Here is a 72,089-nt window from a genome sequence, read left to right on the forward strand (position 1 = left end):
TGGTTTTCGCTGCCCCTCATAGAAATCATAGATTTTGTAACCTGTTTTACACGACTTTTAAGGTTTCTAAACTCTGGAGTACTTCATCTCAAGAGTATGATTTAACTGCTGAAGATATCACCTATGGAGTGTATAAGGTTGAGGGTGAAAACTACGAAGATGGTTTTACAATGTAAGTTTTGTTCTTCTTCTTCATGTAATCTCTGTATTTTTTTCCCCCTGATGAGCTCTTTGATTTCGAGATAGGACTTTGTTTTTCGAACTGTGAATATACAATATATAGTCGAATATATATATATTAATAAGGTCGAATATGTAGTCTTTTGATGTCCCTAAATGCGGCCTTCTCAGGTGTTCTCTCTTTTCAAGAGTACTTATTTATTTCATTAGTTGTGTTTGCAGAGCTTATCCTTGTGTTAATTTTGAAGTCTTGCATACTTTGTCAACAAAAAGTCAAAAAATATGACACTTTATGTCTTTACTAGTTACTGAATTTACAGATTGAGATTGCTATGTAATATGTATGTTTGTGCTATGTAATATGTATGTTTGCTTCACAGTTCACACTCTCTCCAAAAAAAAAAATGGAAAGAAAAACATAACGAGCTATAAAACCTGTTAAGAAAAACACTTCATGGGCTTCGCATCTTGCAGACATTATAGGGGGTCCTTGAACCGTCCATACCGAATACATTGTTTGCTTTGATTAACTCACAAATACACATGAACATCTAATCTTCAAAACTGATTTTCCTGCAAACACTAGATTTACTTGTGCTACCAAATACAATTTTGCTTGTTCAGGGGCTCTGGATCAAATACATCAGACCTCACAGAGAGAGAAACCAAGTTTGCTTTCAGCAATTCCTAAGTTTTCCTTCCAACATTAACAATTAAACATATGAAAAAGATAAAATACACAGAAACTTCTCCACTCTGACCTCACTCTTCTCTAAGCTACACATACAAAAAGGCCATTTGATCCTCACTGATACTTATTCTGAAAGAAAACAAGACAATACCTTTGGTCCATAGGCAAGAAGCGACCATCAAAATGATATTACTGCAGTTTTGCTAAAGGAATTAAATTCCACTTAGAATGGTATATCATCAAACAAAGGTTTTTAGTAGGTGTACCCCTTCACAAACATTCCTTTCTTGGCTTCTTCGTCTTCACCCTCGGCTGAGTATTTGCCGAGCTGGGCTAGGAATTTGCCTTTGCACGTGCCAGCAGGGCTTTCTGTCCAGCCTCGAAATTCTCTGGTAGTCCCTGCCATGCCTTCAGTACAGAGTTCTGCAGTGCTCGTGCATATGAAAACGAGACGTGCCACGGGTTGGGGCTTTGGTTCATCGCATTCAGGTTAAGCGTCGCTTCGGCTTCAGATTGTCCACCAGACAGGAACTGGATAGGAAAGTTCACAATCAGAATAAGTCCTCAATATTGTATTTAAATTGATTAGACGCTGGCAAAGCAATAAAACTCAAGTCATGACTGCAAGGCAACAGATATCATCTTTTCCTAGAACAACGTTAGTGCCACAATGGACATCGCTACTTCCAATCTTTGACCAAAAACTCACCATAAGAGATGCCCGAGTGGATGCATCAAGAAGCATTATTTACATTCTTTAAGACTGGAAGTAGTACAAGTCCTGTATTTTATTAACTAAGCAATAAAGTAAATAAACCATATACAACAAAGTCTGCCCCGTTAATGCCAGCAGGGCAATTAAGATCAACCTTCCATTTATCCCTTTTGATATTACGGCTGTAACTTTAGACAATTGGGCTCAGGTGTTGATAATGTTTACTTAGAAAGGCGGACAGCAACAAATCAATTCTAGGGGTGTCGATGTGGACAATGACTGACTACTGGATTGTACAGGAATCATTCACTTTTCGCACATTTAGGTCATAGATATATGGGGACTTATTTATACATAAAGGGCTCGGATGTGTTTACCATTATTCCAGGGACAGCAGGAGGTACTCTCCTCTTCAGCATTTTTAGAGTATATTCAGCAATGGTATCTGGAGATGCCTTCTCTTTGTGTTCAGCACCTGGTGTAACCATGCTGGGCTTAAGCAGGATGCCTTCAAACACTACATTGTTTTCTGCCAGGTAGAAGAAGACTTCTGACCACACCTTCTCTGCCACCTCAAGTGTCCTGTCAATTGAATGGTCCCCATCGAGAAGAATCTCAGGTTCCACTATAGGCACTAGACCATTGTCCTGTATAATATTTTGCAAGGTTGTTAAAAATCAAAATAGTATAACAATAAACAAGAAAGATCAAAGTTTAAAGTTTAAAGTGAAACAACAGTGATCACAAGGACTTTTATGGGCAAGCAACCCAATCCAACATTTACTTTCCTTCCAGAGGATATGGAGACTCATTTAGTTGAAAACTTTTATCTAGGATAAATCAGACACTGAAATGGTGAAACCTAAATTTATTACAAAAGCAAGATATGCCAAGCATTTACTATATCTATTTTATGACAAAGAAAATATAGCATATATGTCCATTGACGAATGTTACTGAACAAAACCACAGGCGGGCAGTAAACTTTCGCATACCTGAGAGATTGCAGCATAACGTGCAAGTCCCCATGCGGCTTCCTTAACAGCCAAGGCAGTGGGTCCACAGGGAATGCTAACTACAGTTCTCCTGGAAGTTGGTAGCCATGCATTAATGACCAAGTATAATACATGCATTAATTGTAAAACATGTGGGACTAGGGATGTAACCAGGTTCTGATGCTAACCATTTTGCGAAACGGGCACCTTGCTTGTAATATTCTGCAGACCTTGAAGCCAACCCATCTAATCCTTGGCACCAAGATTCATTGTTTGATCCAGGTAGAGGGACCAAACCCTGGTAAACAGACGCGAACAATAAGTGATCACCAAATGAAACACTATTTGCACAAAAAACTGAAACGGTAAAATTTAAAGGCGTAGGAATAATGTTGCAGAATTACCTTGTCAACTTTAATACCAGGCATAATTTTGGCATCGCGTAAGACATCCACCATTTTCTTCCCATCGGTTGTTGACTGATAAAGTGTTTCCTCGAAAAGAATAGCACCAGAAATATATTCACCCAGGCCAGGAGTAGTCAGCAAAAGCTGTCTGTAAAGTTGTCTATTTGGTTCGGTGTTGTCCAAGCCGATGGAAGCAAGTCTCTTTCCAGCGGTGGCACTGGATTCATCAATAGCAAGGATACCACGTCCAGGAGTAGCAATCGTTTTCTATCACCACATAAGACAACAAGAGTTAGCAAAAGAAACTTTATTAAGAAATGAATAGATTACTTGAATATGGTTTTCACGAGGGAACACTTGAATCAACACAATTCAAAAGAAAGCTTGTCCTTTTATTCGTTCAAAACAGCCAAGGTTTAAACAAAATTTTTCTAAACTCTACTTCTTATTTGTACTAAAAGTTTCCTTTAACCACATCCAAAAAAGTCAAATATCATGACCCATGCAACATATACAATATACAATAACTCTAGCTAGATCAAAATTTATTGATCCATAAAAACAAGTGAATCAAACAAGTTTGACCAATCAATCAAAGCATCAATCAATCTGAGTTTAAAGATGAGTTAAATTAAAAGAGTAAAAGAGAAGACATACAGCGGTTTGAACGAGTTCATCAGTATAAGAACCAGCTCGGATCGAGAAAGAAACTCGGTTGTTATTATTATTAATATTAGTACAACGATTAAATGATTTTTGTCCGATCCATTGTGAAGAAGATGCGTTTAGTTTCATCAAACTTGCAGACGCCATTTCACCAAACTCTTTGTTTTTCTCGTAGAAATAATTTCTTCTCTCACACTCTTTTGATAGTGGAAATATTTTATAGCGTTGGACTTTCTCGTTCTCTCCGTTGATATGAAAATATGTTCGGTAATCCCGAGGTAGAGAACGGTCTATATTTCTAGTTCATTTGGCTCCTAAATCTGACCAATATGGATTCGGGTCTGGTTTGAGTTTTGTTTTTGGTAAAGTGGTTAAAGGCTTTAATGCCCATAGAAATATTTGTTGATTTCTCTATAACGAAAATGTACTAAATTGGAGATTTGGAAACGCATTTTGTTTTACCGATTTTTCTAGTCGGCACTCGGCACCTGTTAAATGTGTGGGCAAATCTGTTTTTAAAGAGATTAGAATATGTGGGCAAATCTGTTTTTAAAGAGATCAGTAATTCAATTGTGTATAGCGGGTTCGAACCCAGACTTCAGATATCTTCACCTATAGGTTTTTACCAACTAAACTAAAAGGCATTTACAAGATTTTTACCAACTAAGTTAGAAAGCACTTACGAAACGCCCATTTATCAAAAGAGAAAGTGAAAAATCAAATGTATAAGTCGAAAACAACATTTTCATCAAGGTCGTTAAAACAATCTGAACTGAGAAAAGTGTTTCAGGTCCAAACCACTGACAGAGTTGGGTCGGATCCATTTACAACGCCCACATAAAAGTGATGAAACACGAGGATATTTAAATATCTCATAATAATTCTATAAATACTCAAGTCAAGAGTCAAGACTCGTAAGGTCGTAACTATTTCTCACAGATCTGGTTCATAAGCCTCGCGCAATCTATGCGCAGATTATGTACTTGATTGATTTCACGTTATTCACTGATACATCACATGGCTTGCATTGTGCGAGGATTTAAGAATTGAGCTAATCATCCACAATTTTGTTTAAGAGTAAAATATGTGTTGTTAGAAAAATGATTTGCTCAAATCCATTTGAGATATGAATTAGTAATTTGTCTCCCAAATTATCCCATCTTGATATGAAACGAGTATGCGAACCGTGCTATGCATCGGTGTTTTTTCAAATCTTTAAACCTGTCGCTCTAACATCTCTCTGATAGTATGATTTTTTGAATTCTAGTTATAATCTAAAAAATAATATAAAAACATTAGGAGGGGTTGAATATAATTTGAGTGACGTAAATGAGATTTTCTAAATTATTTTAAACTAGTATTTGCCCGTTGCGTCGATATGCGTACGCTGCATATTTCTACTACCTCGACGCCAAGATCCACCCCTCAGACGCAAGATAAATATGCGGCTTTCGACGCGAGATCCGCCCCAGACAAAGACGATATCGCTGCAAAAAACCCAGCCCAAGTCCACCAACTTAAAAAGCCCAAAAAGTGTAAAAAGGCCTAACATAAAAGGCCCATCCCAAATAGTTATAGTGTCCATTCACAAAGTGTAAAGGGCCCAATGTTAAAAGCCCAGCCCATGTAGCCTTTGTTGACCAAATGGTTATGGAGTGACTTAACAAAGTTGCACACACCCCATCATCTTTTAGATCCTCCATGTCATAAAATTAATCCAAAGGTTAGGGGGAGGTGTGGTTGGTCCGACACCACCCTATTTTGTTATATAGATAATATGAAACTAATTCTAATTTTAGTGAGAGAGTTTTTAGTAAATTGTTTAAAAATGAGGGAGCTTATTAGAATAATTAAGGGAGGTGGTTGTAAAATCATAAAATAGAGAGATTACAAATACACAGTTCGGTTGAGAAATTTTTCTTCTAAAGATCCGGCTATCATATAGTGTAGAGATGGGTTTCTGAAAAGAAACAGTATGTACACTGAGAAAAACCTTTTTGAAATGATGTACTTTGGTTCAAACAAAAGATATGCGAAAAAAAATCGCGATATTTTTGAAATGCCAGATGGTTCAAACAAGCCAAAGATCATGCCGAAAATGTATGACCTTTCGAAATAGGCACTGGTTTGAAATAGTGCTTTATACCTAAATGGTGTGTCTTTTCAAAACATGTGACTTTTCAAAGAGTTGCTTATTTTTTTTTCAAGAATCACTATGTTGTTTCGAAGAGTCACCATTCACCTATAAATAGTGGATGAATTTGGAGAGAAAATGACACCCGATCACACAGAGTTCTAACATTTCTCTTCTCCCCCTGTTCTTAGTCAAATAATATGTTGTGTTCGCTGATTATATAGAATTGAAGTCTTGGCTTTTCTATGTAAGAAATCCGTTCGTCTCTTGAGATACGCTTTCCATCAACCTTCAAACACCTTGAGGAAAAATGTTTTAAAGATATAGTGTATCTACACTGTTCTCGGATTTAATTAAAGATGAAAGACACTTACAAGAAAAAAAGTTTATATAGTTTGGTAATTGGTAAAGAGTAAGTACAATTAAGTTGTATATTCCTAACATGTGTTTGGGTCTAGTGGGTTGGTGTGTACTTTGTCCACTACTTGGTTACACCTTGGCGTATTGCGAGGCTTGAAGTCGTGCTGCTTACTAGAAAAACTAGCATGCGACCCATGCTACGCACCGGGTCCCAAGGTCTAATGCATACTGAAACTCTGATGCATCCAAGCTACATTATTATGAAGTCTTTATAAATCTCATTATGAGATCGAGGCATGTGACCAGTTCCTTGTTTCACTGTCACTAAGATTAGCTACTTGTTCTGGGATGATTCTGTTGTCTTTCATTCCAGTCCCTTATAATTAAGTTATAGCAATATTTGGAGATTCTTCCTGTCAGTTTTGTCTCTGTTGCGATTTGGTTCCATAGATGCCAAATTCCTGGATGAGGCCGGTAGTTAGCATAACATATTGTCATACATCCCTGTCCCTTGCTACCCCATATTTTTCCTTCCCTTCTCATCAAATGTCACTAAAACAAATGCAGCCTAAACTGTACTTTGAGTGAAATGTTTTCATTAAGTCGGGTATTTAGATACAATTCACGCAACACAACTTTCGCTCCATGTCCCAGTCTGCCTACAATTTACTCAACCTCTATGACATAACCTGTAGACGTTGCAAGACTTGCAACCTTAGTTTCGTCATTAACATAAGACTACATATTGTGAAAATAGTTTAGTTCCGGAAATTTAAGACAGTCTCTTGCCTATCAGTTGATCGGATATTTTGGATGAACATAGGAAGGAATCCCAAGTGTTGTTGATCCTAGGCTACAGCATGTTTGAAGCTGATGCAGTTTGAGTTGCATAAATTACGTTTTGCGCTTCGGATAGACTGATGAATTCCAAGGCACAACTCACTTTTTAAATTGCATAAATAACGCCTCCCTACAAGACAATTTAATTGAAACCCAGAGAAACTACAAGCGAGTTGTCTGAGCAGTCCTCAAACTGAATCCATGCGTTGAGAGAGAGAGAGAGAGAGCTCTGAACATATCAGATTCCTGCTTCGACGTTTTTCACATGGAAGCCTCAGCTAAAGCTGGAGTTCAGCTAGCGCTCTATGTTTATGATCCCCCCTCATTGATAAATTAAGAAGAGGATAAGTGCTTGGAAAGGGAGTTTACTTTCTTTTCAGGGTAGATGCGTTCTTGTGAAGTCTGTCCTTGCTAGCATCCCTGTACACAATATGGGAATCCATAAATGGCCCTCCACAGTCATCAAGGAAGTGGATATTATTTTGAGAAACTTTGTGTGGACGGCAATCCGTCTACAAGGAAGGCAACCACAGTTTCATGGGATAAATGCTGCAAACCTTTAGAAGAAGGGGGTCTTGGTTTCAGAAGGCTCAAAGAACTTAATTTGGCGTTGCTAATGAAGTTGGCGTGGCATATAATGAACAAAGAAGATGAATTTTGCAAAATTAATGAGAGCCAAATTCTTTACTAGAGATGGAGAGCCTATTCAATACTACGCCAAGTATTCAATATGGCCAGGTATTGCTTGGGCTTTACATGAAATCATGAATAGATCTCAATATGTTGTTGGTGATGGCACTAAGATAGATTTCTGGAGAGACAATTGGCTTGGGATTGGCTCCATTCAGCAAGTTCTTCAGAGTCCCCACATGGAAACTACAAGGATGCATAGCTAGAGTATGTCAGCTAATGCGCAATGGAAAATGGTGTATTCATGCTCAGATATAGAATCTTCTACAACAAGAAGGTATAACCATGATACCTAAATGCAACCAAGCACTGGAGGATTCTAGAGTTTGGCTGCCAGACATGAAAGGACATTTCTCTGTGAAGTCAGCATACGAAGCAACAAGATCAAAACGGCCAAAAGTATGGTGGAACAAGATCATTTGGAATAACTATATACAACCCCAAGTGGCTGGGACAGCATGGAAACTATGTAGTAATAATGCTGCTACTGACCGGAGTTCCAAGAAGAGGGGTCTTAAATTAGCTTCCAAGTGTTACTTGGGGTTCTCTGCTGAAAAGACTTTGTAGCATCTGTTATGGGAGTGCAATACTACAAAGGAATTATGGGCATGGATAACAGATAAATCAAAAGTCAGGAATTCTTGTAACAACCTCAAGGCGGCGACTATCGATCTTGGCAAGGGGCATAGCACTTTAGTGAGGCATCTTTGGAATTAGGCAGTTGCATCTGGGATTGTATTACTCTGGAAGAATAGAACCAAGTTTGTGTATGATGGTAAAAGAAATGATCTCCATCAGTGCAAGAGGGAGGTTAGCAGACAAGTTCAGAATGCACATTTTCTTCAAAGGCAGCAATGTATAGCAATGGTACCGACAGAGAGATTATGCGCAATTGGGGTTTGACTGATAGATTCAGAAGAGCACCGAGGATTAGGGACTGTAAATGGCAACCACCTGATAGTGATGTCACACAGATTGGCCCTCTTTAGGAACCCCTGGTCTAGTTGGTATTGGCTTTACTTTTAGGAACTCAAACTGTGAGATAGTACTGGTGTTCTGCAAGAACATTGGTCAAGATACCAACTACATGGCTGAGATTTTGGCAATTTTAATTTAGAAAGTGTAGAAGAAGCTTTAACAATTAACAAAAGGGTGGAATAGATTGTGGTGGAGTCAGATTCAGTAGCAGCAGTTGCTGCTTTTGGAACTCGTCTTCAAAAGATGCATTACTGTCTAATCACGAGCACCTGGAGAGAAGTTAATTTTGCTTTACTGCTGCTGAAGCAGCAAAACATGCAACAACTTTGCAGCATCAAAGCTTAGATATTTTTATAGGGAAACCACCTTGGCTATCAAAGTGGGAATCACCAGTAGCAACTTATTTCCGATTTGATTGAAAATAGAGGGGTGCTTGTACTTCTCGATGAACATACCTTTGTAACTATTATTTTCCTTAATACGATTTTGCTGATGTTTTTAAAAAAAGAAACCAACGAAAGTTTTAGCTAAAACAGAGATGACACGAAGGCATATGGCATACCTACATTTGCAAGAGATGGTACCTTTCAAAGTTGTAAACCAATATATTGATCCAGACGCATCCTCAAAAGTTAAAAAGGCAACAACTAAATAAGATTAATAAAGAAAACATCCACAAAAAGCAGGCAGAGCTTTGTGCTGTTATGATAGTTACAAGTTCTTAGTCAATCCAGGACCACCTGTATAAACCAAGCTCTCCAGGTTCCAATAACCATCTTTCCTTTACCAGAAGTCCACAACTTCTGGGACAAAATTCCTGAATCAGATTTCATAGGGACTCAAAACAAAGGAAAAAATGCCCAAAAGCCTCCCTGGTAAAGGAAAGATGGTTATTGGAACCTGGAGAGCTTGGTTTATACAGGTGGTCCTGGATTGACTAAGAAGTCCACAACTTCTGGGACAAAATGCCTGAATCAGATTTCATAGGGGTACTCAAAACAAAGGAAAAAATGCCCAAAAGCCTCCCCATCAAAATGGGGTTGTGGGCAGCTATTAACAAGGATTTTTAGAAATTAAACTGTGGCACCCAAATTAAGGAACATAGAGCCACTTTCCCAGAACATAGACCGAACATCCGACGCCCTGACACTACAACTTTTTCTGAAAGCGAAACACTAATGATTAGCTTTCAGTCACCAAGCAACTTCAAATTGCACTATTTTTTTTTTTTTTTTTTTTTTTTTTTTTTTTTTTCTGAACACAAAATATACAGAGAAAACCCACAACCATAAAGCCACAAGCTCTACTCTCCTCTTCAAAAGATGGCCTTCTCACCTCTATGGCTCTCTCTGCCCCTAAGGCAAACTTCATGCCAAACGAGACAGTCTACCTCACACTCCCAACAACCCAAGACCACCTCTACCAAATTAAAAAAGAAAACACTTATCCAATAAAATCATGTTTCTTGCAGAATCTTAAGAATGAGATATTTGTCCTCATCTTGAACACTCTTGCCCATCCAAATCTTGCACCCAACGGGAGAGTTTTCATAACTCTTTCTATCAATTCAAGAGTTCCACTCAAATACAAGCCAAAATAAAATTTATCCTATGAAAAATCTCAACAACCATTTGCCCCTCCACCTAATACGAAAACCTTCATGTTTCAGTCAACAAACCCTCTCCTACTCACCACACTTGAGATTTATCCATAGCCTAGACTAAGAAATCCTAATTACCCTCTATGCATAATGCAGCTTCACACTAATAACAAATATATCAATTAGAATACGGGTGATAGATCAACTAAGATGTGTAGGAATCATCCATAGGGAGAGGGAGACAGAAGAAGGCAGATATTCTGTGACTTTGACCAAAGTCGACAAGAAATTCAGCTACACTAGGGTGCCTCGTCCAAAAGTTGGAATCCTAATATAAAGGATTGCAACCTGACTAAGCTTTCAAACACTATCTGGATTGCTAAAGAAGATTTCCTCAACTTAAAGGTGAAACTGGAAATTTTTTAAACCACAGTAACAAATATGATTGAGACTAGATTTGCTGCTACATCATGAAACACATAAACATTCCTGCCTCATCATAAGACAAATAAACAACATAGCCACATCATGAAAGAGATAAGAAAACCAAACAACCCACACGGTAAAAAGCAGTGCCAAATTAATAGATCCAAATACATTGTTATATTCAATAAGTGAGTACTTAAAATAACATTGTTAAGCCAAAATCACTCCAACTGATAAGAACAACAAAAACAAAAGTGCACAAAACCAAAAAATAAAACAGATTAAGATACTAGCAGTTCTAATGAGTGGCAATACTCATATATTCTACCTTACTGTAATTATGTCATCAATCTTCAGGATCATCCTCACGCACTCTGTTGCCAATGTGATAGCGCTGGTGCTCACAAGCAGCGGCTGAACCACATTTTCCTCCAAGATATTTGTAATCTGCCCTTTCCTCACATTGATCCCAGTATTGATCTCACCCTGTGCATGTCGGTTCCGGAGCTCTGTCACGATAGCTATTGGGTTCAAACCTGCATTCTCAGCAAGAGTATATGGAATAACTTCAAGAGCCTCCGCAAATGACCGCACACAATAACTTTCCATCCCATGCAAGACCTTAGCCCAAGCACCAAGCTGCCTCGACAGCTCGATTTCCGGCGCACCACCACCAGCAATTAGAAACTTCTTGGTCACCAAACATCGGATCACACACAAAGCATCATGTAGACTCCTCTCAGCCTCATCCAGAACCAACTGATTCGACCCACGAACAAGCACTGTCGTTGTCCTTCCCATATCCTTAATACCAGTAATCTTCACAATCTTCCCCCCATCACCAAGAGAAACCTCTTCCACACAATCAGCACGACCCATCTTCTCCTCGCGAAAATGTTCAATATTCGCAATAGGCAAGCAATTCAGAGTCTTGGTAATAAACTCAATAGCATCCCTCTCCACATCCTTAACCACCAAAATCTTAGCCTTAGAAAGATAATGCAAAGACAGATCCGTAACCGCATCCCTCAAAATACTCTTCTGAATCAACAAAACATTACACCCCGTCGCCTTAATCTTCTTAATCATCCCCAAAATATAATTCCTCTCCTCCTTCAAAATCCTATCCATTTGCGTATAATCCGAAACCACAATACTCTGTTCAATATCAGTCTTGGGTGGCGAAATCTGAAACTGAATCACAGCAATCTTAGCATTCTCAACACGAGTCGGCCCACCAGCAGAATGACTAACCTTCTTATCAAAAACCAACCCTTTAACCAACTCCGTATCGTCAACAGTCCCACCAAGTTTCTTAACAATCTTAACATCTCTCAAATCAACTAAATCAACTTTCACATTATCCACCACAGATAAAACAGCATCAACAGCTAACGGAGCAAGTAAAGTTGAATACTGACTAACAACTTTACTATTCAAACTAGTACTAGCACTCTTAACTAACGAATCGCGATCCGATAGCTCAACCGGTACAGCCATAGCAGTTAAAATATCAACAGCTTTTAAACTAGCTTTATGTAATGCATCAGAAATAACAGTTGGATGAATCCCATTGTTTAATAAAACTAAACAAGATTTAAGTAAAGCACCAGCTATAACAACAACTGTAGTGGTCCCATCACCCGCAACGATATCTTGAGATTTAGATAATTCGACAAGCATTTTCGCTGCGGGTTGGAGGACTTCCATTTTATTTAATATTGTCGCACCGTCGTTGGTTATTATTACTTCACCTGATGCGGTGGAGATCATTTTGTCCATTCCTTTGGGACCCAGACTTGTACGGACTGAATCTGATACGGTTGCTGCGGAGAGGATGTTTGATTGACGTATGTCATCTTTGCGTTTGTTGTCTGTGTATGATTCGGTTTTTGAGGAACGGGGTTGTTGTACTGCTGCCGTCGCCATTTTGGAGACGGGGGAGGTGGAGTGAAACCCTAGTGGTGTATTTATAAGAGAGGAGGAAGGAAATATGCCATGGGCCCATTTTTGTTGGGCTTTAGTACTTGGATTGTTACACAATTTGAAGCCCTGAATTTCTATATATATATATAAAAGCTTGTGCACATTCTCTCTCATCATATATATAAAAAGCTTGCGCACATTCTCTCTCATTACCATATCGCTCCATTTTGCACTCCGAACAATATGATTGGTTCCTACAAAATCGGATGGAATAATAATTAGTGACACCTCCCTTCATTTGCTTAATTCTCCCTAATCTATTCTTAAATTACAATCACCTCCTTTTTAAAAAAAAAAAATAAATAAACGACAAAACCACCTTCATAAATACCAAACCAAACCAAACCTAAACTCAGAAAAAACAAAATAAAAGACGATTCCAAAACCCTAAAATCCCCTCATATCTTTCTCTCTCTCTCTAAAAACCAACTCCAACGTTTGGTCATCAAAATAAAAGACGCTTTCTTCCTAATTCCTATGGCTTGCAAAGAAAAGAAAAAGAGAGCGTAAGAAACAGATAAAAGAGAACTCCCACATGACATTATATTTTATGTACTCTAATTAAGACTACCACCAAGTCTCTCAGACGATTCAAAAAGTATCCAAATCATGGCACAAGGTAATTACTTCAGATCGCATCGATACCGATACGGGTGTACGATGTACCGTGTTAGTTTCATTTACGTTTTCACCACTTATTCCCTCCAGCCGGTTTAAGTTTCAAAGCGTGAAATTGGCAAATCGTGTTTCGCGAGTTGAGGATGGCAACTTAACCTCGTGGTGGTCCTCCATTAGTGGAAATGCATGTGATTCATTGCCATCTTAGAAGTTAGAACTACGTGAATAATGTGACTTCACCTTCTCATGAAGTCTCCTAATGAGCTACTACGTGATCCTCGTCCTCATTTTAACAACAAAAGAATGTTCTTTAAACAGTTCATCCGGGTCTTAACTTTTAATTAAGGTGGGTGTACCAAATATCATTGATTAACTCTCTCGGCCATTTTGTTGCATTGCTTCTTTCGAAAATGCAATTCTAATTTTACTTCAAAATAAAAATCGGGATCCGCAATTATGTTGGGACTTGGGACCATTGTTTCTAAATCTGGTATTACTTTAGAGTTTAGACAAAGATAACACGGCTTCATCGATAATGAACTCTTATTGGTTGAGACGGCGAATGTATGTAATCTTGTGTAGTGTTGTCTAAAACTAGGTCCAATCTTGCTTGATAAAAGTTAACATCAATTGAAATGTAATGTGAAAGGCTAAAACGGAATAAGTTGTTTTAATGAATGAGAATAGTTCAAATATCTTAAGAATAGGCATTCTATTGGTGTAATTTGTCTATCTTGAGATATAATTGACCATTTCAAATACGTTTCTTTCAATTTCAGGTTTTGGTGAGGCTATGTTGCACACAATTGGTTATATTTACACAAGGCAAGGTGCAAGAGAGATTGGTAAGAACAAGCTTTTGATGGGGTGCCGCTTTTAGCAGAGTGGGTAATGGAGACAATGGCCACCTTTATAAAATCACAAGTAACAAAGACCTCAGTCGAAATTGTTTCCACGACCAACGAGCTTTGTTGACCTCAATTTTTTTGGAATTTGTAAGACCAATCAAACTTGCTATCCTTTTTGAACATGTAGGTGCGATGTCCTTGATTCAAATTGGGGAAGGGTTGAGGAAATTGGATCAAGTTGAAAACAAAGAAGAAAATATGTTTAAACCCATTGAAGAAAAGAAGGATGTCATGGTTGATTCTCTTTGGAAGATCAATGTGGTCGACATTGAATCAACTATATCACATGTCTGCCAAGAGGTAAGCTCTATTACTATTTTTCAAGCTTCGAGAGAAGAACATTGTTTTCCACACATGAAATCACACATACCTAGAATCGAATAATTGGTAAATCTCGAAATATAAGCAGAAGTTCTCTAAAACAATGTTTTTTTTTTTTTTGATACTTTTGTGCATAAATAGTATTTGCATTCCCTTATTATATGAGAGCTCAATGTCCTACTTTGTTATCCCAATATCCTTTTCAGCTTCTACAATCTCAAGTCCTTGACCGATGACAATATTAGAAAGGATACTTGATCTTGGGTTTTTTCCTTCAGAAAAGGTAGATATGCAACAACAACGCTTGAATTCAAGTATTATCTTATTTCAATTGTTTCTATATATTCTCTGATTTGTTGAATATTTGTATGTGCATGGTGGGGTCAATGATATGCTTTAAAGAAAATTTCAAATAGAGTTTGGTCGAATGGTGCAGATTGAGCGTAAACTTGCAACAGACAATGGGATGAAAATTACTTGATTGGTAAATATCAAATTTTAAGTCTTTGTACTGATTTGGGGTGTCCTGATTTAGTCGAAAATAGTGAGAATGATTAGATAGTTCGAGTAAGTTAAAAATTCAAGTTGTGTACTAACTATTGGGAGGTAATAGTAGTTTATGATTCTGAGTTCTAAATGTCTTGGTGTTGAAGTAGGTTTCTGTGACTTTGTTAGAATAGATACTGGTTGTTGGATACTAGCCTTTATATATTTAGTCTAAGAATTCATAGTTGCTGCTATGAATAAACATAGAGCTGTTAGACGATATTTATTGACGGGAGAAAATGCATCGTTTAAGCATGTTTTTGATGTTGTTGTTGTATATACTGGAACAAAAAATCCTTTGTTTCATAAATGTCGGTTCTGTTTACTCAAGTAACAGGGACACTTCTCACCATTAATCCTCCGGTATGTTCAATAACTTTAGAATGTAGTTTATTCGTTTAGACTATTGTTGCATCTAGCCTGAGTACTACTATATATAAGTTATACTACATATTTTACAAATAGTAGTTTAAAATTTTATTCCAATTTAGATGTTGGTATGTATATTAGTTGCAAGTGTGGGCTTACTACCATAAGTTATACTACATCTTCAGTCCCTACCTATAAATTGGTTCCTAATCTCACATGATTTAGTTATAGATTACTGGAATAAAATATATTCAAGTTAGTTAATATGCTTTTGTTTATATGAATGGTTTTTCATTTTTCAAAAAATAAGACGACTGATATGAAAGAGGACTAAATTAATCAAGCAGGTTATGCTTAGGGGTAATATGGCGTACTTTTCATCCTTTACCATATTGTAAATAAATGTAAAATGATTGTTGGTCATTTGTCTTATATCAAGGTCATTGAAATTGGGGTTACTGATACCGACCTCTGCTACAAGTCAGAGTGACTTTAGTCCATTTATCACAAGTATATCACAATCAAAAGAATGAGTGATAATGTGTTATTTGGTTATATTAAGTAGCACGCCTGCTTGATTTGATAACTTCATGTTGTTTATCATTCCTTCCCTTTGTATCATTTGGATGATGTGACGTTGAGCATTGCCTCTCCATTGGTTAGATTTAGTACTAACTTTTTCTTTTTCTTATTGGTTGGAATTCCCAATTTTTTGCAGGTGCACATTGTTGGTTCCTCTTGATTATTCTAGCACTTATACATACTAAGAAGATCTCATTTTTTTTTCTGGCAAGGTTGTTACACGTATTACGTCTATTAATTGCTTTAATTTCATTTGGTGAATGTCTTTGTTTCTACCTTAATCGCGGTTACACGTTGAATTTGTTTTACATTGGGTATCTATATTCTTTTTTTTCCACTAAACATAACATGGCTTTTGTGATGGGATTAAAGTGGTTTTAGGGTTGCCACGGCATCTCTGGTGGGATTTGTTTTCTATACAAGTGCACCTAGGTGGCTAGGTATATAGGAATGTTTACTTTGGGTTCTCACAACTCAATGAAGGTTAAATGATTAGCAGTTCAAATCCAATAGAGTGCAGTACAAAGCCGCAACTTTGAGAGGGTACAGTTAAGTGATTAACTACTTTCTTTATATCTTATTGGAAGCTACTGTGCATGCCCTTTTGAAATAGTAGTAATTCCACATTAAGTGTATTTACCGCCATTCTTTGTGTAAGGTTTCAACAGTCAATGATCTAAAAATGTTCTTGGATCCACTATATCTATATACATATGGTTAGATTTAGATTTCTGGCATGCAATTTTTTTTTTTTTTTTTTTTTTTAAGATTGGTACTGCTATTGACAGTTGTTTTGATTGATGCTAAGCTTTTTGTTTGGATTTGGCTCGAATGATTTACACAATTAAATTTATAGTGAACTAAATAATATAACTTGAAAGTATATAGAATAATAAGTGTAACAATAGTGGTCTGACCTTATGCAATTGTGTTATGCAAGCATTGGTTGGATATGAAAAACCATTGGATGCTTTAATGATATTGACTTTATGCAATTTATTAGTTGCTTTAGTTTTTTTTTTCAAATGAATTACTTCATATATAGTTTGAGGAAATGGAGTAAAAGCTATACAAGAACTTGGTTATCAATTAACTATTATTACCAAGGGACACTAATGTTTGAACTATGTTCACCGTTCTAAACATGTTTATTATAGGTGTCATGCACTTACTTGAGGGAGATCTATTTCGGAAATTCTAAGTTGTATGCTCTTAACAATCTCTTTAAGAAAATCCGTGTAAACTATTATTTCATGATGTCTATGATTCTTATATATATGACATCCTTCATATGTAACTTATTACTTTCTTTAAATACTTTAGACTCCATTTATTCTTTTATCGCAGGAGCAGCAGCCGAAAAAGGCGATCGATCGAGAAAAAAACCCTCAATCAATCAATCAAAATAAAAAACAATGGATGAAGAGTATGATGTGATTATTTTGGGGACAGGTCTCAAAGAATGCATCCTCAGCGGTCTTCTCTCTATTGACTGCCTCAAGGTCCTGCACATGGATTGAAATGACTATTACGGCGGAGAGTCAACTTCGCTCAATCTCATTCAGCTCTAGAAAAGATTTAGGGGAGATGACAAGCCTCCACCACATTTAGGCTCTAGCAGGGACTATAATGTGGACATGATCCCAAAGTTCATGATGGCAAATGGTACCCTGGTGCGCAGACTCATCCATACAGATGTTACAAAATATTTGTCCTTTAAGGCCGTCGATGGAAGTTTTGTCTTTAACAAAGGAAAGGTTCACAAGGTTCCAGCAACAGACATGGAAGCCCTGAAATCTCCACTCATGGGTTTATTTGAGAAGCGTCGTGCTCGCAAGTTTTTCATTTATGTTCAAGATTACAAAGAAAGTGAGCCATAAACACACGAGGGAATGGACCTTACAAGAGTAACTACAAGACAACTTATTGTGAAATACGGTCTCGATGACAACACAGTGGACTTTATTGGTCATGCTTTGACACTTCATAGAGATGATCGTTACCTTGATGAACCTGCACTTGATACAGTGATGAGAATGAAGCTTTATGCAGAATCTTTAGCACGTTTTCAAGGAGGATCACCATATATATATCCTTTATATGGCTTAGCAGAGCTTCCTCAGGCATTTGCATGGCTCAGTGCAGTGTATGGTGGAACATACATGCTAAATAAACATGAATGCAAAGTAGAGTTTGATGAGGAAGGAAAGGTGTTTGGTGTCATTTACGAAGGAGAAACTGCCAGATGCAAGAAAGTTGTCTGTGATCCTTCTTACTTGCTCAATAAGGTTAGGAAGGTTGGGAGGGTTGCTAGGGCAATCTGTATTATTAGCCATCCTATCCCAAATAGAAATGATTCTCATTCGGTGCAAGTCATCCTCCCTCAGAAGCAATTAGGCAGCAGATCAGACATGTACCTTTTCTGCTGTTCGTATTCACACAATGTTGCTGCTAAGGGAAAATTCATTGCCTTTGTTTCTACGGAAGCAGAGACATATCATCTCGAAGTTGAACTGAAGCAAGGAATCGACCTTCTAGGGCCTGTTGACGAGATATTTTTCGATGTCTATGTAGATATGAACCCTCCCTGGACAATTGCTTTATATCAATGAGTTATGATGCCACTACATAGTTTGAGTCAACTGTTATGGATGTGCTCAACATGTATACCCTTATCACTGGAAAGGTACTCGACCTCAGTGTGGATTTAAGTGTTGCGGAAGAATGAGAAGCTGGCGTATACTTGATTTAACTACTTATGCTTGCATCTTCTGTAATTTTATGAGATTGTTATGTTGCCAATGTCTGCAATGTTACAGTTAAGGTGAATCTACTCAGTCATGAAATCCGACCCTACAACATGGATTTGTTATTACTTTAATCTCAAAGTAATAAGTGGATCTTGAACAAATTGGTACAAATTGGTGATTACTCAATTCAAATATAATGGAAATAGTAAAAGTATGGAATATTAGGTTGGAAAAACAACATTTGACAATCAATATGGATGTATGTTGTTATCAGTAGCGCTGCATTCATGGTTCAAATTTTAATATTTTTATTATTTTATTTTATTTTACTTTTTATTATTATTATTTTTTGCAGGCCTATATATATTATTTTATTTTTTTGCATATCTATCTGATAAAGCAAAAAGGAAAGTATTTGATTTGGTGAGATGTAACAAATTATGTTAGGAATGTAACAGAATCTCATATAAGACCTGAAGCTAGCTCTCCAGCAGCAAAGCAGGTGACGTTGAATAAAATCTTTCAACAACTGAGGGAAGTTAGAGAAAAATTCAGAGAGGAAGTTAGGAATATAGAGAAATGCTTGGAAGTAAACAAAACATCTAATACTGAATATCCAGTGTTCGATCTGTCTAACCATCTATTCCAAGACTATTCTCGTAAGAGACCTTAATTAAGTTTATAGAAAACCCGAGGATTTGCAATACTTACGAGGAAGGAATATTGATCTCTAGACTTTATATATGCTCTAATTCACATGTAATGATTTCAAAATGGTTATGATATGTGCACTAGAGAATGTCCTGTGGAGTTGTCTTTTCGATAAATATCCTTTAGTAAATTTTACTTTGTTCAGTCAAAGTATTTTTTAAGTTTCGGTTCATTGTATTTTTTATTTTATTTTTAGTGAAGGTAAAGTAGCTTTTTTCATTGTAAGAACTGTGAGTTCCCATTTCCCAAATGTAATTTAATTGGCTGGCCACTCATGAAATTGCATTGGGCACCCCCTAAAAAAATATTACAAGTTTGCCATTTTCTAAAAACAAAATGTTTTGTATTGCTGGGCCTAAGCCCAACAACCACTCAAACGGTCTCGCCATGTCGTTTGAGTGTACACTCAAACGGTTTCGCCATATCGTTTGAGTGTACACTCAAGCGATCTGCGCGTGTTGTTTGAGACAAAACTCTCGCATTTTTAGCTAGACGATATGGCGGGGTCGTTTAGGCAGTCTCCAAAATGACATGGCTAGGTCGTTTGGGGACTCTATTGGGCGATATAGCTGAGTCGTTTGGACTGATTTGTTTTTTAGTCACTTTCATATCCCTGATTAAACGATCAATTCCAAACACAAATTCTATTTTTCTTATACATAAACACTAACACACAAACTATACAAAGAATATTCAAAAAAAAAAAAAACAAAGACATTCAAACGACCTCATTGAGTTGTTTGGGGCACCTTGAAAATGACCTCACTAGGTCGTTTGGGGCTTTTTCAAACAATAATTCAGTTTGGTACTTCCAAACAACCTTATCAGTATTCAATGAGTTTCTATAATGTCAGCCCGCTTTCTGTTCATCGAATGGAGTTTTCCGAAAGGTATGTATATTTTATATGGTGCAAATCAACATGTGTTCATGCTATTTCTTTTCTTCACTAGGAATACACAAAGTTAGTTTCTCTTCTAGCACAAATGCATATCTTGATCAACTTAACATTGGAGGAGTCTATTATAACTCCTAAGTTACTCTCGCCCTTTCTTCAAAAATCCTTTGGGCGGTCTATTGGAATTCCATACTTCTTACATCAGTCAATTAAATAGCCCTTGCAAGCAACACTTGATGATTTACATTTTGAAGGTTCTTAACAATGGCGAGAGGCGAGAGAAAACTCAATTTTATTTATTATTATTATTATTATTATTATTTTGCTTTTTTGGGTTCAGAACTCGCGAGAGAGATGATACCGGTTAGAACGGTTGCGAAAACGAGTAACCGGTATGCATTGAGGTGTGGGAGGTGTATTGGGCTATTAATACTGAGCACGAGCTTAAGGTCATCTTGGTTTCCTTCATTGGAAATGTTCATTTCCTTAATAACATCACGACAGAAAAACATCTTCAGTTGTATCATTTAAAAAAACATTGACAAACTAGGTGAGTATGTAAAAGATATTCTTTGTTTTCCATCACTTCGGCATGTATAAAAAAAAATAGTGACATTTCATTTTGTTGCTTAGTCTCAATTTTTTTCAATAACTATGGATCAAACGCTCTCTAGGAATGTTCATGTCCCTAATAGTCACCTAATTGTCTGAATTCTTTGCTTATTATATTTTTGATAATATGTTGTATACGTACTAATTTAAAGGAGTATATATGTTCGAAATTTCTTGCTAAATGAAAATAAATCAGTCCATAAAATTGCTAAAATGAATTTCCATTTCTTTTTTATAATAAATTTATTTCAATTGAAAAAGAAATTTAACTAAAACATGTGACCAAGATAAGATGTGAGAAAATAAAATAAAATATCAAGTAAAAAAAATCAATGACAATTCGTGTCAAAAAAGATCTAAAAGAACTTGAAGCAAGAGCTATCTATTTGTTGTATTGTTTTTCATTGATTCAAAATTGTTTAATTGCACACCTAATTGTGCCTATCAAATGAAGAGTCTTTACTGAGAAATTTTTTCCAAACGATGAGATCATTGAAATGTATCTTAAACACAAACGTGAAACCTTCACTGGTATGTTTTTCCTCTTTTTTCGGTACATTTATCTGGACATGTTTGTGTGCTTTCAACATACATGAAGAGATGCCTTTGGCGTTTCCACACTCCACCTACTTCAACAAATCAGTTGTATTAATTACCAAATGTCATGACCATGGCTGCCACTTGAAATGTCGTCACAAGCGATTTACAAACTACACTTACATATGCTCATTTTATATGAATTTATTAATTTCTTCACTTTTAGTGCTCATACTTTTTAAGTTTATTACATTGCAGTACGTAGAAACAGGGGTGGTTGTGACTTCTATTCCAATAGCCCTCTTTCATTTCTCAAGGTACATAATGGAATTCATATAATATAACGACTCAAGTACGCTCATCAACTCTTATGAGTGACCTGAACCAAACCTCTATTCAATTCGTTTAGGTTTGGGGTTAACAAGTACTTAACCTACCATAGTTATGAAAAACAATGACTTAATTAAAGAATTGGTTTGCCAAGTACATGAACAGTATGAAAGGAAAATCATTTTTACATTCTAGGTACCCCGTACTCTGTACATGAAATTGCAGCACTAATTGATGGGTTATTGGATGTTTTGGCTCTCCATCTGGAACATTTACCTTACTAATTAAGAGAGAAGTGAATGGATGAAAGTATGAGAAAGTGTGTACAATCATTGAGCTATGTACAATCATTGAGCTATCTCACTAATACATTCAAATTGAACTATTTTAGGTGGTTCAGCATGAATGTTGCGATTGGTTATTTGCTTTGATTGGTGGTACTGGAACAAACTACGTTACAAGCATTCATTATGCAACTTAGGTGGTATTCGAAGGTACTTTGAATAATTGTCTATATATCTGCAATCCATATAATTGATACTTGAAATAAGGAAATCGACAATACTCTAGGAGAATCTCCACCAGTGTTACAGGAACTTAATGTTGACGAAGAGCAAAACAATACAGGAAAAAAATTGTGTATTTCATGGATATCCCCAATAGTTCTTTTTGGCTCGAGACATGTAAAAACTGCAAATTATAGCACTTAGTTTTAGTGGGCATCAGATGTCAGTGTCATTCAATGTTGTATTTCATTGTTTATATTGTCAAGTATTTTTTCCTAAGTATGAGTTTTGAGCAAACTTTTTGGTCACCACATTGATTCTCAATTTGAACAAAGTCATTGATTTTGGATCTTCACCAAACAACAACAATCAGTACTTGAATTGAGATGCCAATATACTGAATATATATATATATAGGCCGTGTCGTTCACTTTTTATTCTATTATATAGCATTTTTTTTTATAAAAATTTCTAATATATAGCTTATAATGAATCAACTTTTATTTTTAATATGTTTTACCAAATTCAATCATCCGATATATATATTGAAGGAATAGAACGAGGTGTATATATGTTTCAAGAAATAGAAAATAGTTGGGACAAAGGATACAGTTATAATCAGCATTATTTAGTCTTCTGATAGATAAAAAGAGAGGTTGCTTTCAAAAAAAAAATGTAAGAAAAAGTATGAACGAGTTCGGATATTTTTAAGAATAACTCCCATTCTTTAAAATCAACTTCATAATTGACTCCAAGCAACACTACGAGGCTCGAACAAGGAAAGAAAGAAGAACCCCGACTCGACGCTCAAACAAGGAAAAAAAGAAGAACCCCGACTCAAGGCCATACATTAATACATATCTGAGCGCTTGAACAAGGAAAGAAAGAAGAACCCCGACTCAAGGCCATACATTAACATATATCTGAGCTTAGGTAGCACTTATTATACGAACAGAGAGAGCCATCAATACCATAGTGAATCAAACCAACATAGTGAAGAAAAAATATAGGAATTAAAGCACACAATAGCCATGTTATAAGAGTAGGAAAAGTTGTAAAGGCCTCTTTGATTCTCAAGAAACAGAGAAAAAAGAACCTAAGCTCTAGACTGATAAGCACACAATAGCCGTGTATTTACAATCTATTTGATGAAGAAACTAAACCAATAATACAAAAATAAAAAGATTTGAATGTAATTTAATTGTTCAAAATAATCAACAATATCCCCTCGAGCCTCTAGACTGATAAAGCTCCTGATAAGCACCCAAAACTGTAATATTAAACCTCGAGAGACATAGCATTTTGGTCAATTATGTGTTTAATAATCATGTAATAATTATATTTTCGTACTTTTTGCGGGTTTCATGATTAAAATGAAGATAGCGATAAAACATGCATCAAAGTACGAGAATACGGGAATATTTGGAGTTTCCCACTCGACCCTGTAAAGTCGGAAGTTTCCAAAAGAACGTAACCGGTCGTAACGGGCCCACATATGAAGAAGCAGGAAACTTCCGATGCTCAGATCGGATAAATCTAGGTGCCGACGTTGGCTAGTGAAGCTGCCAAGTACAAGAATACTGGGAATATTGGAATTCTGCTCAATCCCCGTAAAGCCCAAACAAAGCCCCACTAGAGCGAAGTTTCCAAAAGAAACGAGAACCCGGTCTTTGAAGCGGGCCCACATATAAAGAGGCAGGAAACTTCCGAAGCTCAAATCGGATAAATCTAGGTGCCGACGTGGGCTAGTGAAGCTGCCATAATAACGATCTCGGCGAACTTAACTCACTCGCCAGGACAAAAAGTCGTAAAAACGCCAATTTTAGGCGCCATCGACACACTAAGTGGACACATTATGCGGGCCCAGAAGACATGATGAGTCAGCATAGGCAGGTGGCAAATGATGGTTTCAAATTGATGCCACCTTGCAATGAGAGAAGACACGTACCTGTTCAATATGGAAATGAAATAAAGCAAAAGGACAATTATAAGGCGCAAGCAGACGAAACAGTAAATAAGTTTTGTTTCGTAAACAAAACTTTGTCACGTGAAAACAAAACCTCGACATTCAAAGTTTTGAATGTCTCAATTGGAGTAAACAGCCAAAACCAAATTTAATGATCCTCCAGACATCCGCCTATATATATGAGGGCTTCGCCTTCATTAGAAGGTCTTCAGCATATTAATGCTTTAGCTACGTTTAGTTTTCTTTCTTCAGTACTTACCTTCTGCCATTTTTATTTCAGCAGCTTAATACAGTAAGTTATTTTACCCTTAATAACAGTCATTTCTTTTCTTGTTAATTTCGTCCTGCATTTATTTACTTAATGTATACAAAAATTTTATTATTCTGCTATGATGATGAGCTAATTCCCCCTCGGGGAGGGGTTATCTTTACTTCGTGTGAAAATCGGATTGACTTCGTTAATATTCTAGAATCACTACTTAGGAATTAGGCATAGAATTAACATCCGGTCCCAAAATGATCGAGACAAAAAGTTGAGTCTTGATGCTCGAGAATCAGGTCACGTACGACCAAAATGTCTCGCCAGCGACTCTGCAGTGTCGACGACTCTCCAATTCGTCCCAAATTGATGTGAACTTGTGCGAGAGCGGAGATAATATACCAGAGATGTGGTATTATTAAAACTCCTTATGCTAGTGAAATGTGACCTAGAGATGTGGGCATGCACTAGGGATCAATACTCGACGTCGTCTCCGAAACGAGACGAACTAGAGATGTAGTGATTTGGTAATAAAAACTGTTGAAAAATGATTCTTGCATGAGCATGATTAACTCTCTCCTGTTTCTCTATTTCGTTTACCTATATTCAATCACCGTAGTAATTTACATTACCGTTAATTTAATTAAAACCAACTAAAAAAGAAACCTAAAATCCTACTCACTTAAAGTTGTAATTCCAGTTGTGAACCTATCCGAGCCCAAGGTTTGGACGATCCCTTACTCGACCTATCCTACCAATCCCACGTGAGTAAGGTAACTTGACTAAAACGTACGACTATACGGACGTTGGACTTTGGACTTTGGACTTGGACTGTGGACCTCGGACTTTGGACTGTGGACCTCGGACTTAAGAAATAAGTAACTAAAAATCAATAAACGTGAGTAAAATAGCGTTTTATCAGCTCCCAACTACCTTTGGCCTCAGGCAACGATGTTTCAATAGAAGGATCTTGCACCATGAAGGTTTGCTTCAATACCCATTCCAGTACTGAGAGTACCTCGGCCTAAGAGAGGAATACTTGCGAACACAGTTATGATGGTGAATAGAACTGATGGCGAGAATGCTCTATGCCATGTAAAACCTCAAACATCTTCGGAGAGAGTATCCTCCCTCATCAAATAACATATACCCGAGAAAAAAAAGTACTCACTCCTCGGGGAACAACAATAACTTTCTTCCTGTATTCAAAGTAGTGAAGCATAAAATATGATAGATGAATATGCTTAAATATATCATGAAAATGAAATCTCAAAATCCCATAGCAGTAGATACTTAATCGGGCTTTCTCATAGACTCCTAAAAAAACACCCATTCCAGCCTTTCATATGAATCCTAATAAAACAAAATTCCTAAAACCTACTAAACCAAAAACTCAACTTCTTATATCAAACTCACTCTCAAACCTAGCAAACAAACTTTCTTAAAACTCTCGAACCTAGCAGCCGAGTTAGATTTTGAAAGCTATCAGCATTCAGAAAAACAAATTATCAGCCACCATTCTATTCATGTAAGTTTTTCTTTAACACATTGTCAAGCTAGGTAATAGGGAATACACTTTGGTAATATATTGATAGCTACTTTTCAGCTCTCACACCACTAATTAATTGATGTTATGCCATATAGCAATTTTAATATGCACATATATATTATAATTGTATTATGAGGTTGTGAGGACAGTAAACTACGAATAATGAAATCCTTTTCATTCAAATTTGTTGGTGATTTTATAGATGTACAATACAAAACAAGACAAATTCACCAAAAAGTTTTAACTATAGAATACTGTAGTGTTTCAAATTTTGATGTCAACACTAATACTACAACATAGTATTAATAAAAGAAAAAATAGCTCAACAAACATAATTAATTTGATTTATGACAAATTATTTTGGAAAAACAGAGTGGTTGAGTATATTAAATTATTATGAAAATTATTAGTAACTATGTAGAGCTATGAGATATGAATATTATATTGGCTTTCACTAAATTCTTGATGTGGACGGTTCTTTGTTTTCTCCAGTTCGGTTGTGGAACTGTTATCCACATGTTTTGCTTTATCATAAAATTGCCCCGTTTGTGAAACATAAATAGTATTTTGCAAGGCCAAATTAAATTCTCATTGTTATACCGGGGAATACTTAGCATGCGTTTGTTTTTTAAGTCTAATGAATGGTGGATTGTTTGACCTATTAGGATTAACAACTATCTTAACTTGATCTTGTTTTATATTAAATTATTAATAACTATCTTAACTTTGCATATCTCTGGGTGAAAGAAGTTTTCTGTATGGTTACCTGGTTAGCATATGACCAACCCAATCTATAACACAAACATTTTAGGACTGTATGGACCTAGATATGACCACCAGCGAGTGGGCATGGTACATATGTATGCATCACTAAGGATGTGAATAGACTCCATACAAATCCTCACATATTACAAATAGGAAGGCCACAAGGAATAAATAAGCAAAAGATATGTTAACTACTTCTGTTCACACCTACCTAAGGGCATGATAACTCAGTTAAACAACAAACAAAAATAAATAACCTTCGGCTAATCAAGATCATGTAGACATATTAGAACACCACCCAAGGATCACTTGAATAACTGTTCTAACCATCTTCAAGAAGTTAATCAAAACCGATATCTAAAATATAAAACAAGGGATATTAATTATACTATAAACAAAGCAAAAAATTTATATGATAAAAAACAATTACCTATCAACAACTTTTACTGCTAAATTCTTCTTTGTCTTTTTTTAGTATTATGTAACATGTTGAGTTAACTCCAATGCACCACTTAGGATACAAAGGAGGATGTACACATTTAGTATAAGAAATTATTGGCGCTGAGAACTTTGATCAATTAATTTATATACACATGAATATAAGACTATACACTATCCGGACTCATCTTCATATAATTCAGAACACCCAAGTCCCCAACACATGCACATGTACAAGTTAGCCTATTTTGTCTCTTAAGTATCTTAAGTAATTGGACTAAAATAATATTTGACTAAAACAACTTACCCATCCATGGCGTCTACGGTAGTAGATAAGTAAGACTACAAGGAGTTCAAGCAAAACTACTCTACACAGGGAAATAGGTTTGTGGCTGGAGGTGTAAGGAATGATGAGGGAAAAACTTCTACATTTTCACCAAAACAAACTTCAGACATTAGAACTTCCTCTTTTTTTTTTTTTTTTTTTTTTTTTGTGTTTGAACAATTAAATCTCAGTTCACGTGGTCTTACAATGACAAATGAAATAAACCGAAAAAAAAAAATTGAAAATAAGCAGAGACCAAACCAAAATAACATAGCCCATAGACAAGTGTTTACAATAATGTGTCTTATTTTCAAACCAGTAATGTTATACCCACCCACTAATTTAACATTTTGACCTACTATTTAAATCTACTGATGTGTCAAAAGTCCTAATCATTGATTTACATAGAGATACATGTCCGTGTGATCACTGTCTTTTTCGAGCAACCCCAACTCCTCAGTAGCCTCTTTGAATGTAGGGTATATATTAGATCCAACAGTTCGTATATGTTCATATGATATTGGGCCTCTAACATGGTTCAGCAACAGCCTCAAGTAAAATCGCTCACCTTCCATAGGGGAAACTGCAAATAGTCTTCCAATGACCCGATTCTGTGCAGTTCTTGATTGCCAATGCTTAGTCGACTTATCCCACACATAATGCTCAGGAATTTCATGATAAAGATATTGTCTAGAAGCAACGTCAACGCTATTCAGTCGGAAAAATTCTGTTAACATCGTGCGAGAGTTCCTATCATCAGCCAAAACATCCTCAAGCAGCTGGTTACCTTGATAGGTTATTTCATGCATATTTTGCAAGTGTACTTGCAAAGAATAAACTGACGGGTATATTTGACTTAGTGGAAATTTGAAGATTCTCCAAAGGGCTTCTTGCGGGCAAATCCAACGGCCATCTACATACTGCTTTATTTCATCATGTTCATCTTTATTTGTCGACGTCACTTCCATCGCTACTCGGTCTGACCCCTTGTAAATATACTTGTGCAAATACTTGACACTTTTAATACTCGAGCATATTTCAACATTGATATGGCAATTGTACTTTTTCAATAACCATGGATTATAAGGAACAACCCAACGATTATCAACACGATAATGCCGACCATGATTCTTAACAGTTGCAAAAGCGTTATTGTCCCGCCTCATATATGTAGCATAAGAATCGCTTCCTTGATTAGTTGCTGGAATGAATTGTTTTGGGAAATTTTTTGTACACTTTTGATCTCGCATGTAGACACAGTTAGGATTAACATTACCGCACGGGCCATGAATCATGTGTTTAACTACAATCTCATATAGTTCTGGCTCAATAGTCGGGTCTGGAATTTCTGCTCTAACAATTTTGTCGTAAGCATCTACAGTTGTTAACTTGTCGGCCTCATCAAGGATTAAAAGGATGTGTGCATGAGGCAACCCTCTTTTTTGGAATTCAACTACATGAACATGTGCAACCACTTTTCCAAAGATTCCTTTAACGAATATATCATTTTTCAACTCTTCGAGCTTGGCACGGAAAAATCGACTATCAAATCGGTCGATTTTGGAACATGAGAATTAACATGTATTTTTTTTTTTTGTTTTCAATATTTTTTTAATAGAGATGTTTTTAAATTCCTCCCAAGCATCCCTTCGACTTCCTCGCAATCATCCCTTCGACTTTAAAAGTTGACTTTCCCGCTTGATTAAGTTAAAGAAAACTACTTGGATGGTAATTCCTATCTTATTATTGCAAACTTTAATTATTTTTTTTTAAATTTAAAAGGATGCAAAATTTTAACCAATAAAAAAAAAATAATTATAGTTTAGTCTTGACTTAGCATACAATGAGGTCCATTTGTTGGTGAGAAAAAACCACGCATTAAAAGAAGTAATTTTGATTATTTAACAAGTGTAATTCATAATATAGAAAATATCAATTGAAAAAAAAAATGTCCATTTATCAACAAGTTGAAAAAAAACAGAATTGGTAACTTATCGATTAAGCATATAAAAAAAAAGTCAGAAACAACTCGCATTATGCCTACCATACTTCAATATTATAAAATAACACAATATATATATATATATCAAGCAAAAAAACATATATATCAATATATGTATACCAACTACGAACATAATTTTGAACAATATTTTCCATTTGCAATCAGTGGGGCCAAGCCTTAAGGAGCCTCCCATATATCCTCCCTGTTCAACTGCAACCGTACTATTTTCTCTTCTAAACTACATATCGTTGTCTCCAACATGTCAATCTGCTCTTCATTTCGCTGGCGATTTCCATGGGACCATCGGAGGTCAAACTCTTGGGCCTCTATCAGATCCTTCATAGTCATCTGATCTTCCTCTAGCTCCTCAACACACAAATGATACTGAGTAAACGCTCTTTCTATCTGAACTATATGTTGCTTTGTCTCTTCCAAACCGGTGACTGCACCCTTCTGTGTTGCTGCTCCCTCAGTTTCTTTCTTAACACTGTTGACAACATGGGTTCCAATATCCAACCTTTCATCGTCAGCTACTAAACTAACAATCCGACCACTCTGTACGTCTAAATATTCTTGATACTGACGTGCCACATTATCAAGAAGTAATTGAACCTATATAAAACATTTGACTTTATAAATCTAACAAAAAAATAACTAAATAAAATTAAAATTAAAAAAAAAAAAAAACCTTACAGAAGTTAATCCATTTTGAACATTTGTAAGTCGCAAAATGACACCATCATTGTTTCCTTCCCGAACAGCCCCATCTCTAGAACTAAGTGACGACCATTCCTGACTTTTGTTTGGTTCTGAGACACTTGTACTGCTTAGACAATCCCGGCCGGTAGCATGGACACGTTTAACGTGTGTTAAAGACTCTTCCATAGCCTTGCGCTTCATATGCTCCTCAGCAGCTTCACCCTTGCCTTCTCCCATAACAAAAAAAAAAAAAAAAAAAACAAAGCCATCAAACAATTATATAGCAGTTTAATGTCTCTTTCTCCCTTTGTCTCTTCCGACTTTTTTTTAAACGTTTTTTCCTACTGAGGGTTATTTTAAACATATTTTAAAAATCTTATGTATAAAAGTCCTGGCATAACTCTTAAACTTGACAATTAACATGCCTAACATAAAATAGCCCAACATAGCCTATTTAAAGAAGAAGCAATAAAAAAAAAAACACTTTGAACTATAGTTTTTTTCCATATCTCCTGCTCCTAACTTCTTACACATCCTTCAACTCAGGCCCTTTCTCTCTTTCTCATATTATAATCGCTTAAAGAACTCTTTAACAGTTTATTTTTCGTATATACCCTTCCATTACCTTAACGTAACCATCGTCCCTATTATATGTTTTTCTTTTGCCCTTCTTATTTGGCTCTTTCTTAGTCATCTTTGCGAAACAATATTTCATCATATATAGTAATAATAAATGTTTAAACAAAAAAAAATTATATATATTAGAAAAAACAAAAAAAAAAAAAAAAAAAAAACAATCACCAGCTGTTAAAGACCAAAAAGAGAATATATATATGTCTAAGGAAACTCGCAAGTTTCTTAAAGAATCTGTGTGTTTTTAAAATAAAAGCAAAAGGAAGAGAAAAACATAATTTTTAAAATAAATTAAATGAAAAATCTACAAAACCACTATATATACTCCATTACATATCATTAAGTTGAACAGTTCTCTTTTACAAACCAATTGACCCAATAGAATGGGTACAACAAAGGAACTACAATTACTTAGAATATTGAATAACACCCAACTCCCAAAACATTTAATTAGATAAGGCCCACCACTGTTACACATAATATATGCTGACACATTTTCAAACCCGAGTTCCAATGTTGTCTGCCACATTTAAAAAAAAAATACAGAAATCATTGTGATGGGCTCGAGGATTACATCATTGTCAAAGTGAACCTTATTCGCAAAATCGTAAAAAATGATCCTACATTAATTATAAATAAAAAAATTACGCATAGGTCCCATCAATTACAATTCCTTTTAACATACATCCTACTATACTGTAATTTTAAAAAATATAAAACCTGTATTAAGACATACAAGTTTGGACATGTGATTACTTTTAAAAGACAATACAAGCTCCACTATAAAATTTACCAAACATCATTTCATCATCATAAGAGCTATTCATTGTACTCAAAAAAGTTTTTTTTTTTTCTTTATAAAAGATGCATGAAGTATTTGATAACTTTAGAGTCCTTCCATTTATGCAAACAAAAATAAATTGTCCATAAATCCAAAGCAAACTGCTGTGAGTTATAAAGAGTATATGAAAATTCATGCTACTTCGATTCGTAAATATGCTACACCCTACCTGTCCCATTACGTCAATCCATCGCTAGTGCGACGAACAAACACAAAAGAGAAAAGCAAGGTGATGACTAAGATATTCGGTGTGCGCGATAGCAACCACATCCCCAAGATGGGCACATAGAGATGACTCGGGAGATTCCACACGAAGACATTTCACAACACACATTTTCACTAATGCGCTGCTACTCGTCGTAACACCAATATGTGTCCGCCTAGCCAATTTGTGTATGCTTACAATTTCACTCATGAAACTTCCTGGGCAGCTTTTACTGACACACATCCTTGCGGTGTGTTCCACAGGCTAGGAAGAAGCTAATAAATATCTAGCACAAGAGGATCCAACATCGAAGGGCAACCAATATCAATTCGGGGCCAATAACAGGGTGGAAAGGGAAAAAAATGGTGAATGGAGGTGAACCAGGAGTCTTGGAACACGCCAAACTCTAATTAGGAGGGCAGTAGTTGCAAGCAAATAGCTTAAACGAGGGGGCCAAAAGAATATTTAGGTTGGGCATGTGTGTTTGGGGGTTTTTGGATCATTCCCAACTATAAATTTGATGGCTATAACGAAATCGGCTCGATAAATGTGGTAAACGATCAAAATTGTAGTAAAATCGATCAAAATTGGGCCTGTGGCAGCATGGTGGCAACATGGTGGTGGCACGAGTGGTCTATGGCAGCATGGTGGTGACACGAGTGGTCCGTGGCAACATGGTGGTGGCATAAGTGGTCTGTGCCAGCATGGTGGTTGCCTTGCGCGGCCTGTGGCAGCATGGTGGCGGCACGAGTGTTCGCCGATGGCAGCACGAGTGGTAACTGGTGCCAAAATCGAGGGGCAACATGGCAGCATCGAGTGGCAACAAGGGACGTCTAGTTGGGGTATGCCCGACATGATGGCATGTTCATTCGCACGCTAGCACAGGGATAAGGAATGAGGGGGAGTACCTATGCAATCATTCCTTCATTCCAAAAAACTCTTCTCCCCCTATATATGTTAAAAAAACTTTTCCACTATATTCAAAAGGGAACATTGAATGAGTTATGAACTTTACACGGTCATAACTTCCGCTCGGATGTCTGATTGGGATGTTTGTTTTTTTTTTTATTTGGGGTGTTTTCAAACGTAGAGCAACATAAGAAAAGAATTGGAAGCATTCAGAATGGTTTGGACTTTCAATTTGAGCAAAAATGACTTTTTTGGGGTTTCATGTACGGTGATCCGTTTGTGCAGTTTTTTCTTTGTTTTGGGTTTATTTTAGACTAAAAAGAGTAATCATGTGGAACTAGATCAATTGGAAATCATTTGGTAGTGTAATTTCAATTTTTGGTCGTTGGCATGGGATGTATGGCAGCCTGTGCACAGGGCGCGCCTTGGGTTTGCATGAGTAGCATCAAGTATCCCCAAAGAATCAACCAAAAACAATCTTTTGAGCAACACAATTCGTTTTGGAGTGTCGTGGCCAAAGGCATAGCCATGAGGCATGGCAAGCGCCCACGTCCATGCCCACGCCCGCGTCCAAGTATCCACGCCCACGCCCAAGCGTCCAAGTGCCCACACCCAAGCACCCACGTCCAAGCGCCTACACCGAAGCGTCCACACCCATGCGCCCATGCACAAGCGTCAGGCCCACGACCAAGTGCCTACACCCAAGCCTCCACGTCCGAGTGTCTACGCCCAAGCGTTAATACCCATGTGCCCATGCACAAGCACACATGCCTACACCCAAGCGTCCAAGCATCCAAGCGCCCACGTCCAAGCGTCCAAGCGCTTACGCCCAAGCATCCACGTCCAAGCATCTACTCCCAAGCGTCAATACCCATGCGCCCTTGCACAAGCGCCCACGCCCACGCCTAAGTGTCCAAGCATCCAAGCGCCTACGTCTAAGTGTCCAAGCGCCTATGCCAAAGCGTCCTATCCCAAGCGTCCACATCCAAGCGTCTATGCCCATGCGCCCATGCACAAGTGCCCACGCCCACGCCCAAGCATCCAACCAAACGCACACGTCCAAGCAGCCAAGCGCAAGCATCCACGTCCAAGCATCGTCTACGCCTAAGTGTCCATACCCATGCTCCCACGCCCACGCCGACGCCCAAGCGTCCAAGCATCTAACTAAGCACCCACGTCCAAGCGTCCAAGCACCTACGCCCAAGTGTCCACGTCAAAGTGTCCATACCCATGCACCCATGCACAAGCGCCCACGCACACGCCTAAGCCTCCAAGCATCCATCCAAGCGCCCACATGCAATCACCCAAGCGCAAGTGTCCACATCCAAGCTTTTACGCCCAAATGTCCATACCCATGCGCCCATACACAAGAGCCCACGCCCACGCCTAATGATAACCGTAAAAATGATAGTTTTACCTACGCATAAAGAAATGATCTCTAAACGCAAGTAAAACTAGAACTGAACTTATACTATGTTTATCAAAGATTTCTACTCTCGATACTATTGAAGTAGAGTTGGAATAGAAGATTCGTTCCACTCCTAGTTCTTTAGCATTCAAGTTTCCTACGACTATCAATCCTACCAAAGTCAATGAGAGTTTTACGAATTATACTACGAAATACAACGGAATACTCAAGTTTGAATCTAGAATAAGAATTAGGGGAGAATTGAATCCACCTTGAATCTAACTTAATAAACTAGCATAGATTGTTGTAATCCAATTCTTATGTTCTTATGGTAAGAATTGGTCGTTCTAATCCCTAATTATACATGGCATTTCTACCAATTCATAACTAGCATGTGAGGACGTCCACCCATTCTCATGGCGAATCAACGACCTTCTAGAGTGGAATAGACTCTTACAACGACTCTATACTACACAATCAAGTTTTCATCAAGGCTTCATCAAACCCCTCTAATGGAGGTTTAGCCTTGATTCATCAAACCATCATTTCCATATGAAATTGAATACGACATAATATAAAGATTCTACCTTTATTAAATTTAACTAAACAATAATTGAAATCTAAATTAACAACTAAGAAATCAAACAATAACAAGAATCGAAATTAATCTAAACAATCATTAAATAACAAAGATTGAATTTAACAAGAACTAACAATTTTATTTATCTAATGAATGATACTCAATGATTCAAATAACTAATCTAAAACAAGGAATAAAACTAATTAATGGAATGAAAACTAATTAATTAACTAATTAAAATACTCAAAACTAGATCTAGAAGCTATTCTAATGGCTACTTTTTACCTAAACTAACTATATCTTAAGAGCTAAGTCTTGTGTGTTTAAATGGTGGAGACTAGATCCACATTTTCGTGCATGGGCTGAGGAGCCATGTTTTGGGCCGGAAAATCGAGCCCAAAGCCCAATTTCTTCAGTCCATAGGCCCCTCTTCAGCTGGTTTTGACTTCAACAGGTGTTTCATCCACTTCTACTCCTCTGATTGGGTCAAGGTTTGGACCATTGGAAAGCTCTTTCCGAGCTGGTCATTTTGACATAAGGTACTTCTAATTCTAAGGCCTGAGTTCAAAGATACAGTCTTCAAAAGTTCTGCTAACTTTTGTGTGCTGTTTTTGCCCGTCTTGGCCTTTACTCACAGAACTTCTTAGCAACCAACCCTTGCTCTTTTATATCGCCAAAGTGGCACATTTCTACACATAATTGACTTCAATGTCTGAAATACATAAAAGCACGTACTTAGCATTAACTCTTATTTATTACTCGCATAATTGGTCTAAAAGTATTATTGTTAAGGGGTTAAAACTACAGTTTTGGGCTCTTATCAAACCACCCCCAAACAGCATTTTGCTTGTCCTCACGCAAATATGAGAAATTAGAATAAGTGACCAAAAATGGAGTTCTAACTATTCTCGTTTTCCACCGAGTCGCGATTGCATTGACCAGATGCAATAGGCCTTAAACCACTAGGAATTCCCTAGTGGACGAGTTATAGCCTCATGAGAGTTTTCCAGTGAAGGTACTCACAAACTTCATCTATACTACAACGACTAAGAAATAAAACTATTGTTTCCTTCTTTATGCCTCAATTATCTATACATCTCACTAGAAATGAATACAGAATAATCAAGTCGAAACTTAAGCTAATATATGCATAATAATCAATCATCTACGAATAACCATATATACAATGAGTAATACTATAAAATGCACTAGCAGGTCCGTTTCTGAAAACTTGGAATAGCGTCTTTAAGTAGGTCCTCACATAAATGTCAAGACAAAAATCACTCAGATTTTTTCGCTCAAGTTTCGCTACTCCAGTGTGCAATGGGCACACTTTACCTTACAATCTTAATGACACACAAGGAAGCCGGAGTCGATCAAACACATCTGCCACTTACTATCACACTAACCTATTCCTAATTGAGCTAGAGGTCTTTATTAGGTGTTGCGGGGATTAGGAGATGGTTTAAGAAGGAAGGAAATGGATATTCAAAAAGGACAAGTCTGAGATAATAGAGGCTTCATATTATGTAACTAGAAAAAACCTTGTTCTTACTTTTGCTTCTACACTTTGTTTCCATCCTTAGCCATGTTTTTCTTTTTCTTTGGCTTTTGACTCCTTTGATTCAATTTTTTTGGAGTTCTAACTCTTTGTTTTTTTTTTTTTTTATTTGGATGGAAACTTCATTTTCTTATTTGAAGCGACTAACAAATTCTTGATTTCAAAAGTCTTTCTCTTTTCTATTCTTCATCTCAATTCTCAGACTTATTCAAAGAATGGGTAGGCTAATTTTTTATTTTTATTTTGTTTTGTTTTGTAATAGGGTAAAGGATTGTGGTTTATGAAAGGCTAAAGAAAGGCTCAGAGGGGCGACTAGCGGAAAATAATTCATAGGTTTGAATTTCTAGCTATATCGATCCAAAGAGGGCCTAAATTCTCGCTTAGAATATGGTATAGTGATCAAGCAAGTGGACGTGTGATTTCTCTATCCGAATTTTACTTCTCCCTTGTGTTATTTCTCAAATATTCACTTATATAAGGCTTTAGGCTGTATTCTCACAGGATTTGTAGAATAAGTACTCTAGCCTAGGTTTCAGAAACTTACTGCCAACAATCATAGATACTCATGTAACATATTTATAGATAGATGCAAGGCTTATTACCTACATATTAACCTAAGTTTCTAAAAACTATTCTAATGCAAAAGCTACGTGAGATTTCTTGATTATTCAGAGCATAGAGAAAGAACACAATACCAATATTCCTAAGTGTACAGCGTAAACTTTTTATTAATATTTTTAAATTTTTTGAATTTTTAACTAGAAAACAAGTGCATATTGTACATGTATATATCCTAATAGATGCCTTAATTATACGTGTTTCTATGTGATAAGAGCCCAAAACTGTAGTTTTAACCCCTTAATAATCATACTGTTAGACCAATTATGTGAATAATAAGTAAGAGTTAATACTGATTACGTGTTTTTATGCATTTCGAGGCTTCAAAGTCCATTATGTGCGAGAAATGTGCCATTTTAGCGAGATAAAGGAGCAAAAGTCAGCAGAACTTCCAAATGCCATATCTTTGGACTCAGACCTCGGAATTGGGCCTATCTTATGTCAAAACGACCGGCTCGGAAAGAGCTTTGCAATAGTCTAAGCCTTGACCCAATCAGAGGAGTAGAAGTGGACGAAAAGTCTGTGGAAGCCAACTGCAGCTGAAGAGGCCTTTTTGGACTGAAAGAATTGGGTTTTGGGCCTGATTCTCTGGCCCAAGCCATGGCTCCAAGCCCATGCACGATTTTTGGATCTGGATGTATAAAAACAAAAGCTTAGCTCTTTGTTAAGGGTAGCCAGTAGATTAATTGGTATAGAATTAGACCTAGATTAGTTAGTATCCATTAATGAGTTTTAGAACTTAGTTTAATTAGTTTCAATTCATTGTATTAGATTAAACCTTTGAATCTTGTTCTTAATTTGATTAGATCAATAAAGTAGTATTTCTATCCATTTCGGATTTTGTCATTTCCAATTCTAGATCTAATTTCAATTCATGTCCTTATTTCAATTTAGTCATTAAATTAGATTTCATTATTGTTTAATTAAGTAAATTTCAATGCTTTATATTATGTTTAGTTTTAATCTAAATGGAAATGATTGCGGAATGATTCAAGGCTAAAACTCCATTAGAGGGGGTTGATGAAGCCTTGATGAAAACTTAGTTGTTTAGTATAGAATCGTTGTAGAATCTATTCCACTCTAGAAGGTCGTGTTTCGCCATGAGAATGGATGGACGACCTCACATGCTAGTTAGTACTTGGTAGAAATGCCATGAACACTAGGGATTAGACTCGAAATTCTTGCCGTGAAAACGTAAGAATCGAGATACGACAATCTATACTAGGTTATTAAGTTGGATTCGAGGTGGATTTAATTCCCCTCTAACTCCTTATCATAGAATCAACGTAGCATTCCCTTAGTTTTATTGATAACCGACTAGTTGCATCTTGTGGGTAGTTGCATCGTAGTCTAGTTGCCTCCTTCGTAAAGCTCTCATAGACTTAAAAACGACTAGTTATATTAGAAAATATTTCATGCTAGAGCACTAGGAGTGGAACGAACTATCTACTCCACTATATCTCATAGGATTGAGAGTAGAATTCTTTGATAATTAGACACGTAAAAGAGTAGTTTTAGTTTACTTACGTTTTGAATTCATCGTTCATTTCGTAGGTAAACTATTCATTTTACGTTTATCAAATGGCGCCGCTGCCATCTTAGTTGCACTTTAGCATTGTTTTCATAATAGAATTAGTTATTTTTAAGTCCCATTTCACCCACCCACCCTTGTTTGATTCATACTGTGGTTGCCCGTTTCAGCTTTGGAAAAATTCCGCGAGAAAATTCACGGAGCCTTCGCCAGCTTCAAAGAGAGACCAATTCGCTAAGTTCTTGGAATTTTCTTCTACCACCGAAGGCCACGCTTTAAAGAGAGCGACCAGCTATGTTACTGGAATTTTCTTCTACCATCGAAGGCGAAGCGCCCATACAATACGCGACCAGCTAAGTTCTTCGGAGCTCGACTTTACACCGAAGCCACCGCCGCAGACGAGCAGCCGCCAGCCCTTTAGCTAAAATTTCCGGATTTCCACGGGTTTGATTCAACTTTGAAGTTGTCAAGTTTTCGTGTTCTAATATCTTATATACACCGAACAAGCATAAACAAGACGCTTATTCATAAGCGAAAGCAAGGACGCTTATCGGGTATTCCTTTCTTCCATACCTCGCGATCTCCTCGTTAGAGGTTTATACTAGTATATCGTAATTGTTTGGAGTGTTGCATGTTTAGTTAAGCTCGACTTAGTCTTGCATGAGATTAAGGTCCGGTCGAACAAAACACCTAACGTAAATACACAACAACAAAGAACAAACAAGTCTATCTAGTATACCACACACTACACCTCTAGCTACTATTTCACACACACCACCTGGATATAATGGGGAAGAAAGAGAGACTCCTCTCTCGGACTTCTACAAAGCCTTGAGCGATAGCCCCAAATCTTGCATCGTTATAGCGGACCCAAAGAGGGGATTTCTGAATCCCTCCAAATATTTTAATTTGTTACCCGCTTTTCATGGTTTAGACCATGAAAAACCTTATCGGCTACGTCGTAGGATTGAACAAGTCCTAACAACATTCCACCATCCTACGGTTGGTGCGGAACAAATTAAATTAAGGGTATTCCCTTTCACCTTAGCCCGATAAAGCGCGTCTTGGTTAACGCCCAAAGCGCTAATTCTCGTGGACTCGTGGGCTAAACTTGTTCAACTGTTTATGGAACATTTTTACCCACCCCTAAAGACGGATGAGATGCTTTCCAAGATTCATTTCTTTCGACAAAATCCTCATGAAACATTTTCAGAGGCTTGGAATCGTTTCACCGATCTCCTTATAGAGTGTCCACATCATAACTTAGCGAAAGACACGTTAGTTCGTGCCTTTTTCAAAGGACTTCTACACCACCATAAAGAAGTCCTAGACATAATGAATGGGGGTAGTTTCTTAAACAAAGGAGCCTCGGAGGCTTATAAATTTTTAGAGGATCAAACTAAGCGAAATAACAACTGGGGGGGTAGTGACGATTACTCCCGCTCCGCTAGTTCTTCTTCTACAGTTAAGGCTACCAGTATGTTTGAGGTTAAATCAGATCCTGAGCTTAAAACTCTAATTGAATCCCTCACTAAAAAGGTAGAGGCCATTTAATAACAAAAGCCAATCCCCGTCATGAATGTAAATTCAAATCCATGTAGTTTCTGTTGGAGCCCCGAGCATCCCGATTCACACCGTCACCCCTATTGCCTATGAACGGGCTTGTTCCATTAATAGTGAACCTAACGCCTTGGAGACAAAATCCCAACTTCGGTTGGAGAAATAACCAAAACGTCACACCTCAAGCGGTACAATAATCAATATGTTAGGCCTACGCGCGACTTTAACCAAGCCCCACTCACGACAAGGACAGTCGTGGTAATTTTAATAATTATAACAACCAAGTGCAACCTCGACAAGGTCAAGCACAAAGTCAAGGTAGTTATAATAATTATAATGCTAATAGAGGTATCGTTAGGTAAATAATAACTATCAAAATCCACCCATAAATAATTCACGGAAATAGTTCCAATCCACACCACCCGTGACTACTACACCCACACAACCGGATCGGCTTGACACCTTCATACAAGTGAGCCAAAAACTTTTCCAAACCATGGCTCAATCTAACCAACGGCCTTCTACAATGTTAATAATTTAACCCAACAGTTGGCTCAAGATAAAGCCCAACCTAAAGGTGTGTTTCCGTAACGCAATACCTAATCTTAAAACAACAAACACAAATTTTGGGGTAACCGATAATACTAGTAATGAATATGAAAATGTAGGTGAGATAAATGCCATCACCACTCTCCGCTTCGGCAGAGTGGTTGATAACAAGGTAACTATGCCTATAGTTACCCCACCAATAGTCTCCCTACACCTACTATATTACTAGATACGAAATAGAAACCAAGAGCCTACCACCGTAGAGGTACCAATTACAACACAACCTAAGAAACGTAAAGCCACGGTTAAATATCCAGTGATACCATTGCTAAATATAGACGAAACCACCGTTTCCACAAAAATTAGCCATGTTAACTAGGGATACAAATTACAAGGAGATTAGGGATGTTTTCAAGAATCTAACTATAAACCTTCCCTTCCTCGAAGCTATTAAAAAGCTACCACATCATGCTAAGTTTCTTAAGGAATTGTGTACTACTAGGGCGAAGACAAATATACCAAAAGACGCTTTTTAACGAACAATTCCCAACCTTATCCTAACATAATGGAATTGTTAAGTACAAGGACCCCGGTCGCCCCTTGTCTGATACACCTTAGGAGATTCCTATCTGACGACCGCATTATTAGACACGGGGGCTAGTGTTAACTTACTCCCATTTTATTTGTATGACAAATAGGTCTAGACAAGATGCAACCCACTAAAATGACGCGTTGCAATTAGCGATCGGGTCTATTAAGTATCCTAAGGGTGTAGTCGAAAATGTCTTTGGTAAAAGTTCGTGGATTTCTACTATCCCATTGATTTTGTAGTCCTCGATATAGAAGTCGCTAACGACTCTGTCCGATCATTTTAGGGCCCTCCTTTCTCGGCAACCGCCAATCGCTCATTAATTGCCGTGATGGTTCAATGTCCATGTCTTTTGGCCATCTTGTTTGTTGAAGTCAATGTTTTAAAACAAGGACACCACGATTTACCGATTCGCCTATGGATGGAGAGGTTAGCATGATCGAAAAGCGTTGCTTTCGAGATTATTTCAACAACACGTTCCCCGATAATCATATGCCCAAAATCCTTTCCTTTGGAAAGTCGGACTCAAACATTTCCATTCCTACACTAGTCGATACATATATTATTAATGAGGGCTGGGGATAGATGACTTTCTCAAAGATGTAGAGGACTACCATAGTAATGTGGATATGACCAATCTAGATGAGGAATTCGATGAGTTTCTTCGGTAGGTGACAATTCACCCTATCAAGAACTAACTTGCACAACATCCACCTCGACTCCCTCCTTCCACCCTTTCAAAGGAATCTCGAGTTTGCACTTTCGATCCTTTTGTTTCTCCCGTGCTTCATAATTTTTAAATCCTCCTAGCAAAACGGATACTTGAGGAAGGACAAACTATTAGACACCTTCATTTTCAGAATTGAGACAGTCCACACACACACAATGAATGAGTTCTTGCTAAAACCACATCCTCATTAGGTAATGTGTCTTTTCTACAACTTATCCATATCCACCATATTCTCCACAACCATTCACTTTTCCACACTTATTTACTAGAACACCCACTCATTCAAAAATGAAAAAGAAGGTGCATGATAGGTTACACAATAGGGTTATCCGACTTCGTTTGGATTCCACTAGGTCGTGGTCGTAGGAAATCTTGGTGTTTGATTGTGTTTGGATATGTTTTCTCGTGATATTTATTTATGGAATGATCCACAACTATTTCGGTTGTTGATATATGATCAACTCTGCATGTTCATACATATGTTTTAGATAAAGTCTCGAGTATCTGACTATAAACGACTCAATTTCTGTGTTTGGTGCACTTTCTTTCACTTCAATATATTGGTGAGTGCACCATTAAGGTAAACGGGCCCTCCCTATGGAGTGTGTGGCTGTAAGTACCGGATCCTAAGTCCACGGTTCACATAGTTCACGTTTTCCACTCTTGCATGTTTTCTCGGATTTTTGAGTCATGTTTCTCTATGGTGTGAATTGTGTCTTTATTGCTTATTGTTTTTCCTTCTAAAAATAAAATAAAAAAAAAATACATTGAACCTGATTTATGCTTTATATACTCTGACAAAACAGTAATTAGGGACTGCAAAACACACATTTAATAATAAAAAATGAGTCTTGAGAGAACGCGAGATTTTTAACTCCATAACTGCATCTATCATTAAGCGTAAAATAGATGAAGTCGCACAAAAAGTGGCCAAAATGCCAGCTAATTTATTTCTTCCTCTAGTTGAACCTAGAATACATTGAACCTTTTCCTCATTTATCTAATGCGCAAACTTGCGAAAAAACTTCACCCTTCTATTGAGTTACTTTGGCCACAATAAAATCTCCGTGGACGATAACGGTTCAAAGAACAATACTTCAAAGTTTTTAATGAACCATTTCCAAAGACACTTTGGATGGAGACCTCAAGTCAACCCAACAATTTTTGAAAAGGAGGCAGTTGATACATGAAAGATGAATGAAAGGTAGAATATGCTAACTATGGAAGTGAGATAAAGTCCATTGATAATGGAAAGAACTCAAACTATCACGAACTTTATACAATTCGCCATATCTTTATCATGGAGAACTGCTAATGGAACTACCGGGCGTCGTCATTGGGTAGATGGTTTTCCCTCAATATCAACAACAGTATGTCTCTCTATGCTCAATCTTCACCATAAAGATGAGACTTTAGTTCTTGATGAGATTGATGAGTTATTAGAGCTCATGAAGAAGACATGGTCAACACTACATTAGACTGGTCAAGAGATTCCAATCTTACTTTAATGATCTTCCCCTTGCGAAGGACAGTAACCATATTAGAATCCATTCAATCTTTTAACCCTCGAAGGACTTTGGCACTCGTGTGTCGATTTCGTCTCTTCGTTTAATTCTTGAAGATCAAGAAGTAGAGTGGAAATCACTTCCATCTCAGTATTTACAGCACTGACTTCTTCAAAGAAAAGCGCAAGACTGGTTGCTGCAATAGGAAAAAAAAAAAAAAAAAAAAAAAAAAAAAAAAAAAACTACATATTCTTTAGACTGAATTAGATTGGGGGGAAATCAAAAAAATAAAATTTTAGATTTGAGGTTTTCTTTTAAACTGGATAGAAAGAAAAAAGACCATGGGGGTTGAGTACGGTAATAGGTTTTCGGTAGAATGTGTATAAGGTTTATTTAATTGTTATTTATTTTATTATTTTTTTTTTATTTTTTTTTTTACTTTGAGGAGTCAATAAAAAATTAAGAATAGATTAAAGAGATTTAAACAAATCTGGGGAGGTGTCACTAATTATTATTCCATCCAATTTTTTATGAGCCAATCATATTGTTCATGGTGCAAAATAGAGCGATATGGTGAGGAGAGAGAATAATCATATTGTACATGAATGGGCCCAACTTTTAGTGACTTATATTACTACATCAGTACAAGTGTACAACGACACTACAAAGTGGAAATGAACTTAATAATCATCAAGCAAGCAAGACTTCTGCACCATTCATATTCCATACTAAGATAATTACGATCTTCAAAAGATTAACATCAAACTCAAGGAAGTACCAATGAAAATGATTGAGCAACAACATGTGTTTTCATGTATGAGAATCTTGTAGAAATCATGTGATATAGATGCAAGAAATTAGCAATATAAGGTATACAACAAGGTGATTGCATATTGTTCACATTTTTTTTTATCAATAAAGTTAAGATTTTATTAATGTCTTGAAATTACATTATAGACATGAACTCCTATCAATCATAACAAAAAGACTAGCCAGACTTGTCAGGAATGTTTACCTGTGGGAGCCATTGGTTAAGCCCAAAAACATGATATTAAGATCAAACACACATCATCTATGAGGGAAAAACAATGAAGGAGGTCATGATCATATAATCACCGCCACAAACTACATATATCTAGCTAAGCATCAAACTACATACCGCATCTCAAATCACCAATTGATACCAAGACTTTAACCTCCCACCCATTGAAAATCTTAGATAAAGAAACATGTAATTGACTGGAACTGAAATGTAGAAGACGAACCATGACCCAAGAACTAAGTTTCAGTGATCAAATTCACCCAATCAAAAACCAACTTAGAGAAATGATGGTTTCGTCTCTCTTCGTAAACACCTAGCTAGTAAGCATTGAGAAATCAAGTGGCATAAAGCCTATTTCGCCACATGGAAAATGAAATGTGTGGGTAGAGTCCCACCATCTCTCTACAATTGCTTCAACTAACTGTCTATCGGACTTTTCAATATCAATTTGAGCAAAGACGTCAAAACCAACATTCTAAAGCATCAATTGAAATTCTCCAAAGTTCACTTGGCTCAACCATTCCATAACAGGGGCCAAAGTCCCTTTCTTACCGACTTTTTCCTTCGTTCCACCACCTTCACAAAGAGTAAAGGATATGTGTGTACTTTCCTCTACAACAACACGGTAATAAGAACTAGGATCAAACTCAGAGTAAGAAGTCCCTACACGTATATCTTCTGGATTTGGGGCATTTGGTGTCCCTGACTTTTTCGACTTTGTACCCTTACCTCCTCAATTTGTGTAATGTCGACATTATGGCGGTGAGAAATAAATTAACACCAAAATCAAACATAATTTATAATATGAAACTAAATAAATTGGTCTTGCATTATGGCACAAATAAAATTAAGTGTAAGTGTCATTTTCTTTCTACTGATGGTATGACACAAAACTAGACCACACTATAGTATTATACGTATATCAACACACAATCGTAGTCTCCTTAACCTAGAAAAACTCCAGTTATCCTTCAAAAGGATACTAACACATCATTTACCAAATCAAGTGGACGTATTGCTGAGACTTAGACAATGTGTTTCTAACCTTGGCTTCGAATGAAGGAGCAACTCGCTCTTGGATTTCTTTGGGTAATATGTATTGAGAATCCAAGTCAAAGTGCTTGAAGAACTGGCTTGCAGGGAAGTTATTAGTGACTAAATTGTCCCACAAAAACTTGTAGCACATCAATTGAAACCTGCCATGGTTTTATAACACATCATTATAAATTAACGAAAATCTAACCAAATTATAAAAGCAGAATTGTCTACGATAAGAAAGTGAAATTATAAAAGCAAAATTGAGAGAACAACATCAAAGTGAAATATTGATAAATAACAATTGAAATTCAACAAATTTTAAAAGGCCGGCCTTATATCTCTCCTAAAATAGCTAATCATAACACGCACTCTCTTGTATATACTAGCAATGAGGAAGACTTTGTCAATCTCATCACCTTCATTTTTGTCCACTAGAATAACCATTGCCATAATTCTTTCTATGATGCAGCAACTGGTTCAAGATAGATTCAAATAAGAGACGCGGATTGTAGCAAGTTCGAAAACTTGAATATATAAAAGGCCTAACACCCTCTTTGCCCATATCTTTAGAATATGGCTAGATTGGCTAACACCCTACCAGCAACTATATGGCCTAAAGAATTCACTCCCCAAATGTATTCTAACCATAAAATGTGCTATCTCCGAAATTGAACAATATATGGCCTAAAGGACAGTATGAATGGTATTTGCAGAGAAGAAGATACTCTAACCAAAGGTTGCGACGTAACAATGATAAAAAGAGAGGGAGTTAATTCAATACCAATACAAGAGAAATGAAACCTGAGAAAGCGTAATTTAGTCGAACCTCCCTCTCCCTAGGTTTCACTAGAAAAGTAGAGTAGTAACTAAGTTGCATATAATCTACAGAACTATTTTGTTTCTCCCTTCCATTTTGCTTACGCGACATTCAAGTTCACACTGTAAAGATTTCAGTGTAGATACAGATGTTCCAACTTCCAAGGTGTTGTTATCTTGAAATTCTACTTAAAAGAGACGCAAAAACCTGGTAATTTGAAGTCCGCCAAATTTGCACCCTTTCTTCAGTGGGTAGAAACACTCAAACACCTACACTTGCAAATATGCAAAATACTAGTTCAAAACTGTTGAGTTCTAGGTTCATAATTTCATATCACATGGAAATGTTCACAGATGAACAACTGAACGTCGCAATTAGGAATAAAAGCAAAACCAGATCACCATTTCTCAAGACTCCGAGTCTCTGAGAGAAAAAAAAATGTGTGCCATTTTTATTGGGGGTGTTATAATGCAACCGTAATGTTAGCATTGATGGTTTCATTAGTTTCAATAATTTGGTAAAGGGTCAAAATCAATTATATTCATTGCAACAAGATAATAATAATAATAATAATAATAATAAAAAAAAAAAACTCACATCATAAATCATAATCATAATCATAATCACAGACATAATTCACCGAAATTTTTAATAGGTCACCCCACACAAATATGCAATTGACATTTGAAGATTTGATTATCGCCATTGAACCATATGGTCTTTCATCCAATACAAAGGTAAAAATACCTCAGACAATATAAGAGTTGAACATTTCAGCTATCACATAAAGATGACTGATTGTACATACTATAACACTTAGATATATGCATATTTAAGAGAAATAAAAGTGAATAATATGTTCGGGGCGTTCTCTTTAGCTTGATCATGCATGACTGATTTGATTGTTTGGAGTTGACATCCACCTTTACTAAGGTCATAAACAATGCAATGAACTAATACTTCTGACTTCTAGGGGGTGTGATTATTTGTGTAGGCTGCACTCACTCGCTCACTCACTCACTCAACTCATTTTAAGTTGGCCCAAGTTTCACGTATTTATATGTACAATGTTGCAAGAGAATGTATATGCACTCCCTTAAATAGCATGAGATTTTTGCACTATTCTTGTGATCTGAAAATTAGTTTAAATTTTAAATAAACAAAATTTACATTTTATTTTGCTAGGGTCTATTTTCTTCTACATGTTTTACTTTCAGAGTGGTAACATGCTTTGAAGGAAATTGAACATGCTTTGAAGGAAACATGCTAGTGTCTATTCTAACCATAAAAACATGCTTTGAAGGAAATTGAACAAACAATTGGTGTGCAATCACAAAAATAACTATAAATCAAAACAAAGGGATTTCTTGATTCACATTTACAATAGTGTAAAGTACAAGAGTACTATAAACAAGCTTATAGAATTACCTGCTGCAGTTTTTTTGCCTCTCTCTTTCTTTCCAGCCATTTTTGTGGGAAGTGGCGATGAAAAATCTAAAATTCGGCGCCGACTTCTATTTTTCTCGCGCGGTGGTGTTGAACAGTGAGAGTGATTTTTTTTTTTTTTCTGGGGTTTTTTTTTTGAAAAGGTAAAATGGGGAGATAATTACCTACACGCCTGTGGGAGTGGCGTATAAAAAAACTTGGTTTTTTTCTTGCCCGCCACTGCTGATGGCGGATAACAAAAGTCATAACGATATTTAATATTTTGGGTTGCACGCCAGTATCACTGGCGGCTGAAAAAATAAACCATTGGATTTGATTTCGCTATCCCACTAACGGTATCTACTGTGCTATTGTGGTTTGGTGTTTTTGCACCAAACCATTGGACTTAGCCTTAGAGATGCACCACTTCTCTCTCATTATGGAATGAGCGGAGCGAGTGTCTAATGGCAAAGCCAAATGGGCCCAGGGTACACCCTAGGGTACTCTCAACTTTCTCTAAAAAAAAATAGTTATCACTTAGATGCAAAGAAATTAACAATTTAGAGAATACAAAGAAAGGTAATTGCATTGATTACATATTATAGGAATGTCCGCATAAAGCAGTTAAACCACGTACGAAAAGTACCACACAATAAACAGTATTTTTGCAACATGAAACGTCATTCGCATGAGGACAACTTCGAGCGTTGTATAACTTGTATTATTATGCATTAATCAAGCTTTCCTTCCTTCTTTGTCATGCAAATGACTAAATTGATGTGCTTGGCTTTCTCCTTCACCAAGTATTCACCCACATTCTCTGAGTACTTTTGGAACAAATCCTCGATTATTTCTTCTCCAAAGTGATTAACAAGCATAGATTCTGTCACCGCTCGGATACATTCTGCCACTTTCTTCCCACTCTTGATCTTATCAAACACATAATTTTTGTTTTGCGAGTTGTCGTCTGCGTCCCAATTTACATCAAAAGTTTCTAACATATCAAGATGGAATGATCCCTGCTCTTGAATACTGGCACTTACTTCCTTACGGCTAGGTGCATACCAGGGAAGATTAAAAGAGGCCAATTTAGCCTCTTCAATGAGTCCCTAACAGAGTCAGTATACAGATGTTAATAGTCTCATCTAAAGACAGAATCACCTATAGTTTGATATACAGGCCGTTTTTTTTTAATCTTAAAAAGAGGAATCAAATTACAGATTTTCACATTGCAAAATTTTCATATGTGCTATTTGACACGCAACGAATTACTCATTGGTACTAAATTGAAGGTAACAATTTTTAACATTGGCTCCGAACGAGGTTGGTCAATATGAACAACTATATATTTGACATTTTCACCGGTGTAATTATTTAAAGGGTACCCTTATTTAAACCTTACAGGGCCCGTGACATGGGTTTCTGTGGAGCCGGTTATAGCTTCATTAATATCAAGTTGTCAACTAGACTGGTGCACCTGCTACACACAAATTTATACATGCGTGGGACCTTACAAATTATGAGTTTTTGTACATCAACAGACACGTTTTTATGACCTTACAAATTATGCGTGGGACCTTACAAGAATAATCAACAGACACCTTTTTATGGCTTGTGGCCCCGACTAAAAACAAAATTTTAGATTGGATAAAAAAACAAAATGTTAGAACAGAATAGGGGTGTCAAAATGGCCCTCAAACCCTTAGCCCGCCCGCTCCGACCCGGCCTATGGGCCGAAAAAGCCTTCAAAATGAGGCTCTCACACATTGAAATTTGGGCCGACCTGCCTTTGAGGGGGGGGGTAAGGGCCTGGGACCCAACATTTATTACATATATTTTAATAAATTTTTTTTATAATATATTTCATTTTAATATTAATATATTAAAAATCAAAAAATATTTATCTATTAAGTTTGCCAACCTTATAATTTCATTATAATATTTTATGAAATGAATTTAATTAATCTTAATTGGCTTTAATAAGTTTTTTTAATAGTTTGAAGGTTTAATTGTGAAGTCATTCGATTTTATCATTTTTAATTAATGTTTATAAATTTATTTTGTAAATTAAATGTATAACATAAGATCCGCCCTCACGTTTGGCCCTCAGATTGAGGCGATGAGATTTAAGCATTGGCCCGAAAATGAGGGGGGGGCTGGCCGGCCAAAGGGGCTTCATTATTTGTGAACATTTGACACCACTAGAACAGATATGGCATGGGCACACATGTAGCAAATATAGAAAATATTAGAACCGATACCAGCTCATTCGGCTAAAGAGAACACGTGTCTGCAGAAATAAGATGTGTTAGAACAGACAGAACAGGCACAAGACTCATATGGCTAGCTAGGCCACGCCACTTATAAGTAGTAGAGATTAGCTTTTAGGGCTAGTGATGTTAGTCTTTAGGTCAGGTACACTGTGACTGGGTGTTCAGATGGACGAAAGTGCAGTCGAGGCTTCATACTGGTGGCTCTTTAGCATATATTATATTAACACGTTTTTAGAAAAAGAAAGTTAGTATATGACTTCAAAAACTCACTTAGAAGTTAAAAGATTATCCTTTTGTATGCTACAATTTAATCATTGATTTGAAACATGCATGCTTTGTTTGGTATGCAGTGCAATGAAAATTACTTTTTGTACTTGAAATTTTGAATACGACACGCAAGACACCACAGTCGTCTGTAATTACCTTTATTTACATGTATTTAACATACCTGTGAGACCATCTCACGTAGTGCTTGGGCTAACAACTCCCAAAGATGACAACATTCCTTGCTAGACGGATCTGAGCTTCTTCTACCTATAATTGTTATGACCATACGTCCTCCCGGAATTACTTCTTCAGAACGTGAATTCAAAAATAGCGAGAAATCGCTCCTAAATTGCTCCAAATATGCTTTATCCACACTTGGAGGGCTTGTCGCCGCAATGTAAATATTGCCTTCATTATTCTCTATCCCTGGAGGAACCTGTGAACATGAAGAGCAAGCCATTTATAACAAAAAACATCGATTTCTTTCTGTGACTATGTGCTCGACATTAGGACTTATTTACGATACATAAAGGGCAGCAATAGCAGATTACCTGGGATAGAAAATGAGCACTGTAGGAAGAGTGAATAAAGTTTATTGATTCGTTAGGGAAGAGTCTGCCGTAAAATGAGCCAGGCATTCCGGCGACAAAACAAGGCCCAAACTCATCGCCCTTTTCTTTCTTGAGTGTTTCAATGAAATAGGGAATGGACTTGAAGATGGTATTGAAGTCGTTCCCAGGTAGATCATTTAGAATCACTCGGAACTCAGGTGATCTATGACCAAATTTCCTACGTGTTGAGTCAATAGCGTCAATTATTTCAGACATTGCTAGTAGGGTGTTAGGCCCTGAAGAACATCCTAAATCAGCAATTGTTAAACACTTGGAAAATGTTTTGCAGTAGAGATCAATGATTGCGCCTTGTACAAATGGCTTTGCCTTGGATATAACGGTTCTCTGCATGAGCGAAAAGACTATGGGATTAATAAGTGTATTAGACTAAAAATGTAACAAAAATCAACTAAAATAATAAGTTGTTATGCATGCATATCATATCAGAAAGAGGTCAGAGACTTGAAGTTCAGAATTACGAGCATAGCTGGTTTGTCCTTGTCCTCCAATCATATGCAGCACATTCAGCACATTCAGCATTTCCATTATTCCCTTTTCTCTAATTTGATCCGCTGATATTTTTCTCATTTCATCTTGTATGAGGCCATATATATATATATATAATGAACCAATGAAGCCACTTGACTTCCTCGAATAGTACATGAAGACATGAAGTCACCACCACACAGATTAAGACATGTACGTGGCACATTGTCAACCACCCAGGGGCGGATGCAGGATTCTCCAGACCACCCATCTAACGATAAAGATCAACCGTGTTCCATGTGACAATGAAAATCAAAACTATCAAATGTGCGTAGGTTGTCCCTTAGTCACACAAACCGTGTGTAGGGTATAGAGCTCCCGCTCTTAAAACGCGGTTTAGCGCTTTTAGTTGAAAAGCTCCTCTAATCCGCGCTCTGGTTTTTTCGAAACCGTGCTCTGGTTTTTCCAGACCACGCTTTACAGTGATTAAGCAGTTATTAGATATCTAATCAGTGATTCAGGTAAGTTTTCCAATAAATGAAAACCCAAATATTGAAGATCAATGAAATTCCGAAAGAACAAATAACTGTTTACTTACCCAATTGGGCAATTGGAAACAATTTGATCAACCCAGCCAGATTTGATACTCGAATATCAGTGCAATCTCGTATGTGAAACAACGATATGTAGAGAAGTGTTTGCTTTGATCTCTAAGTTAAAAAAGGTCTAAAGAAGAAGGATGGGATCACTATCCTGTACTCCCCATCCCAAAATAACTACTTGTAGGCTTGTAGCACAACTTATTTTGTATCCAACTCTGTATGTACAATGGTGAAAATGTGAAATACAACATTTATTGGTCAAAACCTATATTCTTTATTTGGTCCTTTCTCCTAGACATATTTAGCGTTATTTGTTTTACATTTCTATCTATTTCATCAAACTTATAATCAACTAACTTAAGATTACCCAGGAAAAATAGTGGTAATTACTAGTAGGGGATGGTTATATGAACTCCACCTTATAGCGACTCCAAAGTTACTCCACTCATAAAAATGAACTTACAAAATGAACTGAGGACTAATTTTTTGTGGATGTGTACATCTCATGATGGAGAACACCCTCACCAAAAATCAGCTCAATTGAATATGTCTAATCTTGTCAAAAATTGTATCGAAATTTAAAAAATCTAGACCGTTGGATAATTTCATAATTTTCTAAATAATTTTTGATGAGGTTGTACATCTTCAAATGAGCTGATTTTTTGTGAGGATGATCTCTATTGTGTAGAAAACATCTCCACCAAAAATCAGCTTCTAGTTCATTGAGTTAAGTGGTGGAGTTCATTTGAAGTTCGTTTTAGTGGAGTTCATATAACCATCCCCTTACTGGGTAGTAATATGTAATCCAGTACTTTATTAGTTGGTATAATTGCTAGTGTATATAAGCGCTCTATAGACGCTCTCAAACTAGGAGCTTCTCACATTAGGCGCTTTCGCGTTTTCGTTTCCGCTTCCGCTCCCGCTTTCGCTCTCGCTCTACGATCTGGTGACTAAGGGTTGTCCACCCCTAAAAAGAAAGAAATTTTAACCATTTGCACACTCTAGTACATCATGCCATGGCTGTTGGTATCTCAGATGCATAGTTCGGAATTTTGGAATTTTCAAAATTCCGATAAATTTAAAAACTGAAATTTATTAAATTTCGACCCTTGGTATATTTGGAATTTCGGATGATTTCTGAATTTAGGATATTTCGACTCTATATTCGGAATTCCGTTTTTTTGAAAAACTGAAATTCCGGGCGGAATTCCGGAGTTTCGTTCGGAATCACGAACTATGCTCAGATGTAATTCAGACCATATATAGTACAAAATGCTGTAAAGTGTTGCCATAAGTGCCGAATCTAAAGACTATAACCATATGCCAATATGTTGGGGCTGTGCAGTGCGGAGTCACGATCAATAAATTGGTGAACTACGACTGAAACAATTAACACAGTCAATCATATAATAACATTGCCATGGTTGTTAATGAATTAGTAGTGGACACTAGTGGACATCTCTATAACATAATCTAATGTCTACTTGATCACAAAGAACAAAGCTTCTTATTAAAAAAAACGATGGCGCTGAAGCTTCTGTGCATTCCGCCACCAAGGTATTGTGAGATTATATCATTCAAACTCCTTATGTTTACCTTCCAATGTAGTCGTTGCACTTACGTATTAATTTCATTATAAACCCCATCTAATGGATGAAATGAGGAGGTTGATACAGTTAATTACTTGCGTTCAAACATACCAAAAATTTGTGTTCAGACATACCATACATGCCATGATGCCAAATATAATTATTGATAGTATATAAAATTTGAGTTTACTTCTTGTTCATGCATGAAATGTCTTTCAATACGTCGTCTTCTCTGGGAATCAGAATCATAATCATTATCACTATCAGAATTCATTTTGCTAGTAAATAAATTATGGAATAAAAATTAAAAATATTAAGAGTTGTGTGATAGAGCAAATTGGTTTAATTTCTTACGGAGAGTTATGTTATATATGCTGGTGGAGGGCCAGGAGAGTCCACATGCAGCATGCGTACTCTAAATAGATTCCATGCATTTCTTACACAATTCTTTATCTTGCACACACCCCAATAAATAGATTCCATGCATGCATGATTCATTTCAATCTTGCCCACAATTCTTTATCTTGCACACACCCCAATAATTTCTTACATAATTCATTACAATCTTGCCCACAACCCAATGACCCTAATCAATAGCGTACAGACCACAAGAAAATAAAATCCAATAATTCAATCTGACCCTATAAAAAGACTGTCTTTTCCTCTCTCAAAGGCACATTCCCGCAAACATCAATAATATTTTATTTTTGTATTATCAATAATACTGTCTTCATCTCTCTCTCTTTCAGTAACAATGTCAAGCAGGGGATCATCATTTAGTGTTGATGAAGACAGTATTATGTCAAGCATGGTTGGATAATTCAATTGATCTAATTACCGGAACAAATCAATCAGACAATATGCTGTGGGATAAAATTAAATAACAATTTGAGAATCAGAGGATGATACGAGGTTTTACATAGGCACGAACTATGAGAAGTACTGTTACAAGTCGTTGGCAACTTATAAATAAAGCAATTACTTTATTTCGTGGATTTTGAATCAAGCCGAGGATATGAACAGATCAGGAACTAACGAAATGGACATTGTAAGATATTTTATATATATATTATTTAGCCATAATATAATTGATTAAACTCAAACTATAACGAAACGACAACTTATATATATATTATTTAGCTAGAATATAATTGATTAAACTCAAACTATTTTTTTTTTCTTTTACAGATGGAGCAAGCAAGGAAGTTGTATGTCACCAGGTCTTCAGATAATAAATCCTTCAAATTTGATCATGCGTGGTTTATTTTTTGAAGACTACGAAAAATGGCGCCCATTCAATTCCAACTACACCTGGTTTCTCTCAAACTAATTTTCATAACGGGTCTCCAGCTCCATTAAACGAACAAGATGGCATGGGGGGAACACCTGATTCTGAAATGCAAAGACCTGGTTCATCAAAAAGACCGGATTGAGGAAGAGACAAATCAAAACAAAAAAAAAGAGTTGACTGTCAAAACGAAACTTCTCTCAAAGAATTAACGCGACAATCTCAACGGGCGATGGAGGCCATTGAAGCAGCAACTGACCGTGGGAAAAAATTCTATGAAAGTGAAGCGTCTAATTCTTTATAGATTAAACTTGCAGAAAAAAAAAGAATTACGTGAGACATTAGCATGGGAAAAGGAGATCATGAGCACAAATACATCGACTATGACACCTTAAGGAAAAGAATGGTACAAAAACGCAAAGAAACAAATTTTGAAAGATCAAACTCTTCGCAATGCACGGACTCCTTCAAGAAATTTGCACTTTGAAGAATACGGAGAAAGCGATTGATTAATTTGATTAAGAATTTTAAATGTTTCGTACGTATTTGATGTATTTTTAATGTATTTCCTTTTAATTTGTTTTTTTTCCAATAAATGTTTTATTTAAATAATTAATTAAGTTGTTGCAAATCGGAATAAATTTAATCTTAAAATTGAAATTATAACAAAGAAATACAACTAAGTCAAAACAATTTAAAAGGGTAGGATAGAATGGTAATTGCATAAATTAAGTTATTAAAAAAACAAAAAAAATAGAGAATTCAATTCTAACCGCTATTGGGAGTGGCGGGTGGAAATATTAATTGAATTCTAACCACTATTGGGAGTGGCGGGTAGAGTTATTTCAAAATTAAATCAAATTTCTAACCGCCACTGGCTATGGCGTGCAGAGTTATTTGGATTTGTTTTTGCTAGCCGCCACTAGCTATGGCGTACAGAGCATACGCTATAGCGTTAAAAGTGACTGCATAAATAGAGAAATTTATAATGATAGTGTTGGCGGTATAGCGTTTTAACGTACCATTGGATCACATTTTACGCGAAATTTGGTGTTTTGCCGCACCATTGGACTTAGCCTTAACAAACCAAACAAAGAGAAAGGCCACACACTCGTACAAAAAAAAAAAAAAAAAAGAAACCCAACAAAAAAACACCACACATACCCTTCTCCTCTAGTAACTGTTGGGATATTTGGTCTTATACAAGCCAATGAACATTTATTGCTTATACATGATGATTAAATACACAAATTTTATTATTATGCATATGGGTGAATTAATATCATATGATGAAACAATAAGTTCCATAGATAATAGAATTAGAACAATCAAACATATGAAGAGTCATGTGCGGAATATTTGACTCTATCTATTTACCTAGAATGCTCACAATTAGGAGTGAAATCGGACGCTTCACTTATACGACTGTAATATACATAAATGCTATATGATAGGATGATGATATCTTAATCATTTGAGTATGACTCTAAGTTTGTATATTGGTGTAATCACATGATTAACACTGAGGGAATCAAAATGAGAACACACTATAAATTCGTTGTTAAGATTAGTGTGCAAATCTCACTTTAAAAATTATTTCCTAGACTTGAGGAATTGTGAAAATTCATTGTGTCTCAAATTTATTGTTTTGAGATAATGTTAAAAAGTAATGTCTATTCATAGACTAGACTTGATATTTTGGATAATGAATGTAGGATGTCTTGAATCACGAATTCTAATAAAGAATTCACCACTCTATGGAGTTATGTATTAGGAAATTGTGACATAACAAATTGAGCTTAAACCTGGCCGGTATAAGATATAGTTTCTTAATGCTCAATTAATATTGAATGTCACATTGGGTGAATAAGTCAATTAGACATGAGTGTGACAGTGACGAACAATATATTTCCAATAGTCTAATTGTGAATACAAATGAGATTAAGGGACTTAGATTTAAATAATAGTAGGAAAGGACCTTCTTGATAGTTCTATAGGCTTTATTGAAAATATAGATTTGTTAATGGGCACTTTCCATATAAAAGAGATATATATTAAAAGTGTTTTAATATATTAAGTAAAAGTATTTGTATGACAAGGATTTGACCTCTCTAAGATAAGACTTGGAATCCTAAGTACGTGAACCCCACTACACATACTTACATATTATCAAATTTTCTCTATATAAGAGAATGACTTTTTGGTTAAAGAGACCATTAGTCTTTCTAAGAAAAGTACAACTAAAAGTACTAAAAGTAGGAGAAAAGCAAAAGTGTTTTGTTGTGTCTTGTCTGGTGAATAATATTAGAGGCTGAAGACTTACTTTTTGGATTTAGTTTTGGAAAAAATTTCTTTATTGTCTATCTCCAATTTCGGATCTCACTACACACACTTATGCATTCTCAAATTTTCTTTATATAAGAGAGTGACTTTTTAGTGAAAGAGACCATTAGCCTTTCCAGGAAAAGTACCACTAAAAATAGGAGAAAAGCAAAAGTGTTTTGTGGTGTGTTGTGTGGTAAATAATACTAGAAGGCTGAAGACTTCCTTTTTGGATTTAGTTTTGGAAAAAAAATTCTTTATTGTCTATCTCCAATTTCGGGTATTTCTCTTTTAATTCCGTTTTGATCAATAATAGATTAGCATGTTAAAGATGTAAGATTAAAGAATTCCTAACAGTAACATGTGTAATCGGGCTATTGGGCCAACTCAATAGCGTGCTAAAGGGTTCTAGACCACTTGGGAGCTGCTTCCATATGCGGTATGTTGGTCAACTTGGGTGACAAGAAATAAGGCTATATTCAATATTCAAGAACAAAAATATTTCTATGGAAAAGGTGATTTCTTTCGTCAAAGGTTCTGGCTAGGTGTTTACGAAGAGAGACGAGACCATCATTTCTCTAAGTTGGTTTTTGATTGGGTGAATTTGATCACTGAAACTTAGTTCTTGGGTCATGGTTCGTCTTCTACATTTCGGTTCCAGTCAATTACATGTTTCTTTATCTAAGATTTTCAATGGGTGGGAGGTTAAAGTCTTGGTATCAATTGGTGATTTGAGATGCGGTATGTAGTTTGATGCTTAGCTAGATATATGTAGTTTGTGGCGGTGATTATATGATCATGACCTCCTTCATTGCTTTTCCCTCATAGATGGTGTGTGTTTGATCTTAATATGTTTTTGGGCTTAACCAATGGCTCCCACAGGTAAACATTCCTGACAAGTCTGGCTAGTCTTTTGTTATGATTGATAGGAGTTCATGTCTATAATGTAATTTCAAGACATTAATAAAATCTTAACTTTATTGATAAAAAAAAAATGTGAACAATATGCAATCACCTTGTTGTATACCTTATATTGCTAATTTCTTGCATCTATATCACATGATTTCTACAAGATTCTCATACATGAAAACACCTGCTGTTGCTCAATCATTTTCATTGGTACTTCCTTGAGCTTGATGTTAATCTTTTGAAGATCGTAATTATCTTAGTATGGAATATGAATGGTGCAGAAGTCTTGCTTGCTTGATGATTATTAAGTTCATTTCCACTTTGTAGTGTCGTTGTACACTTGTACTGATGTAGTAATATAAGTCACTAAAAGTTGGGCCCATTCATGTACAATATGATTATTCTCTCTCCTCACCATATCGCTCTATTTTGCACCATGAACAATATGATTGGCTCATAAAAAATTGGATGGAATAATAATTAGTGACACCTCCCCAGATTTGTTTAAATCTCTTTAATCTATTCTTAATTTTTTATTGACTCCTCAAAGTAAAAAAAAAAACAAAAATAACAATTAAATAAACCTTTTACACATTCTACCGAAAACCTATTACCGTACTCAACCCCCATGGTCTTTTTTCTTTCTATCCAGTTTAAAAGAAAACCTCAAATCTAAAATTTTATTTTTTTGATTTCCCCCCAATCTAATTCAGTCTAAAGAATATGTAGTTTTTTTTTTTTTTTTTTTTTTTTTTTTTTTTTTTTTATTCTATTGCAAAGAACCTAGTCTTGCTCTTTTCTTTGAAGAAGTCAGTGCTGTAAATACTGAGATGGAAGTAATTTCCACTCTACTTCTTGATCTTCAAGAATTAAACGAAGAGACGAAATCGACACACAGTGCCAAAGTCCTTCGAGGGTTAAAAGATTGAATGGATTCTAATATGGTTACTGTCCTTCGCAAGGGGAAGATCATTAAAGTAAGATTGGAATCTCTTGACCAGTCTAATGTAGTGTTGGCCATGTCTTCTTCATGAGCTCTAATAACTCATCAATCTCATCAAGAACTAAAGTCTCATCTTTATGGTCGAAGATTGAGCATAGGAGAGACATACAGGTTGATATTGAGGGGAAAACCATCTACCCAATGACAGACGTCTGCAGTAGTTCCATTAGCAGTTCTCCATGATAAAGATATGACGCAATTGTATAAAGTTCGCATAGTTTCAGAGTTCTTTCCAGTATCAATGGACTTCATCTCACTTCCATAGTTAGCATATTCTACCTTTCATTCATCTTTCATGTATCAACTGCCTCCTTTTCAAAAATTGTTGGGTTGACTTGAGGTCTCCATCCAAAGTGAGCTGGAAATGGTTCATTAAAAACTTTGAAGTATTGTTGCTGAACCGTTATCGTCCACAGAAATTTTTATTGTGGCCAAAGTAACTCAATAGAAGGGTGAAGTTTTCTGCAAGTTTCTGCATTAGATAAATGAGGAAAGGGTTCAATGTATTCTAGGTTCAACCAGAGGAAGAAATAAATTAGCTGGCATTTTGGCCACTTTTGTGCAGCTTCATCTATTTTACAGTTAATGATAGATGCAGTTATGGAGTTAAAAAATCTCGCGTTCTCTTTCTCGCACTCTGTTTATTATTAAATGTGTGTTTTGCAGTCCCTAATTACTGTTTTGTCAGAGTATATAAAGCATAAATCAGGGGCAGTTCATTGTCAGAGAATGTTGCACTCATAAGATTTTGATAATATTCAACGCCAACATCCTAATCAAATTAATTAGACTTATTCCGAAGGTTTCAAATGGCGAATGAGCTCAAGTGGGCCGGGAGGATTATGGTCTCTGCTTTCCTTCCCATCTGTTGAATGTAAGACAGGAATATATAGGGGATTACTTAAGTAACAAATTCCAAACCAAGGCATAAACATTTTACAATGAAGAAACAAATTATTACTATAGTGAAGGTAGTCCTGTTGATAGGACACGGATGTCGGCCACAAATGGTCTAAGAATTAAACTAAGAGACATGATGAATGATTTTCAGGCATTGAGAAACCGGATTGTTACAAAACATAAAGGTCCAAGAGGAGGTATTATAATAATGCTACCGATAAAGTAGCAACCCCGATGAAGAGATTGATAAGTTGGTATCCGTGAATGGACAAGTTAAGGTGTTTGCCGGGTCATACGTAATTGGATTTAGAGAATTTGGAGAGGCGGGGAAGCGCTAGGAGATTCAAAGGAGTTTAACTGAGTTGCAACAAGTTTTCCTTGATATGGCAGTGCTGGTTGATGCACAAGGTGAACAAATGGATGACATTGAACTTAATGTAGCCAATGCTAGAGTGTACATCAATGGTGGTACTAATAGGCTTATTTATGCTAATGCTATGAAGAAGAAAGGAGGGTATTTGGTGTACTGGATTTGGGCTGTTGTGGCTATCCTGCTTTTGATATGCATTATTAAGATTGCTACTTGACCGACTGAGGAACCATTAACTCTGCATCTATGTTAATTGGCGTAGTGGCGTTTCTGTTGATGGAGGCTTCGGTTTGCAGTAATTTGCTTTAGGCGAGATGGATGGGGGGCATAACTTTATTGTTTTTTTGTCTATGGACTTAGGTACAGTTCTAACAGAACCAGTTAACTGTTTCAATACTTAGAGATAGCCAAAATAGGCCTTCTTTTGATTTAATATGATTTATTGGGGTACAATACGAGTAGAATTTCCACAATTTTTGTTGATTTAAATATTTTGGGTTTCTGTTGTACTAAACTTTACAAGGTTTAGTTATTATCTCTATGATATCTTTTCAATTCCCTGAATATTTCTCTGAAAAAAGTTTACGTAATCTAGGAATCTGTTGCGTAACAAAAATTAGGATATGGGCTGTGTCCAATTTGGATTTATACCTATTGATCATGTGAAATGGGTTTATAGTTTTCATGTGAAATGGGTTTGACAGTTTTGTAAATTCGAGATTGAATACTTTACAGTCATGATGATTGTTGAATAGACACGTCTAAATCTGTTAGATGACACGTACAATGTGTTCAAATGATATTAGTAGTACCAACTATTTGGCTATTGCCTAAAGTTCGAGTATTTTGAGCTAAAAAATATTGTAGTTTCATAGCATTAATTATTTATATTTGGGTGTTTCATTGCATTATGAGTGGGGTTACACACACCAAGCATAGTAGCACTTATACAAGTATGCATTGGTAAGTATACAATATGCATTTTCACCCTTCAGCAACTAGCTCATGTTCAACATTATAGGTGCATCAGAATGCATTGGTAACTTTATTGTAGTCATGGTAACTGTAATAATGACCGATAAAATATTCCAAAATACCGTTGACCAAACAAATCTCCAATTCCATTCATCTTGCTCTAATGCCTCTGTAAAGTTTCCACATAATTATAGTACAAGTATGGGGAAACCTTCCCATAGGAATAATTGATTCGAATATTGAGCAATTGGACTTAATGTTTTGAGCTTCACAATTAGTAATGGGAAAAAGGATTCATGCTCCACTCTTCTTAATTTTTATGGTTCTCTGACTTTCTCAAGCTCTGCTTTACTCACTGTGGGCGAAAAGGTCTGCAGAACCTTGCCGGTTCATCTCTGCATCTATGGAAATTCAATCTAATAAAAAGTATGGCTCTCTATCTTCTTCTTAATAGCATCAGTCTGCATTAACTATTAATAATACGTTCTTTATCTGTTCTAATTTAAATACCATTTTTTTAATTATTATTTATCTGTTTTATTCTTTGTTTTCTCAGACTTTTCAGTGTTTTGATTCACTTTTATTCATTGTAGTAGCCAATTTAATTGCAATTAATATTTCTATGTATAAAGCCTCCTCCAAAAAGAGAAGTTTTCCTCTTTAAGTCTAATAACGAGAAAGCTTTTGGAAACCCTATCGAAAGGAGGGGATCAATGCAATAATGAGTGGATATAATGCTTTTGTTTCGATTCCAATTGGAGGTGAAAAACCACTTACTACCAGGTAACACCAATGGTTTAGAACGTATTTATAGAACTTTTACTCCGTAATATGGTTTGTCAGGGGTCAATGCAACAATGCAATATGGTATAATGTGCACATGTACTATTATTTGTAATTATCCCATCAAGTGGGTGGTTGATTTCTCTAATTAGTGGTGTTGTTTCTGAAGGAGCTTTAGGTTCCTTTAATAACAGTCAGCTCTTTCTAAACTCTTATCCGGATTCCTGGGATAAATACTGCTATATACCTAAGTTACATTGACACAAATACGTGTGTCCGTATTCGACATGGATTTGAAGTGTCTGACATGGCAAAATATAAAAAAAACTGAGGTATATTACATACAAAATGTGTTTGTGTGTGTCTCACATGGATTATTTGTGAAATATGGCATGCCCATGTAACATAGCTATATACATACCAGATATTCGCAAATATCATTGAAATAAACTAATTAAGTTATAAAGGACCTGACGTAGTTAAGGAAGACATTTGGGGGTTAAACTGAACTCTTAATTGAAGCTTACTGATAAGCTAGATATGGTTATGGGTTGGTCAATTGCTTACTGACGTTAACACGTTTTTTTATCAAAATGCTTATAGGATGTCACGTGGTACATCAGGCTTTGTGGAGAATTAACACATACATACATAGTAAAAGCTATCCTATATAGATGTTTCACTATAGCTAGCATCTTAGTTAAATGGCCATCCAAATATTGTTTGGTATATAGATGTTTCACTATAGCTAGCATCTTAGTTAAATGGCCATCAAAACATCGTTTGGTATATAGATGTTTCACTATATATAGCTAGCATCTCAATTAAATGGCCATCCAAACATTGTTTGGGTGAGGTACATAAAAATGGTTTTAGTATTCTTTCCTTATCTTTTTTCTTTTGGTTTAGGCCATATTCCATTATATTTACTTTTTTGACCTGACTTCAAATATAAGTAATGAGAGGAGTTTCTGAATTCTTTGGGAAAATAGATCTTTGAACAATCTTGATTTAATAAAGTATAATACTATTCGTATCTAATGCCATTATGTTCTTAAATTTTTTTATATGAAGTAGCTAATCGTGTTTTAATATCACTTGCATCATCACTGTTAACCCTCTTCTCAATGTCCTCACGGCTTGCCATGTCCGTTCTGGACCTACTGTGAATCAAAGCATACCATTCACCGATTAAATTCTTTGGTGATGCTGGAAGATTCAATTCACTTCAGGGGGAAACAATGAGAAGTGTGGAGCAAGGTTGCACATTGATTTTGAGAGCAATGAATTCAACAACCACAGCTGAAGAGTGATATATAGGGCTGCCTTTAGATATTTCTTTTTATACTATATTGGCATTTAGTATGTTTGTTTTTCTTTATGAACTACAGTAATTACTATCACAATGCAGCTTATTGCACAAAACTATGTGCACCTTTCAGTTGAAGCATTGTAGTGCAACGTTCAGCAAATGTTATTTTCATTATGACTTCATTCTTATGGATCTATAACTTTCCAACAGCTTATTTTTATACCAAAAATTTGGTTATCTGCAAAGTTCAAACATAAAAGAAGAGTTGGTCTTTATATATACTTGAGGCCTTTTAGGCTTTCGGGAGAGGTTTTTTTTTTTTTTTTTTTAAGTAGGATATAGAAAATGTGAATTTCTTTAAATATTAATTTGCATGTCCGTAGGTCAATGAGATTGGAGAACTATATCTCTTTGATACCAATTAAAGTTATTATGTGTATAGCTTTTTCATATTTCCTTTTATGATTCCATGTGTATTCCTTTTTGTAGATCTACTAATCGGAGAAAGTAAATTTTCCCTTTGTAGTTAATTGCTTATGTTTTAAGTAATCTGATCTTAACTTTTCAATCTACAGTTGAACTTGAGATTTTTTGCTAAAGGACACTTTGTGCACAGTCAACATGTCAATAAATCACGAGGGAAATGTATTTTTTACCCACATAGGAGGAGGGTCAAAGAGATCAATAATGTACTAGGAACTCAAAACAGTGGAGATGGGACTCGATATCTGTGTGCAACCAAGCATCAATAAAGTCTTTGTCTGTTCAAACTCTCTTAGGAAAATTTAAATTCGATCTTAAAAGTTCAAGAGGTGAATATTTATTCATGGTTTGATTTTTTTGGCAAGCAACGCAACTAAACCTCAGCTATTCTTCATCGTGTATTCATGTTTTTTATGTCTCCTATAATGTTATGCCTTTCTTTTCCTTCTTCTTCATGACTATTTTTTTTTTCTCCACGAGTACTCAATCCATTACTTATAATGTTTTTGTAAAAAATCAATCTTTGCATTGCTAGCTTGAGATGGTTGAACTGTATGCATTCCTGCTTCTTTCGATATGCCATATATATATGTGTATATGTTTGTATGTGTAAAATGTAGCTATAATGTGCCCATATATATATATATATATATATATATATATATATATATATATATATATATATATATATATATATATATATATATATTATTCTTGGCTTACTACAATATGTTACTTGAAATTTAATATATATGTAAATGGTTGGGCTGTCTTAGTCTTAGCGGAATGAGTGTATATGAATGTGCACACCAATCTTGATTAAAGGGTGGTAATAGATAAAGACCAATATATGGATGATGTTATATAACATGTCTATTCTTATATAGAACTTGATTTCTTGATGATAGTATATAGAGATCATCTACCCATCTTATAGATAGATATTTACATAAAAAGTCAAACTTAGAGTGTTGTTTTACTATTAAATTTTCACATTCATAACTTGATCGCTCTAGCTTTTGTATTTTGACACGTGTGACTTGGTGTTATGAATTTGTAGGTTTCATTGTATTGTTGTGGAGATGAAAAAATATTGCAAACTTTTATTTCTATTTGAAAGTGCAGTTCGTTGTTATGGTGGAGACAAACACTAAGGGGGTGTTTGGCAAAAAAGCTATAAAGCTATAAAGGAGAAAATCATTACAATTGGAAACTCTATTTGCGTATAGAGAAGATCGGGGATTGATGAGTTGACGTCTGATTTGCTTTGGCTGTTGGATAGGCCTAAGATAGGGGGAACCAAAGTCTATCTAGAAAACAAGAGTTTTGAGTTTTTGAAACTTTACCCAACCTAATTTAAAGGGCAAATTCAACCTCATACTCTTCCATTCTCTTCGTTATTGGCCTGAAGTTTAAGCTTTTTTCTTTATGGCTTTGTGGCTTTCTATCCAAATGCCCCCTAAACACAACAATAAACTTGAGTGCATCATGTCAAACATGGTGAGGGTATGTGAGACACAAATCATCGTGTTTTAATATTTTCTCAAGTTTGTTTGAAATCAACATGTGTTTGAGAACTAATGTAAATAATACCATTGTCGACGCACTTAAGTTGCAAAATCTTCAAGCAATCTTACTATCAGTTTGATTTTTTCCAACATGATATTTCTTCTTACATTTTTCTTTCACACATTCATTTCATTCTTTATTATGTTTATTTTAATTGTGAATATATATTGCAGTTTGATTATAAAAGGGATAAAAGAAATGCTAGCAAGTTTCATTGTATATAAGCGTGTGCATCAATGACAACCAAATAGTTTGAAAGGAATATTGATACTACGCCAGTTGAGAAGCATAGATTGATCATTAGAGTTGTTGTCAGGAAAGAGTGGTCGGGCATGATGTTCAAGGAAATTTAAAAAAATTAAGACTAAGCAATCTTAATCCCTGCTTGAATGGTTTGAAAGGAAGTGTTGGTTGATGAATCCTCTCTCGATCTCTGAGTGAGAAAATCTCTTCGTTTTGATCAAAACTTGAATCATTAAAATATTTTGGAGTTAAATTTTTTGATACATAATAATTCAAAAAAATAAATTATAAAATATTTTAAAAATAAATTATATGGACTGTTTCTTTTTATTCATCTCATTGACCATCGAACTCAAAATATAATATGCTACTTTAGTATATAGATAGTAGATCACCTCCCTATATATTAAAGCAGCTGAGGTGGACAATTTCTTTCCTATGTGGCAATTTCCCAATACTTGGTTTTGTCACGTGGATCACTTAAATTTCAATTTGAGTGCAAGTGCAATTTTGAGACTGGAAGGCTATTGGTTGTTTCCTATTAAAAGTACAACTCTCTCATCTATTTCACTTCTTCTAAAACTTCTATAATCTCTACATGCGAGTAATATAGTAGAATCAATTAGTAATATTTTTGTTTGTTGTATAGTAAAACGAACTCGAATATATTGAAGCACCACCAAGAAAGAGTTCGTATATGGAATTAGAGAAGAAGACTCCAATGGAAAAGTCTTGGACAGTGATCGCAAAAGAGCTTAGATCACTTGTTTATTCTATTTTCAATTTATAGGACAAAGTTTAAGGTGTATGATTTTGTTGTGGGGTTTCCACATTGTTAAACAGGGTGTTTAGAGTGCTTCGAGATAGAAAGACTCTTCTCTACATTAACTGCACCAATCGCGGATAAATGAAACAAAGGGAACTGTCATCACGCCTGACACATAAAGTACATCATTTTGAACGACAAAAGTGGAGAAGATGAAATATATCTAATCAAATATTTGCCTAAGGGATTAAGAAGGGACATCAACGATATCTATGCTTGGATTTAATCAAGAAGGTGACACAAATTACTATGCTTTGATGTACTCATTGTTTTCATTATAGAATTGTAGAGTATTGGTTTACTTCATAGTTATATGTAGGTTGATGTTTTCAATATAGAATTGTAAAGTATTGGTTTACTTCAGAGTTATATATAGGTTGAATCATTAATTATTTGTAATTTTAACTAATGTAATCATTATGATTATATGTATTTTTCATCAACCCATGACCTTAAACTCTATCACGTGGGACACAACTAGCTAACAAGTTTTTTTTTTTTTGGTAGTCTAGCTAGCAAGCTTATAATTATGGCAGTCATGATCTTTTGATGTCTAAAACAAGTAGTGTTTTATCACGTGTATGTCATTGAACCTTAAGACATTGTGCTAACATCATGCTTAATTTGAATTGAATGATATGTTTTTTTCAGGAATTTCATAACTCTATTTATTGGGATTGAATTGGAATTGGATGAAAGAGAACCCCCCAAAAAAAACTTCATATGTACCTTTGTTTTGAAATGTGAGTGAGAGGTTTTTGGATAAGATGCTAACTTCTTTGGTGTGTATATCATTAGTTAGTGCTCAAGGATCCAGTAGAACTATTTGGAATCTAGAACGGATGAGAATATGTCTTAGCAAGGAGTATAAGTTCAGACTTTTAGAGAGTTATCTAGGTTATAAAGAAGAAAGAACAACGCCCATGGAGTTGCTACAATCTAACATGGTACCACAACATATAAAACACAGTGGATTTATAGTTGCATTGGCTTTAGAGGTTGTAGCTAAAAGGAGAGTCGAATCTCCACCTACCTATTGAATCTCTACTCCCTAGAGCTTTCGATAGAGAAACGATACAATAATTCTGAGACATGCACAAAAATTTGAATCATTACAATATTCTATAGTTAAAACTTTTTGGTACATAATAATTCAAAAATTAAAATTTATAGTGTAATATTCAATGACTGCATAATATTAAAATTTGTAGTCCATTTCTGTTGGGTCACTTCCTCTAACAGCCAATTACTCACAATGTGACTGAGTTCCTCTCCCCCTCCTGAATTAAAGAAGCACTATAATAATTAGAGAATAGAGAGTACCTGAAAAAGCTTACTGAGAAGACTTGGAGGAGTGTCTAAAGAGAACAAAATGGGAAAAATAGAAGTTACCTTTAAAAGCGAGTGACTTCACTTCTTGCTTAAGTCAACTGAAATAGATACTCAAGAGATAAGTTAAAAATATGAATAATTGGCTACACCTGTAGAAATTAGAGAAATAAGTGGTGAAGTAAACACCACGTGCTAAGTAGACTAATAAAGACATTATGTGTTAAGTGGTGGAAAAGTAGACTTTGGACCTCAAGAATCCCAAACGGACCAGGCCTACCTAAACCCTAATAAACCTTATTTCTGGACAGTTGTTGGGGGCCTTTTATTGCGCTAAAACGTGGGGGCATTTGACGGCTGCCTAGATAGCCGGCCTGCCCTAGTTTGCCCCCTCGAAACCAAGAAAACGATTTAGCTTTTAGTCCTAATTATAATAGCAAATTTTGTTGGTCTACAATTGTTTGTTTATTAAAATTGATGTTTGACTGAGTTGACTTAGCGTTGATTGCGAGTTGACCGTTTTCTAATTAACATCCATTTTTTTAGGACCAAACGAAAATATTGTGATTAACAGTAGGACTAAATATTAAAAACTCCAAGGATAAAATCAACACTTTTAAAATAAAATTATTTTTAAAAGCTACTGAATTTACTTCTTCGCTAAAGTCAACTGAAGATAAATGCTCAAGAGATAGGTTAACCCATTTGATATCTTAAAAAAATCAGAGAGAGAATACAAGTGTGGAAATTAGAGATGCAAGTGGTTAAAGTGACAACACGTGTTAGGTATACTAATGGGCTAAGAATTAAAAAACAAAAAAATTAAAAGACACCACAAATTTTGGACTAATTAATTGCTTTAATTTCTTTATCGGGTTTTCTTTCCATATCTTTGTTTAATCGATTTTGATGCATAAGATCTACTAGCTACAAGTAAGATTTCAACAAAATTTTGTTTTGTGCTTAACTTTATTTGACGATATTAGTATTTTGAGGTTAAATACTAAAAAATAAGTATTCTAAGGTTGCTTCTCTTTTGTAGGTTTTTGGAATAAGGGAAAAACAAACTTAGATTGAACCCTTAGATTAAAATCAATTGTGGCTTCTCATATATGAAAATCTTATTTTAATATGTCATTTACAAGTATAAGTGGAAGCAAAGAAATATAATTAATTGTTTTCTTTAGTGGGTCTAAATGTTGCAGTAATTGGGGTTAGAAGCAGCAAATGTTATAAGGAAATGCCAATGGAGCTCCTTCGTGCCAGTCTTCTCCACACTGATGACCAACAACGCAAGTTTTTACCTTTTAATAGATTTTGCTTTCTCTATGTTTGTAGCTTTGTTTAATATCCATAGCAAATTATTGGCATTGAGAACTTTGATCAATCAACTTACTGTATAAGTTTCAATATAATTTGGAAGTCAGAATTTTTATACATAATAATCAAATGAAAAAACATTATATAAAAATGGTCCCCGTTCGTTGAACGGGTCCAAAAATCTAGTTGTTTCATATAGGAGAATGCATAAATTATTGCAATGAGTATGCGCTCAGGAGAATTGGTTTTGCTATTTAGAAAGGGATTGCAATTTGTTGTGTGCTTGACCTATAAATTCTTTTTAGGATCTAGTTTGAATGTGAAATAAGATACAAACAAAAAAAAAAATAAAAACAACAAACAAACAAATATCTCCTCGTCATGTTCAATGTTGTTTTTATTAAAGGGTTTTCTCTAAATCTGAGTTTTTAACACGTACCAAGAAAAAATAAAGATTGTGTTTTTGCTTGCAAAATTCAAACCGTCATTATAACTCAATAAGACTTTTTGATTTAGATATCTATTTATTTTTTTAATCGATCTGCATAACTGTCTTATATGTTTGATTAGAGAATTTGAATAAAGTAACCATGGACTTGTTGAGCAACTTGAAAACCAAATTTCATATATGATGGGAAGTTTCAAAGGAATTTACTATTGCTATAAATATCTCCGTATGCTTTTTCATTATTATTATTTTTTTTTTTTTTTTTTTGCACATATTTTGCTACTGAATGATTACAATAGAGACTTGCACAAGGAGTATATAGTGTCTTGCAAGACTTGTCACAGACTTATTGAAGAGTCATAAATTTTTTATTTAAAATTGGGATAAAAAAATATGGGTTGGTTATAATTAATAAAGATGTATAATTAATAAAAACATGGATTTGATATTATTTTGTCCCCTATAACAACTGAGATTGAATTAATTTTTCTTGAATAATGTTATATCTGGTGTGATTTTATTGATATTCATTTAAGTTTATATGTTATTGCTTCGTATAATAGAATCAACAAACTAAAGTATGATAACAAAAAAAAAACAATGACAAATATCTTACCTAAGTTTAAATTGATAGCATACACTTGAAAACGGTTGGCAAAATATGCGTAATGGGCCCCAAGAAAAAAAAAAAAAAAAAAAATAATAAATAAATAAATAAATAAATAAATATTTAAAAAAAGGGGGAGGGGATAAAAATAAAAAAAATCAAATTGAAAGTGGGCGACAGGTTTTGTGTAAAATTAAATAGATGGTCCCTGAATAAATGATAAAAACAAAATATAGTTTGTATTTCTCCAGTGTACCCTTACACACATTTAAGGATTTGTTTTATGATTGAAGGACACAATAGTCATTTTGGTCGGCGTAGTTACTGACAGCTTGGAGTTTGTTTTTTAAGCCAGCCTACGTAGTTGGAAGTGTCTTTGCCTCTAAAAAAGTTTGGGCGGTACAGAGTATAAGTTGAATGCAAAATCCAGAGTATGCGGTATTATGGGTGCGCAGTCCATCTAGGTCCTCCACTAACAAAAGGTGAGAGTGTATTGCAAGGCAAGGTACTGGATCTAGAGTCTCTTAAGCCTGCGTACCGGTCTAAGTTGAAATGTTGTAGAATTGTTGGGTAGTTGTGATATTTTATGAATGGGCATACATGCCATGATTAATAAGAGATGGGATTGATTATTAGGTCAAAATGATATCATTAACAATACCAATTGCATTTATGAAATAACCGCTATAGACCTAGGGTGGTCCTGAGGACAATTGACACAGGTGACACCCCCTCCAAAAAAAGTTGGTTAAAAATTAGAGCCCCATTTAACAGAAGAATGTATTGTATATTAGCTTAGTATAAAATAAACTCAACACACAAAATAACTTAGTTGGGAGTGAGACTGAAATTTAACTTGTTCTTAAGTCCAAGCTTGCTCAAGGTTAACTTTTGCTATTGTTTTTTTAACAAAAAAATTTATGGATTCACATTTTAGTTAGCCCCCAATTGGATTTCGGCTTGGTCCCAAAGTCTAAGAGCCACCCCTGTATAGACTTTTGGTGGAGGAGTACAAAAATCTTGTAAAAAACATCAGTTAATCATACATCTTGATGCACAATCAACCATGTGTATTTAGAGTCTTGAAGTTGTAAGGTTACCAAATAATTTTCATATTTAATAGCCTAAAGGCTGCCCCATTGCAAAAATACTAAGGAGACAATGTAAAATATCCAAATCAAATTTATTAATCTTTAATTTATTTTTTAGTAAATATTATTAATTTTTAATCTTCAATGCTCTCCAATGTAATTTTTAAAACTTTAAATAATGGCCAGAATGCCTAGATAATAAATCTCCTGGCATTACCTAATTATAAAATTGTTTAAAATTTTATTGTTAATTTTTTTTTATACCACCAACACATTTCGTACATGCAGTACACCACTGCCCAAAGACAAAATCAAGATCAAAACAAAGGCAGATGTCGTAAAAATCGTTGCTTTACAAGGGCAAATGTTGGTTGCTCCCATCACCTACGTGGTTCCCTTTCATGGAAGAAAAAAAACTACCCCCATATAAGCCACACTCTCACTCCCTTGCCCCTTCACTCTCTCTGAACCTCTTCTCATCCTAGGGAAAAAAACACCCCATTTTTCTTTCACCTCTTTCTTAAAAACCGTTTGAACAAATTTTTGAATGAGATAATAAAAACATGGGGGTTTCTTTTAAGGTGG

The 72,089-nt window shown here is 35.7% G+C and overlaps 3 protein-coding genes, 2 long non-coding RNA genes and 3 pseudogenes across 8 annotated transcripts; 3 read left to right on the top strand and 5 right to left on the bottom strand.

The window, feature by feature from the left end:
- Window positions 1-964: 964 nt before the first annotated feature.
- PDE345 (Aldolase superfamily protein) lies at window positions 965-3,860 on the bottom strand. Its single transcript, XM_086581361.1, is given in 7 exon segments — window positions 965-1,210; window positions 1,213-1,402; window positions 1,964-2,233; window positions 2,582-2,672; window positions 2,770-2,879; window positions 2,986-3,255; window positions 3,646-3,860. Coding segments are annotated over 7 exon segments (1,173 nt in total). The 5' UTR covers window positions 3,802-3,860; the 3' UTR covers window positions 965-1,124.
- A 6,959-nt stretch (window positions 3,861-10,819) lies between these two features.
- On the bottom strand, window positions 10,820-12,633 carry LOC147479287 (TCP-1/cpn60 chaperonin family protein). Its single transcript, XM_086580871.1, has one exon. It carries the CDS (start codon window positions 12,609-12,611, stop codon window positions 11,007-11,009), a length of 1,605 nt encoding a protein of 534 aa, XP_086436997.1. The 5' UTR covers window positions 12,612-12,633; the 3' UTR covers window positions 10,820-11,006.
- Window positions 12,634-14,334: 1,701 nt separating this feature from the next.
- On the top strand, window positions 14,335-16,740 carry LOC147479288 (uncharacterized). Its single transcript, XR_015204409.1, has 4 exons — window positions 14,335-14,494; window positions 14,722-14,798; window positions 14,918-14,999; window positions 16,149-16,740. It is a non-coding gene; the product is annotated as an uncharacterized LOC147479288 (long non-coding RNA).
- A 604-nt stretch (window positions 16,741-17,344) lies between these two features.
- On the top strand, window positions 17,345-18,765 carry LOC147479289 (guanosine nucleotide diphosphate dissociation inhibitor 2 pseudogene; annotated as a pseudogene). Its single transcript, XR_015204410.1, has one exon. The product of XR_015204410.1 is annotated as a guanosine nucleotide diphosphate dissociation inhibitor 2 pseudogene (transcript).
- A 21,049-nt stretch (window positions 18,766-39,814) lies between these two features.
- Window positions 39,815-39,908, bottom strand: LOC147479290 (small nucleolar RNA R71; annotated as a pseudogene).
- A 4,570-nt stretch (window positions 39,909-44,478) lies between these two features.
- LOC147479291 (uncharacterized) lies at window positions 44,479-48,332 on the bottom strand. Its single transcript, XR_015205653.1, has 4 exons — window positions 47,902-48,332; window positions 46,681-46,742; window positions 45,664-45,814; window positions 44,479-44,648 (listed from the first exon to the last, which is right to left on the bottom strand). It is a non-coding gene; the product is annotated as an uncharacterized LOC147479291 (long non-coding RNA).
- A 131-nt stretch (window positions 48,333-48,463) lies between these two features.
- Window positions 48,464-52,362, bottom strand: LOC147479292 (S-adenosyl-methionine 4-1-methyl-2-pyrrolidinyl-3-oxobutanic acid methyltransferase-like). Of its 3 annotated transcripts, none has more exons than XM_086579957.1 (4): window positions 52,134-52,362; window positions 50,990-51,394; window positions 50,620-50,874; window positions 48,464-49,007 (listed from the first exon to the last, which is right to left on the bottom strand). In XM_086579957.1, exons 2-4 carry the CDS (start codon window positions 51,263-51,265, stop codon window positions 48,630-48,632), a joined length of 909 nt encoding a protein of 302 aa, XP_086436083.1. In that variant the 5' UTR covers window positions 51,266-51,394; window positions 52,134-52,362; the 3' UTR covers window positions 48,464-48,629. The 3 variants fall into 3 exon arrangements, with proteins under 3 accessions (XP_086436083.1, XP_086436081.1, XP_086436082.1); XM_086579955.1 differs by lacking the exon at window positions 52,134-52,362 and adding an exon at window positions 51,512-51,800; XM_086579956.1 differs by lacking the exon at window positions 52,134-52,362 and adding an exon at window positions 51,529-51,651.
- A 7,823-nt stretch (window positions 52,363-60,185) lies between these two features.
- On the top strand, window positions 60,186-61,952 carry LOC147479293 (syntaxin-112 pseudogene; annotated as a pseudogene).
- Window positions 61,953-72,089: the final 10,137 nt, after the last annotated feature.

Source organism: Coptis chinensis, chromosome 8 (genome assembly GCF_015680905.1).
Source record: "Coptis chinensis isolate HL-2020 chromosome 8, ASM1568090v1, whole genome shotgun sequence".
Classification (NCBI taxonomy): Eukaryota; Viridiplantae; Streptophyta; class Magnoliopsida; order Ranunculales; family Ranunculaceae; genus Coptis; species Coptis chinensis.

Excerpts from the sequence above, each read along its gene's own strand:
- LOC147479287 (XM_086580871.1), bottom strand. The coding sequence starts at position 12,611 with ATGGCGACGGCAGCAGTACAACAACCCCGTTCCTCAAAAACCGAATCA.
- LOC147479292 (XM_086579955.1), bottom strand. The coding sequence starts at position 51,712 with ATGTACTATTCGAGGAAGTCAAGTGGCTTCATTGGTTCATTATATATA. Across the intron at positions 51,395-51,511 it reads CTCGTAATTCTGAACTTCAA|AGAACCGTTATATCCAAGGC; the intron begins GTCTCTGACCTC and ends TCGCTCATGCAG. Across the intron at positions 49,008-50,619 it reads TACGTGAGATGGTCTCACAG|GGACTCATTGAAGAGGCTAA; the intron begins GTATGTTAAATA and ends TGACTCTGTTAG.